The following is a 71,519-nucleotide window of genomic DNA, read 5'->3' on the forward strand; positions in this document are numbered from 1 at the left end:
ATGCTCAGGACTGATGCGCATGAAGGCTCCATGCACAGACTCAAACGATGCCACCTGCGTGTGCAACTATGGCTACTACATGAATGAACTCTCACAGCGTTGTGAACCTTGCACCAAATGTCCCAAGGGCCAGGGAATGTTGTACAGCTGTGATTTTGACCATGACACGGTGTGCGAGGAGTGCAACGGGGACACGTACTCGGACCAGGAGAGTTCACGAGAACCCTGCATCCCATGTGGCACCTGTGATGAGGGACAGATGTTGAATCTCTGCACCTCTGTCACCGATACGTTTTGTCAAGGTAGGACAGTACGCTCACAGGTTCAATCGCGCACTCTCCTAGTTGAGCTTTGCTCTGTTCAAATATGGGGGAGCTGGTCAAAGAAAAGTGTGATTTTAAATATACAATACATAAAACAGGAAACTTCAAAATCAGGGCATCTGATCTGTCTATTTTAAGATGATAAATGACCTTGTCCTTAGATTTAATTGGTCAGCTATTCAGCAAACGACCGTGGTATGACCGTATCTAAACACTGTGAAAATATATCACGCAGAGGGGCCCACAATGATCTGCGTAGAATCTAGAGTACGTGAGCACATATTCACTATTGAGTATGACAGAGACAGTATGATTTACTGGGCTACCACATCGTTTTTCGCATAATCAGATAATCTCCGTCCAACATTGTACAAATGATTGACCCATCGACATAAATGCCATGGCAAAGCTGGTCTCATTGTTGTCATGGACTCATCCCTCCCAGAGATACAAAGACCACACTCTTTCCACATTGAGGCTTTCGAAGGAGGTCATATCTCTGAGTGGAGCTCTGAATTTCTTCTATATCATTGCACCCTTTGGGTATCATACGCCGAATCACAAATTCCTCATGAATACAGTCACTGCTCATTCCAATGACCTGATGCCTCACAGATTAAATCAATGCTTTTGTGTAAAGACAATGAAAGGATTCCGTTGATCAGCCATGAAATCTGGCAGGGCAGCGGTTTGAGAGATGGTGTTATCACAGTGGGGCAGAGAACAAGCTTCAGGCTAAAGGGATTCTTTTGTGCCTCTCCCATGGTCCCATTTGGCCTGTGGGGGCTATCACTTTTGCCCATGAGGCTACTCGAATGAACAATCAATGAGGAAAACAGACAGGGAAAATCGAAAAAATATGTTTTGACTCTTTAAACTTTCTTCCGTTTTTGTCCCGTGTTGAGCATCTGTGAGTTCACATCCAGTAATCATGTAAAGGATGTTATCTTATAGATAACAATGGAAATGTTGCTTCTTGAGCTAAATCTGTTTGTGCATGTGTTTGAATCAAGCTTAGAGATCTACTCTGGAATATATCTCCAGTGATAGTAATCCAGGACAAACTGGAAGTCTCCTGAATCGGTTTGAATTCAGAGGGCTGTGACACTAGCTTAATGGCTTTCATTGATTTATAATGATTTATAACGCTTGCTCTTCCAGAGACAGTTGATAGATGATTCACCCTAGATGGAAATATAAGGAGCCAGACCTCCAGTACTAAAACATCCTTTAGATAAATCCAGTTTTCCTCAGGGTGAATTGCTTGCATGACGGCTCGTGAGTTGCTGTGTTTGGGCTCCATCATCATATGTTATTCCTCACTCTAACCTAATCATGGGCTCTGTGTTTCTAATGTAATGTTTTTACTGCATTATCAGTACTTACAAATCTGTAGAGCTCCCAGATGTCCATATCCATTAGTATTGCAGAGTCAGGCGACACAGGGCCGAAGGCTAAAAGCTGTCAGCGGGATGAGGGGAGAGGGAGGAGCATACAGAAGCAACTGCCTGTGAGGACAAGTTGTAACTTGAGATATTGGAGGCAGTCAAGGGACGTGAACTTCACCTTAAATGTACCAGAGATGATCAGAAATTATTACTGAAAAGAATCACATTTTAATGTAGGCCTTGGATTGAACCCCTATGTGCATTGTAAGGTGAAAATGGTGAGATCTCTGGTTTGCATTTTGCAAGTAAAGATAATCAGCAGCTTCATCTCTCAGAATGTAAAGCATGCTTGCACTGCCCAGACTTTGATTTAAGGATCTGAAGGCAAGATGCGTATCTAAAGAAGTGCAATATGACTTCCACGCTTCTGCAGGCCGGCCAAGCAAGGCCAGGGGTTGGAGGTCATGGGAGTCTTGTATTTGGAGGGGTTCTTTGTGGGAAGATCAGTCGGTATGAGTATCCTCTGGGGATTTGCACTGATCAACATGGCATAATTCCCACAATGCCTCCAGGGGTCTCAACAACACAAAACAAGTAAAGTTGTTTAACCACTTTAAGAGTGATGTCTACTATGTTATTGTGTAGTGATACAATCTAATGTTGAGTGGGCCAATCATGTCTGCTCGAAATTATGAAACTACTTAAGCATTTAATTTCTAGCTGATAATATATTTTGAATACATTATGATGTTGTCTGGGGTTTAATGAGGAAATGTAAACTAACATATCTGGAAAGTTGCAAAATCTTTATCTCCTATTTGTTTATATTTGTTAACTTGTATGTTTGACTATTAGTCCGATGCATTCATGCTTAGATCCTGTTCCTCTTTTAGACTGCATGTGCTAACCTATAACCCAAAGGTTGGGTTGCAGCTCCTGTGGCAGCAAAGGCAGCGGGTTGCGGTTTGCAGCAGCAGCACATGTGCAGAACTTTGCATTATTCATGCACATATATGTTCCGAGCGAAAGTTTAATCACATGCATGCATAGAGACATTGCAGATTGCATTGATAGTCCTTCCTGGTCTTCTGGACCAGAATCAATAAAATTACTTACTGAACATTGAAGGTCTAACACACTATATGGATTACTGAAGGATGAGTGGGCATCTTTTTGTGAGGAAGCAAGAGGGGGAAGGGCAATATGGCCGAGTGCATTTGGTTATTGACTTGATAGGTGAGTAGGAGGTGGGAGCTATTTCCTTCCTGAGTTTGGTTGACCTTAACGATTGACAGGCTGCCCTCAATAAATCAGAAAATCCAATCTGCTAACCAACCCCATGCATATATCACTCAGAGCCAGGGCACTTTAGATAAATTAGGACAGAACGATGAAGGACAAGGACATTTGGAAGGAGAGGTGGTTAATTGGACAGTGGTTCTAAGTTTATCTTTTTGAAATGGCAACAGTCTGTTAGATTTTATTAACTAGAGCCAGAAAGATAACTAAAATAATGTTGCCTCTATAAATTGGTTGAAAACACCATCTCTGGCTGGCCTTCTAAAGTTTTCAAGTTCACTCCTTTTATAACCACATACTTTAATATGCACTTAATGGCTACTTACAGTATAAAAGACAGCAAAAAAGATCAATACTCTCAACAGTAGATGATCCATGATGTGTAAAGACACAACTTTTTTTTTTTTTAATGTACTCCAGGGTGCAGATTTCTGCTTTATTGCCTCTAGCGATTGAGGGCTTCATGTGATCAGTGCAGTTTGTTTATTTGTTTGCTATTGTGTTTGTGTGTATTTAACCAGGATAATGGCACAACAATTTAATGCATTAAAAACAATTGTAAAGGTGGGTCTTGTCGGAATAAGTGATCAGATTTTGATGCTTAGGTAGAAAATTGTATGGAACCTGTATTTAAGCATTTTTTAATGCTTGTACAATTCACACAAGATGCATGTGTTTGGAGGTGGGAGGAAACTGGAGCACCCAGAAGGAACCCATGTAAACACGGGGAGAACATGCAAACTCCACACAGATTGGCCTCTTTTCTCTTGCGCTCGATGCACACCACTACCAAGCTTGCTGCCCAAAGAAGGGGTTTAATAAATTGCCAATTGCAGCAAGCATCTGCCAGACAGAAAAAAAGGAGGCGACAAACATGAAAAATGACGAAGGCTAAAATGCTAATGGTTTCTGGTTTCCAGCATCCGAAGCATTTCCCCAATAGCTGTGAAGAACCCCCAATCTGAATGTGCATAAATAATTCACTGTCTTTGTTCTGCACAGTCACTCATTGTTAGACTACAGCTTGGTCAACACACATCTCCTGACTAATATCTCTATGACTTGGCTCTATGGGCTCAGTTGACCTTCTCACTTTAACCCATTTGCTCCCTCCTCCACACAGAATGGTCATTGTAATGATGACTGAAGTTTTAAAGTTGACTGTGTCTCTTTATGTGCTGCCAAAAAAAGACTCGACCCCTTGTGGTCATGACTCATTATCCTAAAGCAGTCTGCCACCCCTCGGGAATTCAACCCTCAACATTCCGTTGGAAATCTTCGAAGGTGATTTGGCCAAGGGTGACCACAACACTTGCACTTTCGCTCGTGCCGTTCATTCATGGCCACAAATTATGTTTTGTCACTCGAAGGTTTGTCCCATAATGTATTCACAATTGATATTGGAGGAATGTGCCTTGGCAAGCCAAGTCTTTCTTTGGGCATAGTTTGTCTTTTTATCTGCCATAGCAGTCAAGTGTACAGAAAATTTCATAAAATAAACAAACAAGAAAAAAAATGAATTAAAAACAAGCTATATATATAGTCTGTAGCTGTATGATTAATGGTTTTGGTAAAATGTTACAAGTTATTTACAAATGGGCCATTACGGTGACGCAGTGCGGCGCCGTTGCCTCACAGTAAGAAGGTCACAGGTTCGAATCTGACTTGTGGCTTTTCTGCGAAGAGTTTGCATGTTCCTCCTACCGTGGTCTCCTACCGGTGGGACGTGCCTTGAACACTTCACCAGGGAGGCATCCTAAATAGATGCCCGAGCCACCTCATCTGGCGGAGGAGCAGCGGCTCACCCCATCTCTAAGGGCGACCGCCAGCCATCCTACGGAGAAAGCGAATTGGTTCTTGACTCCAAAATAATCCAATGATCAATGCTTTAAATCTGATCTATAGGCTACTGCTGAATTTAATCATTCAATATTTAAAAATGTCACACATATTCCTTGTTAGAAAGTGAAAGTAACTTCAAAATAATAACAAAATAAATCCATCGTTGAGCTATGCACCCGATGGTTGATAGTTGAAGAAAAGAATTTGACAGATGAAGCTTGAGTGCCGAGAGAGGGAACAGATGCTGAGAACGTGGCCTGGTCGATAAGAGCGATGGAGTTACTCCTCTGCACTCTCAGCTTTCTCTGGTTGACCTCTGCGAGTGCCGATCACATTCTGCCGCAGAGCAGGCACACACTCACACATAGGCGGGTGCACACATGCACGGTGCATCTAACCTACAAACATGCATCCACTTTCAAGGGTGTGTCAGAACTTGTGGCTACAATAATGAGATGGGTCATGCAAGGTAGGAATCGTGACAGAGGCACCGAGAGAAACTGTGGGAAGAGATGGTGAAAGGGAATCAACGAAACTGGGGCAACTGCATTCTTTACTCATCTCTGCTTGTGCTTGTTGAAACAATATACCGGTACCATAAAATGGGTTGCCAACGGTGAAGGCATCTCAATGTTTTTTGGGCAGGGATTGGCAGCAGTCACGGCTGATCTCAGGTGTAATGGCTTACATTAAAGACACATCGTGGCATGCATCGGAAGCCCCCCCTTCCCTCCCTCTTTGAGTCAACCTTTAAAGCACATGAAATAGCAGCAACACCTGTTTTCAAGAGGCTGGAATGGTGAGCTAAACCCAGGCGTGGTTGCTACCCCACACATACAGTACAAACCCTCTCCTTGAACTCAAATCGCTCAGACACACACTCCCACTGTTTGGATTTGCACTCATGAGAGAGCACAGTGCAGCATGTCTTTCTTTATGAGACTTTGATGTTGACAAGTAAACACATGCTCAGATTTCCATCCACAAGGTAATTCTTAATAGACAAAAGTCATGAGGAAAATTCCCGTAATTCCCCTAACAACCGAATAATGCTTAATATTAAATATAGCTAATGGTTTGTTGACAGGAGTTACATTTGTCATTCATGTAGAATGGACACAGAGCATTCAGGTTTGCACAACTATAATTACTTCCACCAAGGATGTTGTGTTTTTATTGCAGTTTGTTTTGTTGTTGGACAATTAGCAGGACGATACTGGATAGATTCCTGTTGGGGTGTGGTGGATCGTTTTCTACTATCCTGAGCATTGTGCATTTTTGATACGTTTCCATTGTATCAAAAAACAATTGTTCTGATTTCCACAGAACTTTGTGGAGGGGTGAGGCATGGGAGAGGCAAGTATGTGTGGGATGGTTTGGCCTGAGAGGGAAACCATCTAGTCCCCGAGTGTCCGTATTTCAACATACTGTTTCAAGTTGTGATGTCTGTAAAAACCCGTTTCAGTCATCTCTGATAAAAAATCAGAGCACTTTCACCCCTAAATGTCTGAGCCACGATCCGGACAAAGATTCCAGCTTTCATTACATTCTCTATCATTGATCCAGTTTGTTTTGATTTGAGATTATAAGTTTGCAAGTGTACTGAAGAACCTTTCGAGACATAGCTACATTCTATTGTCATCATCCACTTGACGAGTGACTGACCAGAACGACGATCAGGTCATCATATAAGGGAATATTGTCCTTCTCATTTTCTGATGGCATCACACATTTACATTTGACTGCTGCAGGCTGTATCCCCCCCCCCCCCCCATTCTTTAAACCTGACACTCTCATCCTCACAGGATGTCAATAAAGGTGTCAGCTTTCGTGTAATTTATTTCCTGTGGGATTTTGATTTCTTATTGGACTATGAAATGCCTCATCTTCCTCTCCCAATGGCTCATTTGTAACCCTTTCCTTTTTTTCTTCTCCTTTTGTGGCTTTCTGTTTCTTCCTGTAATTGATCTGAAAATGTGTTTCACACTTGGAACAAATTGAACCAAGGTTCAGTTTTCTGGTCAGTTTCATCCAGATATCCGGATCACTTATGTGTCAGATTGACCTTGGTCCAGGGACGTTTTAGTGCATGAAATCTTTGGTCCAGGCAAAAAAAGTTACATACCGTAACGGCTAAGCATCCTTAGTTGAATGAGCTAAAAGGCTGCCTTAACCTATTCAGAGGAGAAACATCTGATGAAAGAACAAAATAGCTAAATCATGAATGAAATCCATCTAAAACTAAAAATTAATGGCCATCACCCCCAATTGCCTGCGGGCCCATTTGATGTCAGCCAAAAACCAGTGGCACCTGCAGGAAGGAAACAAAGGGCACATGAAAAAAGAAGGATAGAGAGAAACTACTTCTTTCAGATGACTGTTACCGGCTAAAATGGAATTTCCTGACAGGAGAGAGCCACAGTGTGGAAAGTGGTGCTGTGGATAGAAAGGATTGAATGATAAAGAGAGGGAGGAGGCATTTGTGCTGGACAGACAAGATTTCTGTCAATGAATGGATGGTATCTGGTTTCCTTTGTGTGTGTGTGTGTGTGTGTGTGGAATGGAGAAAGACGGACAAGCTATGGTGATGGTTTTGGGTTTTTTGTATGGATACGTGTGGAAGGACAAGAAGCCATTTGAAGCGCATCATCAGCTTATTTTTTTTACTTAAATGTATGAAAGTATTTTATGTATTTTGCATTGCAGTACTTCAACATTTTCGGAAGATGTAGAGACAGTGTCAGAAAATATAAAAGTTAATATAGCAGAACCAAATGTTTTATTTTTTTTATTTTATTTCTTTATATAGGCCTATTTCAAAACCCGTCCAACTAGAGATGCAAGTATGGAATGCTATTAGCAACCAACATAACCTTGAGCCACGAGCTTTGAAACAAGGTGCAGGGTGAGCTAGATCCCTCTGGATCATAAAAGCCAGAGCTCAATAACAGGATGTCATTACGTGTAAAACGGTGGACAAGTCCAGAGTGCAAGCTCTTTGAGGTAATCTGTGAGGTCACTTAACACATCATGAGGAGGCTTCACTGGCCTGATAAGTCATTGCAATATAATCTAGGCAGGCTTTGATGCTAATTACCATGGAGCAAGTCAAAGTATGTATGACAATACTTGAAACCCAAAACAAATGTCACATCTAAAAAAAAACAAAAAAAAAACAATTCCTGTAACAGCTTTTAGACTTCAGTTATTGAAATGGCATAAAAATTGCTCGGAGGCATCCTGCTTTAATGGATTTATAGGCAGCCAACTGAATAGGTTCCCTGAGAGAATATTTATTATACTGTATTTATATTGATAATAAAAGTTATTATCCTCTAAATTCATTCAGCTAAAAGCCTCACATTAGCTCGTACATCCGTTTTAAATAAGCCACAATTAAAAATGTTTTTGACCCATGAGTGAAAAATAGCCGGCTTGCATCCAGGGGCTACCCTTGAAAACCAGCAGGAGAATTTCCTGTTGATGATGTGAATAACTGTAAGTAAGTGACAGGCGAGGATAGGTTTCCACATCCGCGGTCAGGAGCTAATATGTTTGCTTAGTGTTGATGGTTGGAGGAAAGTGGGTAGGACTAGATGTACCAACTTGCTCTTTCTCTCCTTAATGGGTCGCTGGGGAGGAGGGCAAACGACCACGTGATATGGGATCTAATGCATGTTGGTGTGTTTGTATGCTTGTGTGCTCGCTGTACGTGTTTGCAGCATGAGTTATATTCATTATTTAATTGGACATAGTGTTTGGAAGCTAAACAAAATGGTGATTTGAGCTTGAAAAGAGATGATTTGTCATGCATTTGTTGCCATATTTAAATCTTGGATGCCATTTTTCATTCATGTTTTCAAACTGATCTCCATCTGCTGCTGTCTCAATTAGACAGGAATGCCAGTCTTGTAATTTTATTGCTCGTCTATTGGCATCCCGATATTAAATTGCTATAAGCCGGTTTTAAGTACTCCGTACTTAAAAAGTGAAGATGTTTATACTACGAACAGCAGTGTATGCAGTAACCAGTGCTTGAATTTTTAGTGTCATCTTGGTGTCAAGACTACATTATTTATACATATCCCCTTAGACTCTATAGCCTTGAGCAGAATTGAGGAATTAGCAAATGTCCTGGTCCCGTTTTTAGCATTTGTCAGCTTGTGGTTTTCAAACTAAACCTTATTTTTATAGGTGACTGATAAAGCTCTGATTGGTTGTTTGCCGCAAGAACTCTAACATTGCATTCACATTTTCAAAACTTTAGTATGGTTTCATTTTCATTTCAGTCACCAAACTCTGGTGACTGAAAGCAGTTTATTCAGAACTTGAATATGTTTTGTCTTTATACTTATCGATAAAGGCATTTAAAAGCTGACAAAAGATAAATAACTGATGTTCTTTATTAATATTTACAGGCTGCAAATCGACCACGTTATGAATAATTTCTGCATTAATGTGCACAGTAATAATTATTACTGTGGGACCACTGACAGACTCAAGAATAATAGAGGCACAGCAGTTCTAATGGCTTTTGACCCATTGATTAAGACCAAAAAAACACTGCCAAATAATTTAAATAAATATATGTCATTTATATCCATCATGCACTTCAGGCTGAGTTCTCAACAGTTCACAGTAATTTGAAATTCTGTCTGCTTTGTGTGTGAAGTTTTGATATGAAAGCACATCTCTGAATCTCAGTGTTGTGTTTAAGAAGCTCTTAATAGTTTGAATGTACAGGAAATGATGCAAATATTGAGGAAGTTCATAAAATTGTCCCTTCATGTCGATTCCTTCTTCCCAGTTACTGGTACCGACATTCCGGTGTCCGTCACGCCTGACTTCATGCCCCCCTATGAGGAATTTTCACCAGATAGCCTCCCACCTGAAGGCCCTATGGACAGCACCACCACATCCACCACAACTACGAATGGCGACTCCCAGGAGCGGCTCTATGATGGTCTGAACGACAAACTCATACCCATCTACTGCTCCATCCTGGCAGCAGTTGTGGCCGGCCTCGTGGCCTTTATCATCTTCAAGAGGTAAGGCTAGAAGCCAAATGATGAATGGAAAAAATGTGCAACCCACACGAACAGGATACATAGTGGAAATCCAGGTGTGAACAGGTGTCACATGCATGCTTGTTGTGGCTCTTTATTAGCGGACAGGTGTAAAGAGTGTTTTATTTATGCATTTTATGGATGTTGGAGAACTAAAACGATGAAGAGTCATGATGGTTTCATCTCAAGGGGTTTTATCCTTTCAAATAAATAAATAAATAAATAATATTTCACAGAAGAAGCGGGAATTTTGAAAATAATTAGTTTTCAAGCATTTATTTTGTTAAAAAAATCTTGGTCTTTATATCAGTGTACATCCCAGTCCTAAGGCTCTGGCCAGATGGTTTAAATCTGTTACTCTGTCTATTTCTAATTCTGTAAATAGCATTTTATAAATGATAAATTCAACACTATAAGGGAAGAGAGATACTATTGGATTCTCATTACAAATTTATATGGACAATGAAATCCAATCAGATTTTGAAATTCAGCACTTTCATATTTAATGAAGTCATCTGCTGCTTTTTTGGATGACAGCTCGACGTTTTCCGGTGGACAACAATATTGACACAGAATAGCGTTCTGTTTTCTAATATACAGTGGCTTTCAAACGTATTCATACCCCTTAAACCTTTCAACAATTTTTCACATTAGGACCACACATATAAATACATTTCATTGGAAATTTAAGTGAACATGGGACACAATTGTGAAGTACAAATAAAATTATTCCTGATATCTTTTTTTAAATGTCTTTTTTTTAACAAATATAAAACTGAAGTGAAGTGTGCAAAACAAATTTTACTGATGTTTTCACCATCAATCTTTTATGATGCCGCTTAGGTGACATATTTGTGACAATGTGATTATTGTGATAATAAAAACAAATCCAAAGAATTGTAAATTGTCAATAATTACAGGTTAAAGTTATATTATGTTTTCTGTTGGACTACAAAAATAATTATGTATAATTAGAACATTTTCTTTGCACAGTTTAAGGTTTGAACATGCGGTGGCTTGCTCTATCCCCACAATATGTTCGGGTTATTTTGATTATTCTCCATTTAATTTACAAATTACAATACAGATACAGATTGGTTAAATTAACAAGTTATTTGGGCATACATTTTCCAATAGGGTGCACACTTTGGTTAATGTTTGTCTAAATCATTTACTTACACTGGTTTCTTTCTTGTGAGCTTGGGAAAGAACCAGAGCCAGGGGTGGAAGCCATTTTTAACAGCATGGACTCAACCATATGCACATTGATCTGAGGGGGGAATACTATTCCTAAATTAACTCTTGACGAGTTCATTTGTTTAATCACTTTAATATTCACTTATTAATTTTTGCTAAGTTATAATTATTTTTGCTTTGATTACTTTAAGCGCTAATTTCTCTAAATTGGTTGTGTCATGCCTCCCTCTTGTGTTAATTGAGTTACTCCACCCCTATTTAAGAATTCTCTTGGGGTTTTTTTCTTGTCTTCAGTCCTTGTTAAGTTGACCTCGGTTGGGTTGGGCCCAAATCTTTGTTATGTATTATGTGGGCCCAACCCACTTGTTTGCTCACTTGATAATTATTCTTAAAATGCATTAAATTAGAAAATTCTCAACTTTTTAAACACCTTTGTCCTTGCTTTTTTGAATGATCCACGATGGAACGCACAAACAATTATTATCTAGCTGCCAGTACTAGTTCTTAGTTGGGTTAATGCAAACATCACAACAAATACTGTGCTGAGCTTAAGTGACCTTCTTCACTGTAGTGATAATAACCACACAAATAAATATTGACTGCTAGTTCGAGGTGAGACATGGACAATGTAAAACATTTTGCTGACCTGTCAATGATCCCCACTTCCTGTTGTTCCTCACTCTATAATTGTCTGATGGAAGTCTAGAGGGTATTGCTACTCGAAAATAAAGTTTTCATTTTGAAAGTCAAAAGTTCACATGGCAAGATTAGAATCTTTTTCCCTTGCTTCATGGCTTGTTTTTTTCCAGATGGAACAGCTGCAAGCAAAACAAACAAGGAGCCAACAACTGTACAGCTAATCAAAACCAGACTCCGTCACCTGAGGGCGAGAAGCTGCACAGTGACAGTGGCATTTCTGTGGACAGCCAAAGTCTCCACGAGCAGCAAGCCCAGACTCAGGCACAGACAGGTAATACGCTGCTACCTGTGCATCAACAGAAGCCACTCCATTCACACGAAGGCAGATTGTTTATTAAGATGTAGCACTTACAACTGGGTTGCAATCACAATTTCATCATTTAAACTCTTTGTTTATCCGGTGCTTCACTCCTCTGGTAACACGTTACTTCGAATCCACAAATCCATCTGTTGGATTTTTGTACTAATGTGTTCTATAATGGGAACGCACCATGTAGACTGAACTGTTCCACCATATCAGTCAAAAGAAAAGTATTCCCCCTTGGGATTGTGGCCCCTGGCGACTCCATCCGCTCCACCAAGAATATAACCTTTCAAGTGTGCGAACAACAAACATAGATTGCAAAACCAACAGGGCTAAACTGTTTTGTTTTTTCTGGCAGCATACGGTGTTCTCGTCCTGTCTTGAAAAACCAGTTTGAGAGAACGTAGGACATTTAAAAAATCACATGTTTGCCCAGAAGATAATAAAGGAAGACCGCAAAGTGAGGGAGGAAATAGATTGTGGAAGTTTTCTCTCTGAGTTTGAACATGATCTTAATGAAGAAATACATGGAATGTCACAAGACTACTATTAACCGCTAAACATGGTTTCTGTTGTTGTAAATACACCCATTGCGTTTTAGTAGTAATTACAGGCAATTAAAAAAATCTAAAGAAGATGAAGGTAGAACCTTTCCCATATTATGTTAGTTAGTCGTCATAGAATGCCTGTATTTACAACATAAAATATGTAATCAGATAATTTCTTTACGTAAACCGTAGCTTCAAGGTAAGCATAAACTTAGATTAATGATTGAGAAGGTTGTATGGTTTAAATATCACATTGTTATCACTACATGTTCTTAGAATTAGATAACACATTAAAATATATATATAACCTGAATTTGTTCTTTTAAATTTGCAGTTGTCACCATAGATGAAGAGCCTTGTTTGCTCCTTCCTCTCCAAACCAGAGAGAAAGTAGAGAAGCTGCTTTTCAGGGGTAACGAAGGAGACGATTGCAACCACATGGATGACAGCGACTGGTGCAACTTGGCGGGCCTCCTGGGATATGAGGAGGAGCGGATCACAACTTTCCGGCAGGATGAGCATCCCGTCTGCGCGCTCCTGTCTGACTGGGCAAGCAAGGACAGCGCCAGCATTGACACGTTGTGCACGGCGCTGCGTAAGATCAACCGTGATGACGTCGCCCAGAGCCTGGTGTTAAGCCCAAGTGCTCCAAAGCCGACCGCAACTTCTGTTGTGTGACTTATGCTTAACAGCGAGCAAAACTCCTGAACCTCATCCTTCATAGCTTTCTGTGACCTCCTCTTACTAAACACGTTATGCTTCAACCGCTTAAAGCTATTCCTACTTGATGGCAGCAGACACATGATTAAATATATAAAATATCATAAATCCTGAAGAATCATTTCATATTTAATGAAGGGATAAGACAGGAAGATAGTTAAAAAAAAAAACCCTGAATGATAATGAACTTTTGTAATCAAAGGAAAAAAACTTCACTTAAACATCAGGATTTGCCTAAAATCACTTATCCGCCACACAATGCAAGGTAGCCTGTAATCATTGCATTCTCAGCCAAACTATTTAGCGTCCACCTTACTGTTAGCTGACTTTGCAGCAATGGGCTTTGGATGGAATTTATCAGACATTCCTCACTCTTTTATTCCTACAGCTTGTTCCACTGTATATCTTTATTCTCAAACACGCCAGTCCCCTTTTACTTATAGTGTTCAGATGCCTGAGTTGTACCACTAAATAACATTTCAAAAGTCTACATTACTGAGTGTCTCACTGCCATACCTGAAAAGTGACATTATTAACATGCCGCATTGTGTTTAAGTGTCCATTCCTGCTATGCGATGCGGACTGCGCCCTACAGCGTGTCAGGCCCATTGATAAACATGACAACCTGATGAAGCGAGCTTGGATGTATTTCAAGCGAAACTCATCTCCCTCAGCTGTGTAAAACCAAAGCTAAATACTCTTACTTTAAAACTTGTATTAGTTTAAAGACACTCAGATGAAGCTCACACGAAAGTAGTTCCAACTTCGGGTTCATCTTGACTGATGTCTGCATGCCTTGCTAAAAGTACTGCTGGCTGAACCCTGTGGGGAAGGTCATTGATCCAGGCAACATGAGACACTATTCTATGTGAGCAGGCCTATCTGCATAAGACAACAGCTTCCACACACATACATGCACGCACACGCACACACCTGTTCCTACCGACCCAGAAAAGGGAAACATTTGGAATTCATAGTTGTCACCCAGTGACAACACTGTATGCAAACAGACAGACACCAGACAGAGACATACACATGCTGTATATACATACCCACATAGACCAATAGTATGTAACCCTGCATGCACGTACTATACAAACAGACAGATTATGTATACACTCACATTGTCATTCATTCAGATCCTGCCATATAGTGTTGAAAACTCTCATGAGGGGACCACTGGTTAATCTCATTGGTACAAGCGGTATAAAGTAAAATCTATATCATTTGCAATGTTTGAAATGATGGTGATATAACAGTAAACAGCATGCAGAAGCTAACAACTACCTGTAAACCAGTGCACACATTCCAGCACAGGATGCATGTAAATACATAACAATCAAGATGTAAAACAAATATTCAAGGTTTTCTTCCTTTTTTTTGCGTCTTTTCTCAGGGCTCCTTGAATGATCGATGTGAATTCACAAATATTACACTTATTAACTCACCCCGTAGAATCCTATGAACAGTCTGTAGACTTTCAAGTGGAGCCGCTTTTCGAACTCAGAGCAGTGATTTTTGCGACCGACAATCCTTCGATCAGGTGCATAAGAAAGCAAAGCAGGCCTGTGCCTTGTTTCCTCATTGTTTGCAACAGTGACATTTGAATAAAAAGCAGTGGAGACTTAAGTCAAAGAAGGAATAATGAAAGCATGAATGCAGACGAATGGGAAGTGGAAACGGTTTGGGTTAAATAAATGTTAAAGCATCTGTAATTTGCAGTAGTTAAAATAGAATCATGCTTTGCTCTCCCAGTGCTCTGCACCTATTTGGTTTTAATATGTTACTTAAAAAAACTACTTATGTCAAATTATTATTAAAAACGACCTCATCACACATTTAATTTCTTTCTTTTTGTTTACTTTTTGAATTCTTGGAGGAAAGTATTTGAAGGACCAAGTAGTTTACGTGCTGCTTCCTGTAGCTTCATCTGTTGCCTTCAGGTATAGATTGTTCCTGTTGTTGCTTTAAATGAAGGTATTTTCACTATAGTTCATTGTATTTTAATTCTAAAATAATTGAAAATGATATATTTCACTTATTGTCTTAGATTGTAGCACTAACCTGTGTAATTGTGTGTGTGTTTTGCATCACAAGTGTCTGGGAACTATTTCAGGTGTCTGCTGATGCTGATATTGTGATTTTGTTTTTGGTAAATAATTTGTTTTTTCTATGTTTTATTTTAGTTAAAGCCTAGAATGTGCTACTGTACAATATCTGTATGAATGGGACATTGTTACTGTATTAATGCTGTCCTAATTTAATATTGTAAAAATGGTAAATGGAGTTGAGGTTCTTTTGTGAGGTACTAGGTGCAATTAAATTAAGCACCTTTAGCAATGTAGTGCATGATTAAGACGGGACATAAATAGGTAAGACACATTTAAAATAACTTTTTGGAAAAACAAAACAAAAGAAGCTTAAACGATCCGTTAAAATAAACAACTGTCACCAACCTCGGACACAATAACACAATTGTATTATTCAAGACCACTCAGAATTTGTATTTGCTGATATGGTCAACGTGTCTGCAGGCAGTAGCAGGTTATCTTAGCTTAGCATAAATACCCAGAAACAGCTCTCCTGGTTCTCTCCAAAGTTAACAAAATCAACCAACCAATACCTCTGAGGTTGCTTAAAATGTTAATGAGTGTTAGATTTAGTATCAACCTAAATGTTGGCAATGTGCGTTTATGCCAAACCGTGGTTATGTTGAAACATTGATAGCTTTTCTTCATTTTCAGTTTCATATTATCTCTGTATTGTGCTTAAGATCTGTTTCAGCAGTAAAACCACGCGGACGAGAAACTATGTTTAGGCTTACCTTGATTTGTCATTGCAAAAAAGGCAGAAAATTGTCTTGTAAAAATCACAGTTTGAAAATGTGTCAATAGTTTTGTTTGCGAACAGTAATGTGTCTCTCAGGACATGAGATGCATGAAACATTTAAGATCAGTATTTAATTGTGCCATCCACAAATATAAAAGCAAAAGCTTATGGTGATACGGATACATTAAACGTTATGTCCCATAGTATAAGAGCATGTCACATAGATTTCAATACACTGTAGGCTACAGTAGGTCTTAAATATGTCCATAACATACAACCCTGAGCACTTGAACTCAACATTAATTGGTAATATGTTTTAAGAGAGATCCAAGTGTCATGAATGTCTGCAAATGATCCACCAGCAAGAATGTTAGTATGTGTGATGTAATGATTATATTGGACCTGTCTGTTACACAAACTGATGTATCAGTGTGACTGTCTGATTACATTTGTGACATTTTGGCTGCTGCAGGAATCAGGGCTGAAAAAGACATTGTAGGGCTTCATCTCCATTTTTGTTTATGACCGATAACATATTAATTTTGTTTTCTTATGGAAACTCAATTTAAGCCATTACCACGGAGCAGCCTTCCCTGAAAGCCCTTTGTTTAGTGTATTATAGCTTAATCAATACTACTTTTAGGGTCACTTATCTAGTCTGGAACTTGGACTAAAGATTGAGGCTTTTCTTTTTACATTTGGGACAGTCTTTGTTTAGCTTCATTGATATGACAGATGCATAAAACATTGACGAGACATTGACTTGTACAGTAAATTGAAGATGAACACCATGTTATTGCACTTGGTGGTAAAAAAGGAAACATGTAAACTGGGGATTTGACTGTGGTGACAAGAAATGGAATGCAGTTTTTGGAAAAGAAGTCCTGGTAATGTAAGAATGAGAGTGCAGCAGGACTAAAATGTATAGATCTATGGAAAACACTGAATGTTCCTTGTATAGTCCTACTAATACATATACTGTACTATACCCAATGTGAACTTACTTCACTCTTACATCAGACAAGCTGTAAAACCAAGAATAAAGCTGAACTCCACTCATCTTCTGTATTGCTCTGATAATGCATCACATGAACCAAAGAATGGATGCACGGGAACATAAGGACACACACACACACACACACACACAGTAACATTATTTAGTATATGTAATACAAAATAAGTCTAAATGCAAATAAGAAATTGTGAAATCATTTACAAATGATAAATCCAACTATTAAGTAAATTGTTGATTATATTATGCAATCAGTGTTATTAACACTGGCACCAATTATTTTATTAGAACTAAAGTGCCTTTTTACATCATGTTTTTTGTTTTTGTTTTTGTTTTTACTTGCAGTTACCACCCCCATCACATTTCAGCCACTTGCAGGCCCACAGGCTATCTTGAGTTACCAGTTTTAACATGTTAGATCATGTCAGCTGGCGCAACAACCGTTTAATGTTATTTTGAGCTGAGCAGCTACAGGCTGCTGTAAACAAGCACAGCATCCAAACACATTTATTAACTAGTCCTTTAACTGAGCTGAACACGGCAGGAACAGGTTTGAGTTTATTCATGCTGACTTTAACACTTTTAAGGAAGCTTTTTTATTGATACAAAATATAATGCAACATTTAATTACCGGCAGTCATGAGATGAGATGCATTGTAGTGTATTTTCCTCAAGAATCCATCTGACATTTACTCCAAATCAAAGTAGACAGACTGATTAGTGGAAGCTTCAACGGTTGCAGAGGAGAGACTGAAAAGGAGGTAAAATACGGTTGAGTAGTTTTCCTTTAGCTTTATCAAACTGTCTGCATGACTTATGGCATCATGTGTGGCCAATGCAGCAACAGAAACTCAATGCCATTATAATAGGTACAATTAATATATGACAGTAAATTCGCCATTCTTGAATATGTTATCTTGGTATGTGCAGTGTGTCTTGTTTCTGCATCAACAGGCTCTGACTCGGCCCCAGTACCAGAGATCTCCGTTTGTCAGTGAAACTTTTTAAATGGAAAACACATTCCCCAGCATCCTGCAGCTGCCTCCAGTGTGTCGTTAGTAAGGAATGTTTGATGTGTGAAGGGAACCATGTGAAAGAGGAGAGGCCATGTTGAGTTTCTGTTACTCCACTGAGTGTAACTTTGGCAAAGTGAAGAAACATCCACAGTGATTGACCTCCAGTGACTCCCGTGAGTCACTGGAGGTCAATCAGCATTTGTGTGTTCATAGAAAACAAAATCAAAAAAACGGCTCATACACTTCCAATAATGATGGAGATTTGAAACTTTAAAATAGAAATACTTCATTTTAAATACAATTATGATGTAAATAGACTGGGAAAAAAGGAAGAAAAGTAAGGTGCAAATCAGACATCTATCCTGCATAATTAATAACAACTGCAGACAATCTGAATTTTACATTTGACCTTAAAAGCATAGCAGGCCAGCGATGTTAACACAAATAAAGCCACTTTTATTTTGGATCAGTGTCTAAGCTCAGTTTACGAAAGACAAAAACAAAGAAGAGTGATGATACGGTTTGTGTCTTTTTATTTAGACTAGGCTGTAAATAAGGAAGAGAAAACAGGCAAGGTAGTAATCACGCAGTTTAAATATAGGTGGGTGGAGGAAAATGTTTTTTTTTATAACAGTGAATATTCATCCCTGCTGCACAGTTCACATGATAACGCACCATTATTAAATGTCCGTGTGCTCCTTCGTTGTACCAGGAGCTCATGGAGCGGGGTGGGTGTTGTTGTTCAAGATGCTTCTCAGTTTCTAAAGCATCCTTCTCTCCATCACTGTCTCTAAGGAGTCCAGCTTCACCCCTACAACATCACCTGCCTTACCGATGACCTTATTGAGTGTCTTTGAGTCTGCGACCCTAAGTCTGCTGCCCCAGCACACTACAGCAAACAGGATGGCACAAGACACCACAGACTCATAGAACATCCTCAGCATCGTCGGGCAGATGATGAGAGACCTGAGCCTCCTCAGGAAATAGAGGCGGCTCTGGCCTTTCTTATAAAGGGCGTCAGTGTTCTGAGCCCAGTCCAGTTTGTCTATGTGTACTTCCAGATTTTTATAGCCCTCAAATCAAAAGTGAACAAAAAGTGTCTACATGAAATGTTATATTTTCCGTCCTGTAGCTCCAGCTAACTGAGTCAGATACAGATATTTTCTTTAATTGCAAATCAGTCCTGCATGATACACTCAGTTACCTCCCAGTCTTTTCCGCTGTGTTTACACTCATTCTGTGAAGGGAACACATAAACCTGTCACGTGAAGTGTGGTTTCCCACTCTGTTCTAGCATTGTGCTCTTCGTCCTCCTTCTTCCCTACATGTCTCTGTTTTCTGGAACAGAGAGAGTGAGGCTCCGCCAGCACTGCATACAATTAAGTGAAGAGTGATGAAATTATATCTCTGGCCAGGGCAAATGGCTGGATGAAGAGGCCAAGTGGGAAGGAGGGAGAGTCCATTCTGCCTCCCTCTGGGGCCAAAGGAAATTCTATTAGTCTGATAATAGAGACATTTTTCACCTCCATCCACATCAGACTGTTATACAATTCCTTCCTCTATCCTGTCTTCTCCGGATGATTGAGAGCATCGCTCCTATTCCTTCCTGAAAGAAAAAAACTTTTCCTTTAACTCCTGTTTCTTCCTGTGTCAACTGAACAAATGTGAGAAACAGAAATTAAAATGGAGTCTACATTTTGATGAATGAAATCAATCAAGCAGTTAATGCATTCCTCAGAAGCAATGTCTTTGCTGACTGAAATGTCTGCTGCTTTGAAGTAGGTGATTAAAACTTAATGAAGGGATTGTGCCTCAGAGAGCTTTAATCTCATGTAATGATTCCATTTTCCGCTATGATGAATGTGTTTAGCGGAAAGCGACAGAATGATGAAAATTTATACAATACCCACATCTGTAAAAAGTTTGTAATTGGTGAGGAATTCCAGCCTGTGGCTTTGTGGTGAACAGGAAAGCGTTTATTTGCTTGTCTGAGGGTGGTTCAAGAGGGAAATACCATTAAAATGCTGGTGGTTTAATTGTATTTGAAGTGAAACCTCCCATGTTCCCTGTTTCTATTTATGTATACTGTCTGGTAACCAGGTGTATGGCACATAAACGTAATCTGTGTCATCAGCCACTCTGAAGTCAGGGCAAGAAATTCTTTGAATCCGCCGGTTTTAGGAGAACAAATCCAACCATTCCTCACTCCAACAGTTAACCAGGTTGCAGCACGGCGTTCAAAATAATAACTTGCTCATTCATACATGCAAACATTTCGTGCATGCTCCCTTCCTTTGATTTCCTTTCCTCTGACAGGTGAGCCAGTGAAACCAACTGACCCCACATGTCATGTCAATTCTCCAACAACACAAAGTGCTAGCTGGCTGCCTTGGGCCAAAGAAGACTTGTAGTTATTGCCTGTGAGTAAAAGCAGACAGATATGAATGCAGGTCTTGTTGACAGGAGATGTTTCAATTCTACATGGTGATGTGTGATTTTGATCAATACTTTAAAAGTATCAAGTACCACTTCCCAAATTCAGCATAGATCACAGAGGAAACTGTCCTCACATTTAATTTAATGAAATCTTATTAGCCTTCTGAATGCTTCCAAGGACAAACATTGATGTAGTGCGTTGCATACAATATACTTGAGTTTCATCCCAGCCAGCCTTCTCTGCGGTGACTGAAGGTGTAGAGTGATGGTCATGATGTCATATTGATACGGTCGCTAAATAAAGGAGTGATGTAATGTTGCACTGTGGATGTGGAAAAGGACAAAGGAGCAGATTATTGTTCTTCAGAAAAATAATACAGCTCTCGTGTATGACATGGACCTTTCCCACATCTAGCTCGACATTTAAGAAAAAGAAAAGGCCTGTGGGTTTTGATATTTCATCCCTGCTTCTTTTCTTCTTCTTCTTTTGCAATAAAGAGTTTCATACTGTGTTAAGTAAGAGTTTTCACGAAAACATCTTAGAGGTATGGAACGCATTGTGCTGCTTTCTCTCTCTCTCTCTCAATAAGCACTCGCTTCCCTATATGCTCATGGAGTCATCATGATGTAACATTTTTGGCATTAATTACTCAGTTTTAAATGGAACTTATATTACAACTGAGGAACATGCACACCGTTACTCTAACAGATGAACTACTTAAGGATATGACAGTTAGAAGGTCCTAAATATGACGAACCAGAGTCAAGAATCCCAAAAACGGACATTCCTAGTTTCTTTCCACTGTATTGAATAAATAAATCAATCAATCAATCAAAGAAGTTGTGCATGTCATCTGGTGTATTCTGTCTATTCTCTCCAGTATCTAACACCTTAATGACCTTCTTTCATCATACACATATAAAGGTCATATCACTATCATGGCAAAATGATATATATGACATATGATATATATATTTATTTGCACGCAAGTGAAAAGATGGAAGTCGCCAAGCATCTGGAGTTTACCCTCCTCTTTGACCTCTGAGGCTGAGTTTAAACAAGATGGTCATAATGCCTGTCTGGCACACAAAACAACAGATACTTTGGCATTCAGCCCTGCTCTTCTTATTCCCATTCTCCTCTTCCCATTCCAGATTTCTACAGAGGCCGCACCAAGTCTCGGGTTCAGCTACAGTATCAGTTGTCAGGGATCGGAGTCAGATCAAAGTGGGATTGTGAAAAGACTGAGATCCACACCCCGACTCCTGACCATACAAAGAAGCTAAGGAGCAAAGCCCCCTCCCCTGGGAGTTGTAATGGGAGCGGCTGATTACCCCTGTTGATCATGGCCATTTGGGTCAACCTGGGGGGAGCAACGGTGATGCAGCTAATGATTGCACTATGCAGCGTGGACCAAAGGTAGACGACACCAAACATTTGCAATCGTGGAAATATTGAGTTATTCGGACTGCATATGTGACCTTCATGAATGCTTAATATGTTGTGTCACCAAAATACATGCAGGAATTTGTAATATTCACTAATTTTAGCACACACAACTACAACGCATCTACGTTCACCTCATCCTTGTCCTTGGCTGTCTTGTATTATTCTGTTGGCTGCATCTTGACAACTATTCTTTTTTCTCTCCCTCAAAAAACAAGGAAAAATTGAATTAGGACCGATCTGCTGCCCAATTTATCTCAAATCCTCCGTGATACAGATCTAATTTCAGCCTCTTAGTACCACAAACAGGAAGAAGACGCCAGTCGATAAACAGCCCATGGTCACTGTTGGAGAGAGTGATGTTTTGATGGTGGATTAAGGAGAGCATGGTGAATAAGGAAAGGCGGAGGGTTGTCACTATCCTTTGTCCAGTTCATCACTCTATCCATCAACCATCTAACTCTTGGGATAAACTTAATTAGAGTGTGTAGGCAAATTAGCTAAAAGCATTTCAAGTAAATTGAAAAGGACATATAATCTGGTTTTACCAAATGAGATGAGATTCTGATTTTTCTCACTAAGCACCGATATAAGTTTTGTTAATGCAACAAGAGCCTTTGGAATTTTAAAGGAACATTACCACTCTGTTTTGCTGAGTTCCTTAAGAAGATCGGTGTTACTCTTATGTCCACATCGTAAATATAGAGCTGTTGCCAGAAACATGCATCACAAAAAAATGGATCTAGGGAGAAAGAGAAAGCCTGGCCCTATTCAAATAATTATACTTGCATGATTTGTTTTTACACTTTGATTCTTTGATTAAACAAACCAGGGAAAAAAAATCTTAATTATTGAGTTTAAAGATGCTGGTAGATGGAATTTATTACTGATGGACAAAGCTATTTCTGTTTCTAGTCTTTGTTCCAGATATTTTATATATTATATATTACTTAGTATAATATTAGTAAATGAGAATATTTACAAAAAAGTCAGTTTGGAGTTTGCAATGTAAATTCTATGGGAACAAATTCCTGCAGCCAAAATGAATTAGCTTTAGCACATCTGAGGTCTGAAGTCAGGATGAAAACCCTGCAACCATAACTATGGAACGTGAACTGCAAATGGGGGGGGGAGGGGGGGGGGGGGCAGGTGGCATTACAAATGTTATGTGAGACCCTGTACATCTGTAAGTGTAAAATGTGAATTAAAAAAAAATGTTTACTCATAAACCAATTGTATTCAATAATCAGCTATTTTTTTAATCACTCAAGCTGAGTGTCAGTTAACTGAATTTGCTTCATAGACATCCTCTATTCCTCTGTAATGGAAAAGGTTCTCAGGTTCGTATGTAATTATGCTGCAGAGCATTGTGGTCACTCATGCTGACATGAAGGAAATAGGAGAGGTCAAAAATCAGATGGGACCATTCTTGACCCCTCCAACACAACCCACAGGGGACTTCTTGAGGAAATCCAATTTAGCACACCAAGCCCTCAGCATCTTGTAAAAGTCAACAAGCTGTCATTCATATTTCCTTCTCTTTATTCTCTTTCTTAACTCCTGGCAGCAAACTCCCTCGCCAAGTCACAGCTCTTCTTAAAACAGTTCAGTGTCTGAATTAGAGGGATGAGTATTCAAGATGAGGAAAAGGATGACCCAGATGACAACATACGAGCCCACCTGCATCATTACTGAATGGAATAAATGACATTACGTTTGTTTGTTTTTTGTCTATAGAAAGTTGCACGGGGGGGTCCATGAAAATTTTAATATTGCTTCCAATATGTACTCCTTTTTTGTTACCAGTACAATGTGTGTAGCGACTTATTGAAAGTGAATTTTCGACAGACATGCATATCATGTTTTGTGACAATTAGGCTTTTATTTTCCTCTCCTCTAGTGCCACCGTGAGGTTGAATTTTTGCTACTGAGTGCTAGGTCTCAATAGGTTTGCCAAAGGACTGGGTATACTGGGTAACTTCATTTTTAATGATGAATAGTAATGAATCTATGCATATATTTACTAAGCAACAAACTTTATACTAATGCTGGATTGTCTTAATATTTGGAATATATTACCGTATATTTGGAAGTTTGCTTCAGAGCTTGGGCATGACATTAAATTAGCTGTATATGAGTTTTTCTTAAAAATTGATATTTGTTAAAAAAATGTGTTACATATACTGGCTCCATTGTGAATTATCAAATGTATATGTGTTCTAGTATATGTGTTCAAAGATTGACTTTGAAAGCCTGCAAAGGACGCATAAGACTCAGGATTACCCCCCTAGTGGTAAACTGTTGGAGGAGCTTAGTTACATCATGAGACACACGGTATCTGTGCTGTTTAAATTTTCTTCCATGTGTTTTTAGACTCTTGCATGCAATTATAATGTCATGAATTAACTTTGATTAGAATCTATATTTATTGAGAAAAAATTAGAACATTATTTATAAGAAAGACGATCAGCAGTGGAATCCTCAAAAATTCTACAGTTCAGACAATAGTACAAGTTGAAAACACATTCTGTAGGATCAATAGTTTATCAGTTTAGAATTTTTGGCTTTACATCAATGTTTACACCACATAAAATATTGATTCAGCAGTTATGAAAAGAATGCAGTAAAAACCTGGAGGATGAAACAATATATATATATTGATATTGAGCTCATGCTGTCCTCTAGTGTTGTAGAGAAAAACTACAACATCCTTCACCAGTTTGACGTTTGATGGTATTGGAGGAGCAAAAATCAGGAGCAATTTACAGAAGGCATTTCTCAAGATGGTGGATCATTTTCAGGCCTACAACAACGCAATGCACGTGTCTCATTCTTCCTTTAAACAGATCACAGCAGGGAAATACAAGTTCAATTTTAAATCAATAGACAGTGTTTTTATTATTATTATTATTCATTTGTTGTGGAGTGATATTTATATGCTCATTCATTTACTGATTCTCTTCTTTGATGCCTCTAGGACAGAGCTTTGGAAGTCAGCAAACTGACGAGCACCGTCACCACAGATATCAACTGCGCTGATGGCGCACTGCTCGTTTTGATCCTTTCGTATTCTAGAAAACAACCACAATAGGATGTAATGATGATAATGTAAATCAAGCAATCAATCAATCAATGAATGATGTGCTCCGTTACCCTAAATAATGCTTTTTATTCAATGTTAGGATTTCTCATAATCCACTACTATGAAAAAATAATTATTATTTACCTGATGGCACGAAAAGCGGTCCCAGTGAGATGGCTTCAGTGTCCGAAATGTAAATATCCCTTGTCATTCTTATGTTATAACCCGGATAGCAATGCTGAAGGAAACAACATTAAAAGTTATCAGCTATAGCTTTTACCCAAAGGGAATTACAGCAATCATTTTAAAAGTGTAGGTAGTTCCCCCCCGCTACAAATATACACAAGTAGTACTTACAGCTGCACAGCTGGTGTGGCTGAAAAGACAGAGGTGGACCTTGCAGTGCAGGTAGATGGATGTATAATTGATAAAGGCAAACATACTGAATGAGAAACGAGCCACAGTGGAGACGCCATTCTGAACCATTTCTACGGTACCATCTTCTGGATTAGGACACCTGGAAGACAGGTAATGTTATAAATTATAATTTGAGATGAAAGAAACCCTGTACAAATGAAGTAACTCTGGGATTACTTCATATGCATATAGCAGAATGAGTGGGACTTGAGGTAATCATTGTCTTATCACAAGGTCAAATTGCTTTACTCTGCAATGATGAGGTCCCAGTGCACCGGATGGCTGGCGTCATTGAAAGGTGTTGCCCAGCATGAATCCAGAACAGTGGCAATCTGCCTTTCATCAACTCCTTTTGTTTGCACCTCGATATACATCCTCTCATCCAATTCCATTTCTACGTTCCTTTTTCTGGTCATTGGGAAGCGGAACTCGCTGTCCTCGTATGGGATCATCCTCAAATGATAACGACCTTGGCCAGATGGAAGATTCTTCTTCACAATACTAACAAAATTAAGAGAGAAATAATAATAATGGGTTTTTAGTAATTTAACCACCAGAATTTCAGTGACGTGAAACATAATAAGAAATATGCAAATGAGACTGGGTTGAGGTTAGCACCTTTCAACAGGATTGATGCCCACATCCATGGATAGCGCTTGAGACAGAGGGTATTCACAGGAGAAGTGCAGGCGGATGCTCTTCTCACGAGTGATGATGTCATCATGAGGGTCCACATCTGCCTGAATGGTGTTCTCATAAATGAAATGGGTCCCATTGCTCTATGAAAGTAAGGCGATAACTTGTTAGTATAGCCTTAAACATGCTTTGAATCAATAAGCTTTAGACTGAGTCAAATGAAGCAGTGCACTGAAGAGCTTAACGTTAGCGTTCCTCAGACTTTTCATCAGATGCACTGACCGTACCCTCAGAACCGTCCCACACAGCTGGTCGTCATTGTTAAAATGGAAGAGCAGCCGTCCGTCCTGGACCGTCCCATTGCAAGAGGCATCCCGGAGATGGAGGACACTAGAATGGAAGCCTGCTTCAAAAAGCTGGCAGCGTGACAAAGACATGGTGCCTGAACTACTGACGCAAGTGATCGATGAGTCTGTGAAGGAGAAACGTAAGAGTGACAACATGATACGTTAAAATGCGTGTAAATGGAAAAGGTAATGAAACCACAAAATGAGGGAGATTATTTTAAATGGGAAAAGCATTGCACTTCTCTTTTAAAGTTATGTTTACCATCTTTATCTTTGCTTTGTGCAGTGTGTTACGAGAAGCAGCCCTCACCATATGTCTCATTGTTGCGTCGATGGTGGAACTCATCACAGAAGCAGCCGTAAACTCCGTCTTGCTCACCGCACCACTCAAAGTCTGTGCAGTCCAGCTCTTCACAGGGATCTGACTCAGCTATTTAAAAAAAAATGGTGGGAAACAGATTAATATAGAGATTTGAAATGAAAACCCAAAAAAAACTCAGTACCTAATATTTATTAATTCATCTTCGGTTGCTTTTCTGACATACGAGTTACGGGCTATGCTGGAGGATATCCCAGCTGACTATGGGCAAGATGTGGGATACACCCCAGATGAGACGCCAGTTCATTGCAGGGCCACACAAAAAGACAGACAACTACTAATGCTTATACTCACACCTACGAACAATTTAGGATCAAGAAATTCACTTAATTTACATGTTTGTGGAGTTGGGAGGAAGTCAGAGAACCAGGTGCGAGCCCACACAGACACAGGGAGAACATGCAAACTCTATGTTCATACAGAAAGGAATCAAATCCAGAACCTTTTTCCTGTGAAGCAACAGCGCTACCCACTGTGCCACAGTGCTGCCTGTACCTAATATATTATTGGTTAAGTGGCTGTCCATTATCCGAGTGCAAACATACCACACTTCAATGCCAAGCGCCACTCAGGGATGTTCAACCCCAAGACTGAGCAGGTTCTCTCATAAGCTGAGACAGCAGAACACAGGATGCCATTGGCTGTTGTATAATGGCAGAGATCATAGACACAGGAGCTGAAAAATGGCCGCGGGTCAGAGTGCGCATGACAAGCCCTGAAAGGACCACTAGTGTTGGTGATGACGCTGCAGAGCTCAGAGTATTCAGCCAAAAAGTGACAGTCGTCCAACCCATCTCCTATCTCTTCATCTGTGGATCCACATCTGGAAAAATCACACCATATATGCTTCAATATAATTTGATATATAAAAATGTAAAAAAAACATTTATATATAAGCAAAATTATATATAAACATCCATCCCATATTCTGATTATATATGAATAGCTTTTCTAACAGCTCACCCTGGCAGACTTGTGGAGGCCTTCCAGCTATGTCCAAAGTCAATGTCAGTTTGTGCTGCTGTGCCATTGGGGAAAACTTTGTCATCCGTGGGGTTGTGGTTAAAGTTTCCACACATTCCTGTGACTCTGTTTTCACGGTTTTGTTCCACTCTGACCAATAAAATACTTCGACCATCAAACTGGACAATCAAGTCAATGGCATTGACCACTACGTTGCTTCCCTCAATTTCTATCACAGCTAAGGTTCCGACAGTGGTGGGAAGAGACACCTCACTTCCATTTACCTGGAAAAATAAGAGATTAGAAAGAGAGATGGACAAGCGGTCAGAAAGTTCTTTTTGCTTCAAATATTTAGAGATATAATATAATAAATATAATATTTTTTTTTTTAAAGGACAAGATGGGAGTTTATATTGAACAAACGTGTTCATAGGTTTACCATTGTCCTTTTGCTGGGTCCAATCCAGATGTGAGCGCCCTCTGATGGACGTGAGAGGTATATATCCACAGCTGATACAAATGACACACGGTTGTTGCCACGGTGATTATTGGTGGCTATTACCTGAAACTGGGTTTCACTTGGGCTGTGGCTCACACTCTCAGTAATGGTGTAAGCACATGTGCCCTGGAAATTAACCAGTATTCCATCAAAGGTAATATAGTGTGGGTCCCCCCACACAGTGCAAGTGGACAGTGAATCAAAACAGCCCAGCTGTCCATTTCTGATGATGCACTCTTGTGCAGGCGTGCAAGATGCAGCAGAACAGCGCAAGTCATTAGGAGCATGGCACGCACAGCGCTGAAAGCAACCCTCTGTCCAGAATGACTCTCCTGCCTTTACCACACACGTACACACACACCAAATAGGCAAAAAAGAGTTAATATAACATTGGCATTTTAACATGAGAAAGCAGGACATTCATAGAATAATTTAACAGGATAAATAATTGCTATACATGATTATTTATCACTATTCTATCAAAATAAAATGAAAATCTTTTCATCTCATGTCTATTGATGGTCAAGTATAGACTTATACTACATACTTACATCATAGTAGAATCCATTATGTTGGCAACCACACATTTCCGTGGGGACACACCTTGTCCCACTCCGAAGGAAGCCTTCGTCACAGAAACATCCCTCAGAGCAAACCTGCTCACAGCTGGCATCAATGCTGCTGGAACAGGTGTGTCCACAGTCGGTGCCACAAAGCTTATAATGGCTGTTGGCTGGGCACTCAAGTCCTTTCAAGTGAAAAAATAAACGGAACTACTTTTAGCCATAAGTATACCAGACTGAGCGCCCATCGAAGCTGACAGTAGATTAACAGAGACTATTTTTTTTTTTTTAATTCTTAATTGTATGTATGACTTACTGCAGGGTATGAGGTCTCGCCAGGGGTAGATTCGAACATTAGCTGATTGACAAGCACTGACATACGCCTCAATGGCCCTGCAAAGAAGATCTTGGCCCCCATTTCCAGACACACAAACGTCGTACACACAGTCATTGAAATATGGAGCTGGATCCACCACATCATGGCAGAAGCTGAATGGTCCATTATTATCTTGAATGACTTGACATTGGGCTCTAGCAGTTTGGTCATCGGTACATTGTGGACATGAAGAGCCACACCCATCACTGCAGGTGTCGTTGTCTGCCACCTTCCAAGCTGTTCCAAACTCATCTGGTGTATTGACGATCATTCCAGACGGGGTCTTGTACTCATCATCAGGGTTTCCATTGAAGTTTCCACAAAGGCCACATGTTTGTCCTCTGTAATGATGATAAAGAAATACACGCAGTGTCTTCACTGAATCAGACAGATTATTATTAATTGACTTTTCAGCCAATTTGGTAAAGTTGTGTAATTGTTTTTGACATGAAGGCATTTGAACAGATGGTTTTGTGAATGACACATACCTATAATTTGATGGTACAGATACAAAAACTGTACTCCATCCATCATAGGTGACAGTCAAGCCGAAATCAGCACTGACAAATATACGAGATCCACTCGCATAGATAGATACATGACCTCCATCTAAGAAAACTGGTAATTTTTTGTTTTCACCATTCACCTAAAACCAGAATATTGTGTCCAACTTAAAATCTTTTATGTTTTTCTCCTGGCAGTCTTGAAAAAAAATACTTTTTCGGATAATTATTAATATAGAATACTTGGAAATGGAAACAAAACAATATAACAATAATAAATATAACAATAAATAATAAATGTTCCTATATGATTCACTTAAACACATTAAAATTATTCCTTAAGAGTCAGGCATTAATTGAAACAACTTACTTGAATCACACCACTTTTCTCCCTTGAGATATGTACTTCATGGCCCCAGACTTTCACAAAAACCTCAGCAGTGATTGAAACTGGTAGCCCACTCATTTGTTGATTCTTTGCTTCCACTGAAAATTGCTGTGAACCCTCAGTGCTATTACAAAGTGTCACCAGAACATAACGACAGGTTCCCTGGAAGTCATAAGCCTTTCCATCAAAGGTGAGGTAGTGAGGGTCTCCAGAGGCAGAGCAGGTGCCATGAGGGTTGGGATGGCAGCCATACTCACCCTCCACCACACGACAGGACTCCTGAGGACCACAGGAGCTGGGAACACAACTGACTGTCGCAGTAGTGCCATCACATGTGCACAAGCTCTGACATTCGTCTCCATCCCACAACTGTTCACCACTTTGCAAATAACGCCCTTGGTGATAGCAACCACAACTAGTTGGCGGTACACACTGGTTGCCATTTAGGATGAATCCACCATCACACTGGCAACCCTCCTGGCACACAGTGTCACAAGTGAAGGGGAACGACAAACTGGGGCAGGCAGAAGGACAAGAGCTTCCGCAAGGTTGATAATGGCTGTTTAGAGGGCAGATTTGTTCTAGAGAAACACAATCATGTTGGTAAAAAAAAAAGGTAATTTCATACTTTTATGTCACATCTAAAACAAGTTTTCTTTTTATTACTTACCACAACCTGTAGCATCCCTCCAGTGGGAGAGGGCAACACCTTTCTGTTGACAGATTAGGACATAATCTCGTAGGACCTCACAAAGTGTTGATTCTGGGTCTCTAGAGTCTTTAATGATCTCCACGCATGCATCAACATGTGGTTGTGCGTCAACCGTGGACCAACATTGGGAGAACGGCCCAGTCGGAGACTTCAGAATAGCACAGTGTTCAGTTGCATTGTTATTTGTTGTAGAATTAAGTCCACTTTCCACACAATGTGCATTGAGGGAACCATCTCGCCAACTGTCCCCAAAGATCTGGGAGTTGTTTACCAGGATGCCGTTGGGTGTGCGAAATTCATCTTCTTGGTTACCATTATAATCACCACAGAGTCCACCTAATGAGCCACTGTAGACACTAGGGGCAGTAATGCGTATAAAGTGAGGCCAAACTGTTTGCACAGTTACACCAAAGGAGGTTCGAAGGATGACACTGTGAATGCTGCTGTGGTAGATTTGTATCCGATTGGATGCTGAATTGTATGGAAGTCTGATCCGCTGACCATCCACCTAAAGGGACATTGAATTTCTTATTTTTAGTTACAAAGGTATGCACACTTAAATATTCAGGGGGGGGGGGGGTATTATATAATAATAGCAATAAAAAACAGGACTCCAGACATTCAAACACTTACATGCACTCTGCTGCTATTTTCCATCTCAATGGACACATGTATGCCCCCGGCCTCAAACCTTAGTAAACGTGCAAAACCTTGTTGACCTCTGGGTATCTTTTCTGCCGTCAAGACAAAGTGTGGGTGGCTTGACAACCCCATTACTTTGGTAAGAGTCAATTCACAGGCTCCAGGATATTGGTACGATAGTCCATCGAATGTGTGATATGACCCGGGGCCCCTTATCCAGCATGTTGAAAAGCTGTTAGGTCTGCATCCTCTCACTCCTTCCGCAACCCCACAAGACTCAAATGGATCACAAGCATGGGAGCTACAGGTCATGGAACCACGGCTGCAGCTGCATTGTCTCCCACAGTCATCATCGAGTATTACAGTTTCTCCAGAGCTGTAGTAGCGACCCTCAAAGATGCAACCACAGTCGGCGAGAAGGACGCAAACCCCGGCACTCAGGACGTAGCCTGAATCACAGATGCAGCTCTCCTTGGGAAGGAGGGGGCAATTTTGAGTAGAATTTGGATTGACACATGTAGCTGGACAACCTGTGCCCTGGGACTCAAAGTGGCTGTTGGGTGGGCAGTTGATTTCTAAAGAAAATAAAACACATTGATTTTGACATCAGGGAATCATTTTGGTCAAAGGAGATTCTAAAACTATGTTGTTTCACTGACAGACATACCACAGAAGCCTGGTCTCCTCCAGCTCGGCAGCTGCACACCATTTCCTTGACACTGACTTGCATATGCATGTAGGGCTTGACAGAGAATGGGCTGGTAACCTCCTGCTACACACAGATCAAAAATACAGCTCTCTACAAAGTCCTCTGGGGGAAGTACTGCATGGCAAGCAGAGAAAGGGCCTGAAATATTCTGGAGGATGCCACAATGGTCATCATTGGCATACAAAGTTCCTTGTTCCTCCGTGCATCCAGCACATTCCAGACCTTCGCACTGTGGCTCACAACCAGGTTCATCATCCCCTAATACTTGCCAGCTGTTTGCAAAAACCACATCGGAACTCACAATCTCCCCTTGACGAGTTCGGAAGTCATCGTGACGGATTCCATTGAAATTTCCACACAGGCCACATGTTGCATTCCGGTAAACGAAAGGTAGACTGATCCAGACATAATAATTTGTATCATAAGCTACCTCTAAGCCAAAGTCAGTACTGATGATCATAGAAAATCCAGATTGATAAACATGGATAGTGCCATTGTTCAGATAGAATGGGGTGGCTGCAAACTCTCCATTAACCTGTAAACACATCAGGAAATATGTCAAAAGTGACAGACATATCTGGTCTAATCAATAATGATATATTTAATTCATGCATAGTCATAACTGCTAACCTTAACCTCACCGCGATGTCCTTTCACAAGCTCAATTGTGTCATTATAGATAAATACTTTGACCAGTCGTGTCCAGGAAACATGGGTGCTGCCTCTGTGCTCATTCTTGCCCTCTACACGATAGTAGGGCAGCTCTCCTTCACATTGCTCAGAGAGAACATAGGTGCATGTGCCTTGGAAGTGAAACACTGTGTCATCAAAGGTATAGTAGTGCGGATCACCACTGATAGTGCAGGTGCCTTTCTCCACCGTCTGACAGGAAAACTGAAAGGCACTTGGTTGGCAGATTTGGGAAAACGAGCAAGGTTGGCTAACACATTGCAAGCCGGTTGAGGTGCAGGTACACTTCTTTGCACAGGTACTGTCACTCCAGAATGAATCACCCAGCTGTATGGATTCACCTTGAAATGAAGCAAAGGAAAATGTGTCTTAAAGGTAGGGACATTTGCATGCTAATATCATTATCTTCAGTCCAATACAGCAATGAAGCAATCGGTTGTAGGTTTCCTATGTGTCTGATTTTACCATTAAAACTACAGCCTCTTGACCCTCGATCTGTGCGGAAAGCCCAGCGACCTGGTACATTGACATTGCTGCGCAGGCGGAAGGTCGAGTTACTGCCTGTGGCAGAAAGAGTGAAGGATCCTGGGATGGTATAATAATAAGTGGAGTTTCTTGTATCATAACCAGCCTGCAAATCCAAGTAAGAAAGAAACTTAGATTAGAAGTTAGAAGAGTTGAAAGTTAAATGTACAGATCATTATTTTTATAAGGTAATATTTAGTCATAGCAGTAAATATACATCACTATTGCTCTACATCTGACCTGCACAATGAGAGACGTCTTGTCTATTCTCCCATAGTTCATCAGTACAAAGGAGTATTGGCCTCCAGAGATCAAGACTGCTTGGACAGTTGCGTTCTGGAAAAGAATTGGTAATCACATGCTCTTTTTCTGTGCTCCACTGTACTGCAGACACACAGTGACTTCAGAGTGACTTCAGTTTAGAGTTGTAAATTGATCTGCTATCAGAATCAGAATACTTTAATAATCCCATAGGGGAATTATATATACAGTATATAAAGCATTTTCTATTTAACTTAGTTGACTTACTGTTCTTGAGGTTGGATAGTAGGCCACCTCATACCAAGTTGCAACAAAAACCCAGTTTGCATTGAAGGTCAGGCTTGGAAAGTAGTTACGAATGTCCAATGTAGCTTGATTGAGGACGTTGCCACTTGTGTACTGGTTGTAGTAGACCTGACCAGTTTGTCTGTTGTCAAGATCTGTCCAGAATGGAGCAATGAAGTCTTGTGGTCCATCAAGAGGGAACCTTTGAGGTGAATATGCACTCTTTGGATTGTCAAATGTCAAGTGCCCATTGTGGTTAACCTGGAAATAATAGAGTAGTTAGTTAGTCTCTCTCTCTCACTCTTACACACACACACACACACACGCTAAAATTCTGCTAAAGTTATTCTATATATAGTTATTCTCTCATTTGTATTCATTTATTTCTGTTAAAAGTAGTTCATTTGTTTATTTTTTTTTGTCAGTGATTCATCATACATAAATCTGATTGTATGTTTGTCCAAAATAGAAAAAAGGTTGTTGGAGCGCAATCCGTGGAGAACTTCCATCATCTGATCGAGAGCTTGTGGTTCCAGATACTGGGTAGAGGGGACCTGGGATGGATATTAGGTCAAAAAAAAAAAACATAAACTTTACATGCCAGAAAAAATGTTATTTGGAAAACTTGTATCCATATATATTTGGTTGATTTGTCTTATAAGAAATATTGGAAACACCTCTTAGATTAGTGATAGTCAATGCCTAACCAAGACCATCTCAAATAAACATTAAGGTGCACCTCATTTATCAACAAACCTTTACACTTGATATGTTTGTATTGTCATTGTAAACACAATGAGCCTGCAGAGCAAAAACAGGCTTTAATAAATTTAAACTTACTGGTAGCCTGAGAAGTCACCACACCTGAATGAACACATAGCAGATAGGTGCATAGAATCAATGAACAGAGAATTGCTGTCCAAACTCCAAGCAACATTTAACTTCCATCAAGTATTTAAGAGTAGTCTAGTACAATTAAAAATAAACTACAGCAGAATAAAACTTACATAGGACCTCCAAAAGCAGCAAAAATAAGTTGGTTTGAGTCGTCATTCTGTCAGGCACCAAGATCCAACCTGCTGATAAAACATAATGAATTTAATTAATGATAAATGAGGAATTTAATAGTCAAAATAAAAATCAGGAAAATTGACGTCTTTGATTTAATTAGCTCTTCCTACTTGATATGCTGCCCTTTTTGCATCTCATCCATTTGGGAATTCAGGTTGGCTTAATATACTAAGAGCTGGCATCATAAACATCATTTATTACTTGGAGAGGGCTGCTCTGGTCGTTACTTGTTTATTTAATTATATATGTCCTTTTTACAGTTAAATGAGCAAATTCTAACTTTTCTCTTATAACCATGCGATCATACATAGATTCATTATACCATGTTCACGATAAACATATTAACAAGCAATATGATAGCAAATATTTGAGCCTGTAACGTGTTAAAAAAGATGTTTCGCAATATTGGTTTATGGCAAGGCAGAATGATGTTAGCTTCTATTATGCGTATTCGCTATGCAGTGAGCTTGACTGTCAAAGACAATATATTATATTACACCCTGTGTAATAATTTACTGCTGGAACTGCTGAAATGATTCTCTACATTTTCATGAAGAGAAATAATATGGTACTCCCATTCTGTCGCAATTCTTCAAAATCATCATGGATATTATGGCAGTTCACATTATTTGTTTCTGATCATTGCAAGATCTTTCAACCTTACTGTAGGCAAACACCTGGAGTTACAATGATCTGACTTATTTGTTTAGTAACTGCATGATGCAAAGCAACATTTATAAAATGTTGCTGGTTCTTGAGGTTTTCTTTTTATCGTATGGCTCTGAGATTAGGGAAATAATTTAAAACAAATAAATATTGTGCCATCGATCGATCTACTGGTTTCCACATTGGATGCGCTTTTCTTCACAGACAAAAAGAATACTGAAGCAACAAGAACAGGTATAAACACACAAATATTACCACAAAGAATGGTATTGAGGATGATGATGTCATATACTAATGTATCATTATAACGATATAATGTTCTTTGTCACGAGAGCCCTATTTGGATTTTTTATCACGTCTCTTGCATTGCCTTTATTTGTTTTACTATTTATTTCATTATTTTACTGTTTTATGTTCTTATTGTTTTTATGGTCAAGTTTTTTGGACTGGACTAACTGCCTTTGATAAGTTTCTGTAGTCCTTCATAAAAAATAATATAGCCTTGATTAGACTTTGGTTTCCAGCTATATAACTTCCTTTATTATGCAACAACAACAAAAAGAAAACTACAAAGTGACTGGAGTCAGTAAAAGAGAGGATTTATAACATCCCCAGAGTTAATCAAAAACCAAACCTTATCTTGTTCTCAAAGACGTCGATTGATTCCTGACATTTTAAAATAAGTGAAATAGTACTTCCTGTAAAATATATTGTGCGTATTAGGCCATAAAAAACTCCTTCTGTTCGTACCTCCACATAAAACCTGTGGTAAATTTCTATTGTTATGCTACCGTTATAGGTCAGAGGGAAGTGGTAGTCAGGATCCAAGAAGGGAATCATTCTGATCCAGCATTGTTCACGGCCACATGGAAGCCTACGTCTCAGCATGCTGTAGAATAAACATGTAGCACTTGAACTTATTAAGATACATATTTTGTACTAGTCCGTGACACATAATTTTATAAACACATTTAAAAAGAAGAAAATATGCAGAAATAATGATACTGTTACCTCTCTAATGGATGGATGCCCACACCCATAGACATAGCTTCGCACAGTTCGTATGTACAGTCAAAATATAGGTAAAGTTTCCTGTGGCGGCTGATTAGAAATTCATGGGGTTCTCCTTGCCCATGGATGGCATTCTCATAGAAGAAATGTGTACTGTTACTCTGTGATATTCTAATCGTTTTTGACGAAGGTATGTACTCTAGTCTCATTTGGTGGTCAAACAAGTTCAAAAATGTACCTGATGTTCACAAGATGTCAGAATCACCTTGAATTGATGTCAAACATTTGTCATGTCCAATAAAGCCTAAACCTGATTGTTGTTGTGATTGCAGCAACCTCAGAATCATCAACAATGTATTAAATAAAAGCCTCATATTTTACATGCAAGTCTGAGAATGCAACGTTTTTATAAAAAAAAAGAGGTCCGTATTGCATGCACACCAAAACTTTATTTGTACTTGATTCATTGTACACAAGTCATAAGAGACACCTTAATTAGGATTGATAAACCATAAATCACTGAATGCATCAGAGAGCAAATCACTTCTTCACCACCACCTGTTCACCAAACAGACAAAACAAAGGAATTGATTTTGTAATGATTCATATTCCCTACATAATGTTTTGCTTTATTTATCACTTCCACCTTCTTATGACATATGTGCCCTTGTTAATTAAAGTGTATATAGTATGGAAAACATAACAGCAAAGAAGATACAACCACACCAAATCCCAATATGTATCCCAAGTCAATGGCATTGACCACGACGAAACTTCCCTCCCTGACTATGTCAATTATGCTGCCTCTGTGATTTAAAACAAAAACTACCACAAAAGAAGAAAGGCCACTCAGATAGGAAAACAAATCAAAAGACGGTATCTTGTGCCACTTTCTTAGTCGATGCGGTGGATCCTGCTTCCATGCTTATCTCCCATTAGTTTAGAAGTCATTTGATCTGAAATACTCCTTTTCACTTTTCCATCTGCAAGAAAACAGTCAGTGTGTAAGTGCAAACTGGTTTAAGAGATGGATTTTAAGAATATTCATACAATGACAAGAGGGTGTGTTACATAAATATGCTGATTTTCATTTTTGGTCAGAAATATCGTTTTAACATGGGATCGTTGTGGCACACCTGTGTTCAAGTCTTAACTTCAAGTTCCACTTTTATCTATTAAAGTAGAAATTGTATGAAACGATATTGTGAGCCTTACCAGTGCTTTTGCCGATCATGGGTAGTGGTCCTATAGACATGTCTGCACTATCGTGGTAGGTTACATCCTTTCTAATTCGCCTGTTGTGACTTGGGGAGCAATGCTGCAAAAAAAACAACATTGGATGCTGAGATTTCATACCTGTTGATATGGTAGGTATCTAACATTCATAAGCACACACACACACACACAAAAACACACAGATATGTACACACACAAACACACACATGAACACAGTCATACTTACAGTTGAACAGTTGTTGTGGCGCAAAAGACACAGGTGGACCTTGCAGTGAAGATAGATGGATGTAAAGTCATTAAATGTGAACATCTCGAATGAGAAACGAGCCACAGGGGATACGCCATTCTGCACCAAGTCCACGGTACCATCTTCTGGATTAGGACACCTGAAACACAAGTAAGGTATTAAATGTTATGAGGCAGACTCTGAGTAAAGTTATCAAGGTTATGGAATAAAAGCGAGGTTCACATTTTCAACTTATTTTGGCGATCAAGAACAAGAAATAAGCATGCAAAGACAAAATAAAGTTGCAGTTGCTTCTTTACCCTGCAGTTATAAGTTCCCAGCGTGTCGGGTCGTCTGGATCATCGATTGGTGTGGCCCAGCAAGATTCCAGAACACTGGAAATCTGTTGTTCATCAACTCCTTCTGTTCGTACCTCCACATAAATACGTTCCGAAATTTCTATTGTTATGCTACCGTTATGGTTCAGTGGGAATTCAAAGTCAGGATCCAAGAAGGGACTCATTCTGATCAGATATTGTCCATGGCCAGATGGAAGCGTACGTCTCAGAATGCTGTAGAATAAACAACATGTAGCACTAGTCTGTGACACATAATTTTACAAACTGATTTTAAAAAAAAAATAATGATACCGTTACCTCTCCATAGGATTGATGCCCACACCCATAGACGCAGCGTCCCACAGTATGTATACACAGTTAACATACAGGTAAAGTTTCATGTGGCGGTTGATTATAAGTTCACTGGGTTCTACTTGCCCATGGATGGCATTCTCATAGTAAAAATGTGTACCGTTACTCTGGAAATTAGAAATACATATAAGTTGATTAAAGTTCTATCATCCCGTTCAGAGAAAATTGACACTAAAGGCATTCTTCTGTCTGTGCACTGTACCCTCAGAACCGTCCCACACAGCTCGTCATCATTGTCATAGTGGAATATCACTCGTCCGTCCCGGACTGTCCCTCTGCAAGAGTCATCTCGGAGATGGAGTAAACTAGGATTGAAGCCGGCCTCAAACAGCTGGCAGCGGGATATGGAAATGTAGCCGGAACTACTCTCACAAGTGATTTGGGCATCTGTGAAAGAAAACCGTACGTGTGAGCTGAAAAATATTGCTGATGCCCAATTTATCTCTTTTGCCATTTTATTAATTATCAATCCATTGCTGCCTTAACTTTGGTTACCGATTAATCAATTCTGAACCTTAATAGTCAGAAAGAAAAATGTTGCCGTGTTTTTAAAAAAGCTGCCCTCACCATACGTCTCTTGTGTGTTTTGACTGTGGAACTCATCACAGTAGCAGCCGTAAACTCCGTTTCTCTCACCACACCACTCAGAGCTTGTGCAGTCCAGCTCTTCACAGGGATCTGGCTCAGCTATGACAATAATGTTGAAAAGGATGGGAAAATCAATGATTAAATTCAAACATAAAAGTAAATTGTTTTGCCACAAGGAGAGCAAATATGAAGATTTGTAATCTAATGACTCTTTCTAAACGTGTCACCCTTGGCTAAAACATACCACAGTCCAAGGCTGGTCGCCACTCAGGGATGATAATCCCCTGTCCTGAGCAGGTTCTCTCATAAGCTGCCACAGCAATACACAGCATGCCATGAGCTTTTGTGTATTGGCAGAGATCATAGACACAGGAGCTGAAAAATGGCCCCGGTTCAGAGTGAGCGTGACAGGCCTGGAAGGGACCATTAGTGTTGGTGATGATGCTGCAGTGTTCGCGGAATTTGTCCACATAGAAACAGTTGTCTAATCCTTCATCAAAGTCTTCATCTGTGGCTCCACACCTGGAATATAAACTTTATGTTAAATATGAAAGCAGAATGTGTTTACAACAGATTTATTTTATTGTTGTCATTTGTTTTAAATTAGCAAACCAGAATGGACAACAGTCAATATTTTTGCTCTGTTGCCTGAAATCTTACAGAAGGAGAAAATGCAACAAAAAACTATATTCTCTGTGTGACTTGAAGTTTACCCTGGCTGACTTGAGGGTGCCGTCCAGCCGCGTCCAAAGTCATTGTCATTGAGTGCTATTGTGCCATTGGGGAAAACTCTGTCATCCATGGGATCATAGTTTAAGTTTCCACACATGCCTATTACTCTGTTTAGACGGTTTCGGTTGACTCTGACCAGCAAAATGCTCCGACCGTCGTACTGGACAATAACGTCAGTGGCATTGACCACGACGAAACTTCCATCCCTGACTATGTCAACAAAGTTTCCAACAGAAGTGGGAAGAGACACCTCGGTTCCATTTATCTGGAGGGATAAGAGAGATAGAGGAAGTCACAAGGTGATTTCTCTTTCTGAGGATGGCAAACAATAAATAATATTATATGAAATAAAGTTTACCGTTGTTCTTCTGCTGACTCCAATACTAATGTGAACGCTGTCTGGTGGACTTGAGACATGTATATCCACAGCTGACACAAATGAAACATGGTTGTTGCCACGGTGATTATTTGTGGCTTTTACCCCAAACTGGATTTCATTTGGGCCGTGGTTAACACTCTCAGTAATGATATAAGTGCATGTGCCCTGGAAATTAATCAGCTGTCCATCAAAGGTAGTATAGTGTGGGTCCCCCCAGACAGTGCAAGTAGAAAATGGCTCAAAACAGTCAAGTTGGCCATGTCTGATGGTGCATTCTTGTGCAGGCATGCAGGATGCATCATAACAATGCAGGTCATTGGCAGGACGGCATTCACATCGCCTGGTGCAATCATCCAACCAGAATGTCTGACCTACCTGTGAGAATAAAAAAGAATTCATAATAATAAAATTAACTGTTTGCTAAACAAATAAAAACAAATCTGCAGGGAATACAAGAGTAAAATACAAGCTACATAGCTATAAGTTTCTTTCACTGTTTTTAATCTTTTCGGACAAGTTGTCCTAAAATATAGATTCTCTAAGTATTGCCAGAACGATCATTCAACAAAATTCAGTTTAGTGAGAAAAAAGTCTCCTTTCTTGTAAACTGTAGTCAGAAAGAAAAAAAAACATTATTTTTGCTGTTTTCTGATTTTTGACTTGCAGCTTTTGTCCCTTTCAATTTCTTCATCAACGTTTGGAACAAGGTCACCCAAAAAATATGTCAAAATTCTGATTCTGTCTCTGCATCTATATCAGATCAAATAATCAGGTACAGTGACATAAATCTGGTGCTTTCTTCAACTTACATTGTAGTAGAAGCCATCAAGTTGACAGCCACAACTTTCCACAGGGACACATGTTGTCCCACTTCTGGAGAAGCCTTTATTACAGAAGCATCCCTCATAGCAAGGCTGGTCACAGGTGGGGTGTGGGCTGACACAATTCCGATCACAGTCAGTACCACATAGTTCATGATGGCTGTTGGCTTGACAGTCAAGTCCTTCAAAATAGAGGAAAAACATGATGAGGTTTTTTTTTTTTCAAAGACACTTGTGTCTGTTTCTTTGCCTGTGTTTGGATGATCAATAGCACACTGACTTTATAACTTACTGCAGGGTGTGAGGTCTCTCCAAGGGAAGATTCGGACATTAGCTGATTGACAAGCACTGACATACGCCTCGATGGCTGCACATAGAATGTCTTGGCCCCCATTTCCAGACACACAAACGTCATACACACAGTCATTGAAATATGGAGCTGGATCCACCACATCATGGCAGAAGCTGAATGGTCCATTATTATCTTGAATCACTTGACATTGGTCTCTAGCAGTTTGGTCGTCGGTACATTGGGGACATGACGAGCCACACCCATCACTGCAGGTGTTGCTGCCTCCCACATTCCAAGAGCTCCCAAACTCATCTGGTGTATTGACGATAATTCCAGAAGGTGTCTGGAAGTCATCATCAGGATTTCCATTGAAGTTTCCACAAAGTCCACATGTTTGTCCACTATTAATGATAAAAGTTGCAGAAATATTAAGAATCATTAACTGGGTTATGAATAAAATCAGACAATATTAAGAAATGAAGGAATCCTAAATAGATTGCAAAAACAATACATTGGGGTTAAAATACAATAACAATATATATATATATTTAAAAAGGACTACATAAGACCCATGAAACAGATCAAAAATCAGGACAAAGACAGGTGTTTATCAATTTAAAGTGGACCTGTAATTAGACAGCACGTAGATAGTCACTGTACTCCATCCATCATAGGAGACACTTGGTCCATAGTCAGAAACAACGAATGTGCGGCCTCCACTTATAAAGATTGACACTTGACCTCCATTCAAGTTAGCTGGTAAATTTGTTGCGATTCCATTAACCTATAGTATTGGGAAAAAAACAAAAGAACAGGGACATTTTATGAGTAATGTAACGTTGGTGATGCTGTATTTTAGGAGCTGACATGAGTGTTGCTATGTCAACAAATCTTTAACTTTAATAAACTCTGGTGAACAATTTTTAAACAATTTCCTTTTTTTTAACATGAAAAATTAATACTAACGGTTGAAAAATGATTCAACTCACCTCAACCATATGGTTGTGCCCAGACATATGTATTTGGTAGCCTGACACATTCACATGCACTGCAGCTGTGATTGAGACTGCCAACCCTAACCATTGCTCATTTTCAGCTTCCACTGAAAATTGGTGAGGATCCTCTGTGGCATTACAAAGTGCCACCAGAAGATAGCGGCAGGTTCCCTGGAAGTCATAGGCCTTTCCATCAAAGGTGCGGTAGTGAGGGTCTCCAGAGGCAGTGCAGTGGCCATGAGGGTTGGGATGGCAGCCAAACTCACCCTCCACCACACCACAGGACTCCTGAGGACCACAGGAGCTGGGGACACAACTGACTGTCGCAGTAGTGCCATCACATGTGCACAAGCTCTGACAATCATCACCTTCCCAAAACACTTCACCCGCTTGCCAATACTGTCCTTGATAATGGCATCCACAGTCAGATGGTGACACACACTGGTTATCACTTAGGGTAAGACCATCGTCACACTGGCAACCCTCCTGACACGCAGTGTCACAAGTGAAAGGGAAAGAGAGGCTGGGGCAAGTAGAGGAACACGACGGTCCACAAAGTTCGTAATGGCTGTTGAGAGGGCAGTTTTTCTCTAGAGAAATACAAAGAATTTGATGCAGTAAAATTCAATTGATCAAGACCTGTATCAAAGGGGTGAAAAATACTTACCACAGTCAACAGCAGCCCTCCAGTCACCTATGGCGATGTCCTTCTGTTGACACATTAATGCAAAATCTTGTAGGACCAAACATAGCGCTGATTCTGGATCTTTAGAGACTTCAATGATCGCCACACATGCATCAACATGTGGCTGTGGGTCAACCGAGGTCAAACAGTCAGCAAATGGCCCAGGCACGGCGCCGATAACATCACAACGCTCAGCCAAGTTGTTATTCATTGCAGAGCCAGGATCTACACTTTCCACACAGAATGGATTTAGAGAACCAGTTCGCCAACTGTCTCCAAAGTCCTGAGCGTTGTCTACTAGGATGCCATTGGAGGTGCGGAAGTCATCTTCTTGGTCACCATTTATATCACCACAGAGTCCACCTAATGAGCCACTGTAGACACTAGGGGCAGTAATGCGTATAAAGTGGGGCCAAACTGTTTGCACAGTTACACCGAAGGAGGTGCTAAGGATGACACTGTGAATGCTGCGGTAGATCTCAATCTGGTTGGATGCTGAATTGTACGGTAGTCTGGTTCGCTGGCCATCCACCTAAAGGGACATTCAAACAGTGTGTGAGATTCACTAGGAAAGAACATTGTTTTAGGGTTAACACATCAGATTAATGGTTTTAATTCAATATTTGTATAAAAAAAGAAGCTTTTAGCATGATGGACAGAAATAATAAGTTTTCATAAACGTTTTATGTGGTGTTAACACTATTTCTGTGACATCATCTTTTGAAATGCTGCATATTTCACCAACTTACATGAACGATGATGCTCTTTGTAATTTTAATAGAGATACGTGTGTCCCCAGTCACAAAATTTAGCGCATGGATAAATCCCTCCTGGTCTCTCGGGACTTTTTCTGTCGTCAAGATAAAATGTGGGTAATCTGACAATCCTGTTGCATTCACGAGGATCAATTCACAGGCTCCAGGATACTGGTATTTCAGTCCATCGAATGTGTGATACAACCCGTGGCTCTTTTTCCAGCATGTTGAAAAGCTGTTAGGTCTGCATCCTCTCTCTCCTTCCACAACCCCACAAGATTCAAATGGACCACAAGCATGGGAGCTACAGGTCATGGAACCACGGCTGCAGCTGCATTGTCTCCCACAGTCATCATCGAGTATTACAGTTTCTCCAGAGCTGTAGTAGCGACCCTCAAAGATGCAACCACAGTCAGCGGGAAGGACGCAAACCCCGGCACTCAGGACGTAGCCTGAATCACAGATGCAGCTCTCCTTGGGAAGGAGGGGGCAATTTTGAGTAGAATTTGGATTGACACATGTAGCTGGACAACCTGTGCCCTGGGACTCAAAGTGGCTGTTGGGTGGGCAGTTGATTTCTAAAGAAAATAAAACACATTGATTTCGACATCAGGGAATCATTTTGGTCAAAGGAGATTCTAAAACTATGTTGTTTCACTGACAGACATACCACAGAAGCCTGGTCTCCTCCAGCTCGGCAGCTGCACACCATTTCCTTGACACTGACTTGCATATGCATTTAGGGCTTGACAGAGAATGGGCTGGTAACCTCCTGCTACACACTGATCAAAAATACAGCTCTCTACAAAGTCCACTGGGGGAAGTACTACATGGCAAGCAGAGAAAGGGCCTGGATTGCTCTGGAGGATGCCACAATGGTCATCATTGCCATACAACGTTTCTTGTTCATCCGTGCATCCAGCACATTCCAGACCTTCGCACAGTGGCTCACAACCAGATCCACCATCCCCTGATACTTGCCAGCTGTCACCAAAATCCACATCAGAGGTTACTAGCTCCCCTTCAGGGGTTTGGAAGTCATCCTCAGGGATATCGTTGAAGTTTCCACACAAGCCACATGTTGCATCCTGATAGGTGATGGGTAGATGGATCCTGACGCGATGATTTGTGTCATAAGATACCTCCAACCCAAAGTAAGTACTGATGACCACAGAAAAACCTGAGACAAAAACGTGGACTGTGCCATTGTTCAGTTGGAATGGAGTGGTATAAAAGACTCCGTTGACCTGTAAGACAAAAGACAGTTGTGTAAACATTCATTCATCTTCTTTTACTGCTGGAGCCTATCTGAGCAGTCAACGGACAAGCTTCCAGTTCATTGCAGGGCATTGTATAAATCTACAAATTATTTATTTGATAATAATTCCATGTGCATTTTGAAATACTAACATGTATATGGTATATGAATATGAAAGTAGAAAAAGCCTGGGTCGTTGTAACTAACCTTAGCTTCACCAGGATGTCCCTTCACAAGTTCAATGGCGGTATTATCTACAAAAACAGTGACCTGTCGTATCCAGGAAACACGTGTGCTTCCTCTGTGCTCGTTGTCTCCCTCTACTCGATAGTAGGGCAGATCTCCTTCACATTGCTCAGAGAGCACGTAACTACAGGTTCCCTGAAAGTGAAACACTCTGCCATCGAATGAATAGTAATGTGGATCACCACTGATGGTGCACGTGTGTTTTTCCACTGTTTGACAAGAATAATGAATGGAATTTGTCCAACAGACTTGGGAAAAGGAGCAGGGTTGATTCTGGCATTCCAAACCATCTGAGGTGCAGGTGCATCTCTCTCTACAGGTGTTGTCAGTCCAGAATGAGTCACCAATCTGTACTTCGCCACCTTTGAACAAAATACACATTTCTTAAAACAGAGAGGAGGATTATATGCGACCTTGAACTGGGGCCATTAATAAGTGTTAAGTGTCTTAACTTGTCGGACGCCAACATAGAAAAACTATTTGACCTTCAAGAATAACTTTGGCACACCAACAAGGTGCAAATGAGTATTGTTCACTGTATTGTAATCAAATAGCCTCCCAATGCACAATGTAATCAAATTACATGAACATACAGTATTAAACTTAAATTAATTCATTATATAATAAATGTGTAGATTATTTTATTATTATAATTATTATTCATTCATTATTAGTTGTAAGAAAAGCACAGATGATTCATGTTTTATATGTGTCACCATGGAGTGATGATCACATGATCACATTATTGTAAAAAAGTGTAGTGACGCCCAACTGGGTCAGTCTTACCATTGAAATTGCATGTTGAAGATGTTTGTCTTAAAGATGTCTTGAAAGCCCAACGACCATCAGTATTGACATTACTTCTGATTCTTAAACTTTGGAATGATCCACGGATATTGAAAAAATTGGTAGAGTTGATGGTGTCATATCCAGCCTGAAAATGCATTGGCAAAATGTATTTTATATATTCTCTGTTTGTTCATTTTCAATTACGGCATACAGATTGAATTAAACACTATAGTAAAAAAAAAAGAAAAACATAGTCTGAAGGAAACGCCTAATAATCTTAACAGCTCTAACCTCTAGTCGTCCTCTTATGCGAGATATAGTCGAATAGTGAAACAGAGTAAAGGACTGCTCGCCAGCGGTGATCAACACTGCTTGGAATGTTGCTTGCTGAAAAGAAGAAATACATATATGGTAAATGAAGTAATAAGTTAAAAGTGTTAACATATACATTTAACATTAACAGTATGATGACTTACCCTTCTTGGCCGGTCATTGAAGGGCACCTCAACCCAAGTCACAACAAAGACCCACTCGGCAGTTGCATTACATTCTGGAAAGTGCTCTGCAATGTCATCTGTAGCCATGTCGATAACATCTCCGCTGGAGTACTGTCTGTAGAAAATATCACCAACACCACGGTTGTCTAAGTTTCCCCAGAGTGGAGCAATGATATCTCTTGGTCCATTCAATGGAAATCTTTGAGTTGTGACGCGTGAATATGGACTGTTAAAAGTCAAGATTCCATTGACATTCACCTAGAAACAAATGAAATAGCGCTTAGAGAAAATAATTAATAGGCATCGGCTCAAGTCATTGAAAATTAAGTACTCAAACACCAACATATGAATTGCTCCATTAAAATGATTACAGCTAATTTCAGAGTTTTAATAACCCTCACTAAGATGAATGTATTTTGTAGATATTTGAAATTGTTTCTACGCACATATAGCCGTCTATATTGTCGTCCAAAGAACCAGAAAGGATGTTCGAGTTGAATTTCAGGAGAACTTCCATCATCTACTTTTGGGACTAGTTCTCCATCATCTGGATAGAAGATATCTAAAAGTACACAATATGTCACAGTTAGTTTTAAATGTACGGGATATTGTGCTTATATGTCAGTTTCAGAGATCAGCAAATTAAAACTAACAGGTTGTGTTTTTCATCTTACCCGTAATCTGAGGAACCGCTGTGCCTAAGAAAAGAAATAAACACAAATTTTGAGACACACGTCATCAAATAGAAGTCAGTTATTGTTTTATATTAATGCATCAACAGAAAAGAAACGTAATTCAATCTAATTGAATACTTACTGATCATTGACAAAAGCAGCACAAGCAACAGGATTTGGCTTGCCATTCTCGAAAGGCAAAATGTCAGATCTGTTGAACAAATATTATTTATTTATTTCATGGGGAAAAAAAATAACAAATCAAATTTTCAAGCCAAAGAAAACCCCAGCAGTCCTGCTTTTTCTTACACCCAGACTGGATAACAGATTAACTTATTATTATTACCTGTTCTTATGTGCTTCTGTCCATATGTTGCTCATCCATGCCTCACGGTAGGGCTGCAACGTGGCTTTATACAGTAAAATCTGGCAGAGTCCCATGAATCTGTCATCTTCATTGTTCAACACAGTCATTCAGATAGAAAAAGCTTCCTCGTAAAAAGTGAACCAACCCTCCTCTGTAAATTAAAAATACATTCATTAGATCACATTCAACTGAAGCAAAAGAGGTTTCAAATAATTTGTGAAAAGGTGTTAGGATTTAGTTTAACTGTCTACTATTAGTGTAACCATAGTGATAAGGACTATATCCGTCAAGGCATATGGAATTCATTAATGGCGGAAAATAACACTAACATATTTAATTCACAAACTTTTCACAGTTTATTTGATCAGTTCCATATTGTATGCTGTATTTATCGAGTTTAATCTTTAGTTAACTATTTTAATATATTCATAGATTTCCTGTCCATTTAAGCGTGATGATTGTTCATTTATTATGATTTCTATTTAAGTACCCTCAATTACAGAACATTGTTTTTATTCCCCTACCCCATTTCAGAAAATGGAGATAAGGGAATGAAATCAATCATTGATTGGTTTTGTTTGGCTACAAACTATCGCTCATTTATTGATTCTTTGAAAAACATCTATGGAGTAGTATTTGGAGTATATTTTGGTAACTTTGCAGTAATGTTTAGGTGGGTGGAACAAGTTAAACAACAACCCTATATACTTTATACATTTGTCTTTGAAATACTTACCTATTACACAAGGATGTTCCGCAACTTTCTTTTTTTGGTTTCCAAATACTTTGATATATTTATATTCATGGTGAACAGAAGGTGAACCCTTACTCTAGAAATATATTTCATATTAAATTGTGTTATTAATTTACTTAATGCAAAATTAACAAACTGAAGAAACATCCAAATCAGATCAATGAATAGCATGTATTAAACAGGAACATAAATAGGGAGATAAATCAAAATAAAATAAATGTGTAAAATGAATCAAATGCATGCAAATTAATGGTAACATCAACATAGAGCCAAACACACACACACATGAACAGAGATGCAATGATGATGAACTTTGCAACAAAACTCAACAATCTGTTCCTCACCGTTGTAACAAACGAATTGATAATATCTGCAACAACACGGGGGGCACATGAAACACCTTCAACTCTGCATAATGCTGCAATGTGCCTTTAGTCCAAATCAATTAATTCTGAAAATAAACAATCCAGTAAAGTCTTATGTTATTTGGATTATGTTTGGTTAAATACGTAAAGGAATCACCCAGACTCTTGTGCAACACTGTATATGGACACTCCTTATGACTCTGTGACTCCTCTTCAAACAATGTTGTTTGCAAACATAAAGTGGTGATGCCAAGGCTGTAAAAGAGAATCCTCACATACCCTGAGGTGTTCTGTAACCATAGCAGAAGTGGTGTACATTAATTGATGATGATGAATATATTTATGAGATAGAATGTTAGAGTACAGGTACAGTCACACAGTAGCATGTATTACAGTACAAATAAAGTCAAACATCCTGTCTAAGAGGAGCATTTCAAAAAAGCCCTTGCGGTCTTGTTTCCGTTGAAAGTCCTTCGTACATAAATCATCCACAATTAACAATACAAATTCACAACTGACAGTTCTGAATCATTTCACAACCATTGATTTAAAAAATAAAAATGCTAAACCGATTTTATATTTGCCTCACTAAGGCAAAAATGTGAAGCATGATTCCAATAGAGGTAATGATAAATGACTGAATGAATGAATGAATGTTTTATTTTTTCCATCCATCCATTTTCTTCCACTTTTCCGCTTTGCGGGTCACGGGGGTTGCTGGAACCTATCCCAGCTTGCTATGGGCAAGAGGCGGAATACACCCCAGACACGTCGCCAGCACATCACGGGGCCACACAGAGACAAACTACCATTCGCGCACATACTCATTCACTATGGACAATTTGGAATAAACAATTCACCTAATTTGCATGTTTTTGGAGGTGCGATGAAACCAGAGAACCCGGAGAAAACCCACGCGGACACGTAGAGAACATACAAAACTCCGCAGAGATAGGACAAATCTATAGAGCAATCTAATCAAATGAACTTTCAACCTCCTGCTGTATTCCAGTGAAAACATATCAAAGTGCAGATTTACAGGAGTCCCAGCTGACTTTGGGCTGGTGCAAAGTTAGGACAAGTCACCTGCTCAACAGAGGGAAGACACTTGTTCACTTGTAAATGCACATCTATTGTCTTCACGATTTACAAGCATGAGCTCAATAAGTTTGATCAAAGTGTGTCTGTTTCCAATAAGGCAATAAAGTGCTAACCTTAATATAGATTTTATTTATTTATTACTGTATTTATATTTCAATATAGACAGTATTGTGGCCAAAATCTGGACACGGTGGAGAGACTATGTCTCTCAGCTGGCCTGGGGACACCTCGGGATCCCCCCGGAAGGGTTGAAAGAAGTGGCATGGTATGGTATAGACTTTATTGGCATTGCCAGCACAGTACAACAAAATTAGATTCGATGAGTGAGCATCGGGCTGCAGCGAACGCTTGTCGTGCTGCCATTACTGCCTTCTTTCGAGAAGTTACAGAAAGCAAAATTGCGGTATAAGCACAATCAGTACACGTTAAACACACATAAAGGAATGACACGCTGGACTGGAAACGTGCAGGGATTTTTTAAATGAGGAGTAGGAACCTGCCAAATCCTGAGAAGTAGCCATTGGTGGGAGCGACAGAGTAGGAAGGATGAGAGCAGAAGAGCAAGCATGAAAAGAGAGAGAGGAAAAAACGACTGCTCTCCTCCGGAAAAAGACGTGTCCGGGAGAGGGAAGTCTAGGCAACCCTGCTTAGGCTGCTGCACCTGCAACCCGACCCCGGATAAGCGGTTGAAGATGGATGGATGGATGGATGGATGGAGAACATATTAAAAGTTTTATCTGGCATAGAAAAGGTTGGGAACTCCTGATCTGTTGTTTTCACTTCAGTTTCAGAACAAATGTATTGAGTGAGCCTCTTTTTAATTTGAACACATCTGAAAGAGTACCGGTAATACATTTATCTTCCTGCTATATTCCAATGAAAACGGACCAAATTGCAATTTTATTTTATTTTTAAAAACTGACATTTATTTTTTCCACATTAAAACATATGCCGTGATATATTCAAATATTATTTAGCATAAATCACTCATCGATCCATCATAAACATGATGGGTGAGCCTGGGCGTTTCAGTCTTCTTTTTATTGTTTGCATGATGTTTGTTCTTCTTTTTAAAGCACTTCCATTGTTAGAATATATTTAATATTTACAAGCAGTAGTTGAATAGTTTGGCATTTTGGGTGTCTATTTACAACATAAAGAACATACGCAGGCAAAATCCAAGACAAACCAGAGCAGTGTATAAAAAGATTAATGACATTTAATATTCCACCTCGTAACCAAGATGTCTTGCATGACAAAGGAAAATATAGAAAATAAAGTTGCGTAAAATATCTTTTTGGACATTTATTTTTCATGGGTTGTAATGTTTTAACTTCAAACCTGGCAACACACTGAGACAGATACTGGTCCGCCTGAAAGGCAAAATACCCAGACACAAACAGAGGAATGTAGTGCATACTGTCCAGTGCAGTGAAGAACGCAGCGACTTTGGGGAGACCAAACAACCGCGTATTCTTCAGCACAGGAGAGACAACTCCTCAGGACACGACTCAGCAGTCAACCTGCACCTGAAAGAAACGGGACAGTCCTTAGAGGACAGTAATGTCCAGGTTTTAGCCAGGGAAGACAGGTGGTTTGAGAGAGGAGGGTTTTTATTTTATTTTATTTTAAACTCTTTATTTGCATTTGAGGGTTTTTATTTTTACATTACTGTACTAATCTTTTAGAACATTCAGATCTATAGCAGGTTGCATTACTTTTTTCTTTTGCTTACCGCCGTAGAGGGCTGTGCACACCGCAGTGAACATACAACACGGACAAACAAAAATTGACAAATACACAGTGTTCTGAAAAGAGAGTGCAATGGATTTATTTGTGCTCCTTAATTTTATCCCTTCCACCATCACCAAGAGTTGTCCCAATACATCAAGTTCTCATCAGCCTCTAGAGGAAAGTCTGGATCGCCAAGTTCTCAGGAGATCTGAGGAAAAAGAGGGAGAGTCTCATAGTGAGAGCCACAAACACTGACCCAGCAACTACCACTGACTCAGAGATCTGTGGGCGGAGTTAACTCTCAAATTGAGTTTTGGTGCTGGTGTGGTGGATCCGGCATGCATGAAACCTCCACCTAAGAAAGGGGCAGTCATCCCGGGTCCAACAATGGCGACATGATCGCCCAGATCATGCCAGGCCGTCACAGCAACCCGGAAACGACCCCCACGGCCCCACCAGAGCCACACGCAGAAGAACCAGCCCAGGGCCTGGGAGCGACAGGTTGCATTACTTTAATTACCTGCATATTTTATGTTTCATTGGAAACAGACACGCCTAAATAAAACTTATTTAGCTCATGCTTGTAAATCTTGAACACAATAGCAGTACATTTACTAGTACAGTAATTATTGCCTTCCCTCTAATCAGCTGGAGCCACACAATCATTCACAGACAATTTTTAGTGTAACCAATTTGTACGCTTTTGGGAGGTGGGAGGAACCCAGAAACAACCCACAGACAACACGCTAACTCCTCACAGAAAAGCCCCACGTCAGGTTTGAAGCTGTGCTTTTCTTGCTGTGAGGCAACAGCGCTTACCACTGCACCACCGTGCTGCCCTAGAGTTAAAGATACTATTGATATTATAGGTTGCTTCCTCTTAAAGTAGCATTCTGTTCCCTATTGCAAGCCGTTGTTGGTACTTCTTTATTCCCATCGATGTCTCATTATGTTAAGAGGTTAATTACATAAGTTCTCTTGTATTGGAAATAGACACACCTAAAGAAAAGAAAATCGGATAAAATAAGATAAGGTTCACACTCCTTCACACTGTTAAAGAGGCTAAGAGGGAATATTTAAAAAACAATATTGTCACATCTTTTCATAACCCTCGTGAGTTGTTCAAAACTGTTTGGCCACCGTCCTGAATGCCTCACAACCTTTCAGTTTGGAAGCATCTGAAATGTGCTTTGGGGGGGGGGGTGCTGCTGATGGTTTCCCCATCTCAGCTCCGGTTGCATTTCATTATATGACCACAGGGTGTCAGTATCACCCTGTCTGCTCACCATTAGTGAAAATATTGTACATTCTAATAAAAATAGCAATATTCATCCCTAAAATAATGGGAGATCATAGGGAGAGAGAGAGAGAGACTCTCAGTAGAATATACCATGTGTTGAGATGGGGGCGTTTTGGGTGGGCCGAGGGGTGAGTTGGAGAGAGAAAGAGGGAAAGGGAGGGCAGACATAAAAACTGGGATTTAAAAATCTGGAGATCTGAAAAAGCCTCTCAGTGTGCGTGCTGTGAGTGGATGCTGCAGAGGCGTTCCTGTCTTTTCCAACATTTAAAGATATGGATACCAAAAATTAACTCCTCCTGATGAACTTCAGGTGAGAGTGGAAGATCATCAAATCGCAGCTGATGCACTATGGAGATGTCACCCATGCGCTGCTTTGTTTGGCTACTTGTGGAAGGGACGTTTTGGGTGAGTATGAGTTCTAAATACTAATTGGATCCAGGTGACAGTGAAAATGTCAAATTCATGCAAAAGTAGAACAAAAGGAATGAAGATATTTAATCAAGAATTTGTTTTGCATTCATCCAAATAGTTGAACTATAATGTAGATTTATCTTTCTGTCTAGTTGGCTCTGGGACAACAACGTGGGAATTTTACATTCAGCGTTATACCGCCTCAACACAGAGATCAAGCTGCTTCTCCACAGAAAGGCTGGACGTCCCAAACTGGAAGTTCGATTCAAAACACCAAACTACCCATTGACCCTTTAATTCCACTTTCAAAGCGGGGATTTCTGGAAATACAGTCATACTCCAACCCACCCTTAAAGACGAAGCTTCGTCCCATCATGAATGTTCACGGAGCATCTAAATTCTCCAGGATGTTCAGTTGGGGGGACTTTTATTCAAACATCAAAACTGTCAGATTAAATTTGCTGATAATGGGAAAGATTGTGGATCATGGGAACGGCTCTCTCAGGGTCTACTTCCACCATAACTCCACGGGTGTGGGCAACGTCTCCGTCAGTCTCGTGCCACCGATGAAAGAGGTGGACTTTGATCTGGATCGTCAAAGCGTGGTCAACCCCAAAGACTCAAAGACATTCAACTGCAGGGTCGATTATGAGAAAACTGAATGCAACAAAAAGGTAATGCTGTGCAACTATGATCCATCCAAGGCGTGTGCTCAGGAGCAGAGCCAGAGCCACGCCACGTGGACGTGCTCCAAACCCTTCCAGGTGATCTGCATCTATGTGTCTTTCTACAGCACAGACTATAGACTGGTACAAAAGGTCTGTCCCGACTACAGCACCCACAAACCAGGAGCCCGCCTGCCCACAGGTTAACGGGAGGTCAGGCCAAGGACGGCAACGGAGGATAACGTTGGAGCGGCAATCACGCATGAGCTGTGGAAATGTTTCAAAGTTTCTCTCGAAAGATGATCTTTACTACTGTAGTGTAAAGCATGTGCAATATCTTGCTTGTAGACTTTTTGTGAAATGCATACAATTGGCGCTCCTTCTTATGTGTATTAATTAATGTGATTACTGTTAGTTTTACTTGATAAAATGACAAGGCTGTGAAATGTAATTTATCATATGAACTAACCGGCAATTAACAAATTAATAATCATTATCTAACCATTCATTGGGGACATAGTCTGACATACATGCATCATCTTATAGCGGCGGAACAGTTTTATGCTTTGGTGAGAAGAAATGTGAACTGTATCTGTAAGAATTAAGAGATTATGGATATGAATATAAACATTACATGCACTAACAAACAATTTATTTGTTGGGAGGGGGGGGGGATCAACACAAGATGCAACAATACTGGAGTTTTATACCGTCGTAAAGTAAATTTAGTCCGATTTCTAAAACTGCAAACATCTGTCTCCCTGTGAAGTCTCGTGAACAATTCCGATTGCAACTCTTGTTTTATGCGACATCTGGAAATAAATAATTCAATACAAAGTTATAATCAGTATAAAAACACCCAGACAACGTTTGCATTGCATTCAATACAAAATAGTTGTGGTTTATTCGTTTGGGAACAAAAAAATGGCAACAACTAAGTGTCACTTCTCAAACCCGGCATTATCTACAGGAAAGAAACATCGGTTCCTTCTATCAATTACCATTAACCCCCAGGTTCAAATGATAACTGCAAATGTATTCCATGTGATTTGCCTTGCTGTGCATTTTTCCCCTCCACATTCTGAACAATAAAACGTGTTCATTTCAATTCCATTTCCCCTCAATCCTCATGCCTGCAAAGATCTTCATGCCTGCAAAATATCGTCAACATCTGTTGACGATATTTTTTTTACTGTGGCGGTTGAAAATATTTGTTTCCACAGCTTCAAAAACCACTGGCGTCTGTACACACTCTTATGAAAAGAACAAATCGGAGTTCTGTGGAATAAAATAAATCAGAAATCCATTATAAAAGAACATTTAACATGTCTGATTTCCTCCTGGTTGTTTTGTCTGTTGACACTTTGGATTTAAATTTCTCTCAAGGGTTACAAAGACAAGTCCATACAATATCGTTTCCCCATGAATGACATCCAGTTGTGCGTTGCCATTTCCTGTATCCTCGATGTTTCCTCCACGACTATTAAAACAAAACAAAAAGTTTCGCATGTGGGACTTTGTTTTTGTCACCAATAAATCTTAAAGGGTATTTGTTCTTGGTGGTCCAGCCGGGTCTTGGTCCAGGACGCTTGCTTCAATCTGTGCTTGCCTGCAGTATTTTCTTCTTTACTGCTGGTAAGGGCGTGACGACAGGTAACCTGTGACTTTAGTGCAGTGTCTCCCAACTTTTTTTGGATGATTTTGTGTCATATCCGCTTTGTATTGACTAGCCCTTGGTTGTCTTTCTCGGGGGGGGGAGGGGGCTGTCAGTTTGTAACTGACAGGCCCGCTTCCTTTTCTCCTTCAGTCCCTCGCACCCATGTGTCCTCTAGTTTGGGGGATTCTCCGGGCCCTTGAATCCGAAATGATAAGAACAGAGCAAAAAGAAGCCTTGTGATAAAACAGACGGACGTTTTCTGCATTTGTCCTCCCCGACAGCTGGCTCTGATCGGGTTGTTGTGTCCAGTACCTTCCTTCGGAACGGATTCCAGTATCACAAGTAACAGGTTGTCGAAGGATTTAGCTCCACACACTGGACAGAGTACAATGTCGGACACGGGCGCTGTGATTTCTTTGTAAACAACAACTATCCACTTCACCAGCCCACCTACGCCTCTCTTTACAGCCCCCCCCGCCCCCCCCCTCCTTTCCTCCACCTTTAGGAGAGACTAAATACAGCAGGTTTGGATGGGGCAGAAGGGAGATTTGGGGGGAGGCTGTAGGTAGTGTCGTAAGTAACAGCAAGGTGGGAAGTTTCCCCTGTGTTTTTGGGAGGGGGGGGGGGGATAACTGTGTCATTTTTATGTGTATACATGTGTGTATGATGTAGAGGCCTTGTTGCGAGGCTGTTAAGACTGTTTGAGACGCTTGCGTGGGGGTCCAAGAAAAGGACACTGGGCTGAAGCCAGGGAGCGATAAGCTTCGGCCACCAGGTGTGGATGAGACCCCACCATGGACTTCCAACCTGCCGTCTCCATCACCTCTGCAGCGTGGCTGGAGGACAGAAAGAAAGAAAGAAAGAAGCAAAGTACTCATTTTCAATAAATCTCAGGTCACCTTCTTGATTATCCAATTCTCACAAATTCAAATACTGTAGCTTAAATACAGAGTATATATATATACATAATTACTGTAATATAAAATGTGGTTTTATTACGAGTTTTACCTTCGAGACAGACAATAGGAGGAGGAAGGGGGGAAAGAGGGTTGGACGGTACGTAGACACTTTATACAGTAATTGTACCTTTACATGTACACTTACATAAACTGAGACAGAATAGTTGTGCCTTTGGAAGGCTTCATGCCCTTGATAGCATCCTTTTGTTTGAGGATTGTACATATTGTCGATGTACTCCGCTCGTACTGGCGTGCCAAATCACAGAGGCGGACGCCACGGTCATATTGCGCGATAATTACATGATTAATTACCGTTGTCATCCTTACCACTCGGACTCATCACTCATTGTAAGAAATATTCACAAATACAGCGAGAATCACTGAATGAGTATCTCGGAGTATGTCAAAGTGCTTGTACGTACGTGCGCGTGCACACACACACACACTTTTGAATGGTAGTATATATATAAATAAAGGCACCCCTCACTCTACACATAATTTATCCCAGTAATTATATTTCCAAAGGTGCTACTGACATGATTTTGGTAACAACCCACACATGTAAAGAAGTCCAGTTATGTGTTAAAAAAAATGTATATTCACTGAGCAAAATGGTGGCGTGTTCAAAGCTTATTTTACTCTTCTGTGAGCTGAACACTAGCACACAGACATATTCAGTGCTATTAACACAGAAGGTGGCAGTGAACCCAGTCGAGTCGGGTTGCCCTGATCTTTCAGCCATCGCTCCCCGGGGAAGACAACGGAACTTTAATTAGCGGAGACAGACTGGCCCCTGGGATTCTCAGTACCGACGGCAAGACAAAGAACATGCAACACAGAGACGAAATGTCCTGTGGGTTCTTGAGGATCGCCGAGTTTGTAAGAAGGTGCCGTCGACATAATGATAGAGATGACGAGCTCCCGTCTGCACGCGAACTCACTAGTTAATGAAGTCGACAGCCTGAGTTTTCAGCTGGTCGGCGCTGTGAAGGTCCGCCAGGATGAGGATCTCGGCAGCGTTTTCCACAGACAGGCTGGTGCACAGCGCGTCCTCGCACATGACCTTCAGTCTCTCCAACGCATACTGAACGGACACAAGAGGACACAACACGGCTACACCCCCCCATCTTCTTCAGTGTTCAGCATTTACAAATCATTTCCGTCTCAAAATGACAATGAGATGTCGGCTTTTAATGTCACACGCCTGACAAAAAGCAGCGGTGAAATGTTTTGGTCATGTATGTTGTCCTATTACCTTGTCAGCCGCTGCCAGCAAATCATCGGCCATCTTGTCCAGATTGGGAGCCTTGTCCGTATAAATGAAGCACATCATCTCTTTGAAAACCTCCGGCTCCACATCGTTGATCTCCACTCGGTTCTGACACGGGGAAAATTTAGATTACAGCATTGCACCTGAACTTGAGATTCAAACATACCACGTCCTCCAATTTGAAATGCTGACAATAAATTGTTTTAAATAATAAACAAAACATTTTTTTTTAAACGCATCATTCATATCTACCCAAGTCTTGGCATCAATCAAAGGCGCTTACTTAAACACAATAAGTGTAAGTAAATAAAATAAGTACGTAAACAGATATTATTTGCCTGTTTTTACTCTAAGCAAATGTTTTATATTTCAATTATCAACATGGAGTTCATTCTTAATTGTAAAACAATAGAGCAAAGCACTTGTTTAAAAAAAAAAAAAAAGAAACTGCCAGATTTTGATGGAGAATTTAAGGGGTGGGAGAAACTCCTGTGACTCCAAATTGTATTTGCTGGACGGTATCACATTTTGAATTCATGTGTTTAATGGTGACAAGCGATCACAACAAATGATGATGTTTAACACAATTTGAAAAAGATGAAAAACATGTTGACCTTAAATTTGCAAAAGCAAATGTCAAATGGGAAAACAACAACAACAACATGTGAGCTGCTTCTCCTGCAACTTCAATTCTGACAGCAATATTTGCACAATTGAGAAAAAAAAAAAAAAAGTCATTCTCTGCTTCTGCAACTTTGTCAGTGAAGGATGAATCCCAGGCCTCGAGTACGGCAGGACAATTTAGTTACGGTTCCCTGTCGTCATTAAACGGCTCTGCAGTGCAGCCTTTTGACAGAGCAATCCTTCACTCACTTTAAACCCTCAAAACAGCTGGAAAAAGAATGAGCCTCTGTACCACTGAGGAACAAAATCAATTGAATTCCAAAGATTTAAAAAAAAAAAAAAGCCTTTGGGACCTTGGGCTCACCTTTTTGCTTTCTTCCATCTCGTGCTCAAACATGGCGCTGAACACAGGGGAGCGTGCTGAAAGCAGTGACGTGAAGGGATGACAAAAAAAACATTCATGTGAGTAATCCTGGGACCAAGAAGCAGTCCAGACTAAAGGTAATAAATCTATACACAAATGCACACACACACACACACACAGTCAAGCATGTCAAACTGCCGGAACAAAGACAGAACAAAGACAGCATGTGGGGTGTGTCTGAGTCGTGCCTCTACCTGCTAGGATGGCTTTGTGGGCCTGAAACTCCTGGCCGGCCACACACAGGGAGCAGTCGGTGAAGCGGGAGTTCTCCCACAGGCCCCCCAGCTCGTCTGCTAACCGGCAGTCAGGAACCTTCACCATGTTCATGGTGTTCTGCCCAGATATGTTAACAGAGTCCTGCACCACACTAACCTGCGACAAAAGCAACGAAATAATGCCACAGCTTCACAGAAAGCGTCACTGCGTCACGAGGACGGGCAGAAACCAACGTGGGTGCGCAGCGTACCTCACAGAAGAGCGTGAGCTTGTCATCGGGCAGGAGCCCATTGGCCTCATCGAGGAGGAAGTCTCTCCGGATGAACTTCTTGAAGCCCCAGTCTTTCCCCTGGACAAAGCGATATGCTCTCTGGCTTTCTGCACACATCCAAGTCCACACAGGGAGCGATTTGAAATCTTAAAAAGGCGACTCTTTACTGCCGTTTGTTACAGCGACGGGTTTCTATTACCCAGCAGACTCACCCATGGCTTTGGTCTCCTCTCCCTTGGCATTGAGGATGGAGAACTTGAACTTGGCACGCACCTCTGCCTTTGGACAGCTGACCAGCAGCAGGTAGAGAGACAGGTAGTCTTTGCTCTCTTCATCCAGGCCCTTGGGGTTCACTCTCAAACACCTGTTGATGGAGGAGGGCGGAATCGGTGAATGATTATTACTGATCGGGCAATTTTATAAAAAAAAAAATTTTTTAAGTACAATTTCACAAGATTACAAACACTGATGTTTAAGTATGGCGAAGCGTAGCAGCTCTCTTGGCCACCCACCATTTCAACTTGTCATTGGCCCCAGAAGAGAAGGTGGAGCTTTTAATGACCTCGCCCATCTCCTCACGACAAAAGCTGAAGTTGTTGATGGTCCACATGTAAGAGAACTTCACCACTTTGATCTGGCGAATGAAGAAACTTTGGGTAAAGCTCAGCGTTCCGACATTAAAATGTTACCAACGCACGTCTCGCTTTACCTGTGTGTAACACCAGCTCTCAGCCACAGGCCCGCTGGACATTTCCGCAGGGGGAGGGGGACTTGGGACTCTTGACATTGCCAGCGTGACAGAAGGTGTCAGGGGCGAGCGTGTGAGGAGAAGGAATTTGCCACTGGTCAGTGTTCGGTCCTGAGGTCCATCTGCATTAGAGCACAGCAGACGGAAGCAGTTTGCCCCCTAGGGTCAGAAAAAGGGGAGGATAAATAACAACTTTAAAAGACAATTTCGACGCCAATTTTCATGAAGATCCGGAAACATTCTTCTAAAAACAGGAGAGCAATCATCCAGAAGAAAAGCACTTTTCAAACAAAGCTCAGCTCGCGGCGATGCAACACGCATGTACTGCGTCTTTCATTTGTCCAGTCAAGACCCTACATCATTTATTGCACTCTGCCATTCTGCATGCCGTTGGAAGTTTGTGATAGATGAATCGTCCCTGACCCATTAGGGGACAGCAGAAGATCGATGGTCCACGGCTGGCTGCCCTGGGATCAATACCCGGTGCGATCACAATTAAGTCTCCAAAATGAACTGTGAACAAACAAGCTGCCTTCCAGGACTGCAGCGGGAGTTTGAGCAAATGGCAAAAATCCAAAGATTCTAGATTGACTCCAATTCACGCCGGAGCACGGTCCAGATATTTGACCCTCCATCGCTCCTTAGCGGGACTTAGCGTGTCCAGGTATGACAACCTGAACAAACCTTTGCTCAGTATGAAGCCTATATAAATTATACAAGCTGTGCATAACGAGGCTCTGCCAGGAATAAATGACACTAGTAAAACACAGCTAAATACCCGCAGAGGAAAATAACCTGTTCCAGAGGTTATTATGGATCTGACAAGGAACAATCTGTGTACCTAATGAAGTTTAGTTATTTCCGTGTACCTTGTTATGAAGTCAAATATTTACTTTCGTGTGACTTCACTGAACTAAAAGGAATAATTGTGCTATCAAAGTTACCTACTTAATCACATTTATAAATCCAGCCAGAGGCGTGTTAACTGTTCCAAATAAAAAAAATCCAGTGAATCAAGAATCGGCCTCTCTTCTTCGAGACACACAAAAAGGAAAGGGGTACAGAGAACGAAAAAGGAATGAAGGCAATAGAGAAGCCAAATGGAAAAGCAGGCAGCAAATGAAAGATGGGCCACAATCTGTGGGGCCATTCGAAGAGATAGATTACCACGAAAAGTGGCTCGCTGGAGACAAAGGAAAATCAAACAGCGGCATGAGAGAAAAACTAAATTGATTTTTGGACAAATGTACTCGGTTAGAGAGCTGAGGTGCAAACTGCACGGGAACAATGGAAGCACATTACTAACCTTTTTATTTTTTTACAGTTTCTTTCTTACTTCCTATGGTCCACTTGTTATATAGAAGAAAACAGATTTCAATGAACAAAGATTGCCATTCAAAGAATTTACACTCAGCAATGATCTGATTAGAGTGGCTCGGTAGGTTGGGCCTCGGGTTGGGAAGCGGAGACAAGTCCCAGCCGTTCACCCTGTGCCCTCTCCATCCATGTTACCGGGCCCCTACATGCTGTATATGCATACCCCAGCAGTAGCGTGTAAATGACTTCACGTGTGTGCATTGATAGAAGAAAGAAAATATCATTTATGTATATGCTATGTTTAGTCACCCATTGACCACAACGCTTTTCCCCTCATATTTCACTCCCTCACAGAGAAGAACAAGAAATCAATCCCTGCTCTAAATTAAAAACGAGAGGCACAGAGGCATTCCAAGCAGCTAGATCCAAAGGGAATGAAAAAATTGCAACCCTTGTCGAAGTGTCAGTGAACACAACGTCTAATTCCAAAGCCTTGGTCTTTGAGGACCGCAGTAAGCTACGGACGAACCTTAAACATTTAATTGGTACAGGGGCCGGGGATCGATTCCTCAGCATGTGTTGACCTTCTGCGTGAGTGATTTCATATTCTGCCCTTGGTCATGGTGCTCGTCCTCTTCTAAAACCGCAATCTCAGAGAGGTATGAACTATTGATTTTTGCCAGCTTGCCTCACTGTCATCTCTGGCTTTGTGCAGACCCACAATTACACAGAAAGGGATTTGAGAGGGCAGGAGAGCATTAGCACCCAGGCTTCAGATCCTACCCATACTTCCACACTAAAACCCTCCTCCCCCGGCCGGGTATAGAAGGTTAAGGGGAAGAGGGACCTCAATGCATCGCTAATGTCTCCAGTTCCAAACTACTGCAAACAGTCACACTTGACATATTCATCTAATGCTAGACACTCCTATGGGCTCCAGAACATTGCACAGAGACCAATGGTTAGAATTCCCACAGTCGAGCGGTGCTGTATCACCATGTTTTATTTGGTTAGTCCATTAGAATTCTGTGCTTAGCCAGCAATCTGTGAAAGGACGATCACACGGCTTCGGGACAAGACGCGGAGCTAGAAGTGGCGGAAATGAAGATGCTGAGGTTCTCCTTGGGAGTGACCAGGTTGGATATGATTAGAAATGAGACAATAAGGAGGGACAATGCTTTGGAGACAAGGTCAAAGAGGCGAGACTTTGATGATTTGGACATGTCCAGAGGAGAGACGGGGACTTTATCGGTAGAAGGATGCTGAGGGTGGAGCTGCAAGGGGTAACAGGGCTAGAGGACGACCCAGGAGGGAGGACATGGGCGTAGTGAGGGAGGACATGAGAGTGGCTGGTGTCGGGGAGGACGATGCAAAGGACAGGGTGAGGTGGAGAAGGTTGATTCGCTGTGGCGAGTTGAAAGTACAGTAGAAATCAACAACACTCGTTGTGAGACATCAGGGAAGTCCTTGCTTCTAGCTCTATTTGGCAACTTGTCGCTGGGTTGTAACGATGCAGACAATCCAAAACACTAAACAGAAAATAGGAACATCTCGAAGGTAAAGAGACTAATTTAGGAAAAGCTGACCTGAATACTATGTTACATTTGCTGTGTGTCAGCACACCAAAATTTAATTGACTTTAAAATGCAATGAAAAATATTGCAAGACACAGAAGAAAGCCTCGTCTATACGACAACAATAAAGAAATAGAGCTATCGTCATTACAGTCTACTTTGTACTTTCTCTTTCGGCACGTCCCGTCCGGGTTCGCCAGAGCAAATCAACCTTCTCCACTTCACATTACCGGAGAGAAGAATGACTTCTAGCAACATTAATCACTGCCTAGATGTGCAGTACAGTGGTAGACAAATGGAAATATATAGTACATATAACTACAACAATCTGTATGGTAGAAAAAGAAAATGAGTTTTCCAAATCATTCAAAATATTACCTTTAATCTTCAAGATAAAAACACGCCAGCATTCATCCTGCTGCCCATGCGAGCTGCATATTGCTGCATGAGACATTCACAAAACTGTCGCTATTAGTGGCGATCGGCTTGTTTTCAGTGACTCAGCGCCATGAACTCATCCTTTTCAATCAGGCATTGACCAACATCTGGTTAATCTGCTCAAGGCTTCACAGCAGCTCAATAATAGATATACAGCAACTCCACTAAACCCATTCAATCATACAGTAAATGATCAATCACAGGATGTAATGCATCAATCAATCAATCCATGGATGGATGGCAGTGTGTGTGGCTCACACTGAACCGTTTTATTCAAGAATACTGATCGGGGGGGGCCAAACAGATGCTCGAGCTTTGCCCCCGAGTTTATAAGTAGCATTAGTCAACATGTTTCTATTATTTAAATAAGCTTCTAATGGTAGTTGTAACATAGTGAGGCGACAGTAGCAGTAATCAGCTAACAAACCAGCTCCAAGTAATGAACAATATACTCACAAATAACAATAGTTAGGATATATACACAATGCCTGGCACTCCTAAGCGTGAATAAACACTGTAAACACAATCTGATGTTAGCATGTCAGCTACCTGGTTAAAGCTCGTTCGCTGCTTAGCCCTATTAATGTAGCAGCAAAGCTTGGACAAACAAAAGAAAAAAAAAGGTCGGGTGAATTGCCTGAAAAGCTGCGACTAGAAGTACGATATGTCAGCTTCCATCGTGTGATTGTGTCATTTTAATAACTGTGGTACCGCTTTATATTTCGCATATCGACAAACTTACCTTTGCGTTAGGTTGAATTATAGCACTAGCCGTCCGGGAGCCGTTGTTTGCTAGCAGGCTAGCTGTTTGTAGAACTGGCAGCGCCAGACAGTTTACCCAATGGCACCCTCTGCTGTTTCGGAGTATTTTTACAGGCTAAAGTAAAATAAAAAAATATGTTCCCTTAACATGGTCTTTTTTTAAATTTCATTTAAATACGTAGTTTCAAAAATCATTTTCTTCTCTTTTTGGCAATATCCCTCGCGAGGGTTTAACAACAGATTGTCTTACTCTTCTTCTCTTGCCCAGCAGCTCCATCCTCAGCATCCTCTTCTCTACAAACCCATCATGTCTCCTACATACCGGTCCAAACCATCTCAACCTCATCTCTCTCCTTTCCCCACCAAACTGTCCAATGTGAGCTTTCCATCTACTGTAGGCATTATTAATTCTGTCCATTCTGGTCACTCCCAGTAAGGCTTCACGTCTTCGAATCAGTGTCTCCATCTCTAAACCATGCACACATTTTTTTTTTTTTTTGCTAACTATGGCTGTTTATATTTTATTCACATGGATGTTGGGGCCAGTGTTAAATTTGACCTGTTTTTAAAGTCAGTTTCGTAATTTAATCCCAAGGCTGAGCTATTGCCTTTTACCAAGATTATCAGATATCAACAAAGGAAGATAAATTAATATCTGAATTCATTCACTCAGCTTTTAATATATATTTTAACACTCATGTTTTTGTAACAGTGCTTTGGCAATAAACATCAAACTTAAAGAGTATCAGGAAATGAATAAGTTTATCAAGGTAGGTTATTATGAATGTTTAAGACCGTATCAGTCTGTAAAATAGTGGTCTCTCTGTCACATATACTAGAGTATGAGTCCAGGTCTTTCCCACAGTGTCAATGGAAAACTGTTGTCTTATTTCTTCAAATGAGTGAAGAAAGCACCCAAGTGCAGAACTTTGAAGCATAACTTTATTTAAAGGTTTGTTATTTATGTCCACACAAGCTCCTTTCTTTGTAACTAAGAAAATATAGTAAGCAAGAAAAGTAAAAAACAAAACAAACTCACATGCTTGCATTACGTACAGATAAGCATTCACTCTCAACCCCAGTATAGTAATGCAGATAAAACAAGAAAAGAGAACGCATAAGTCATTATAGAGGATATGTTTGCATATTTACAGGAACGCCTAGATTTAGAACATTTAATGGAAGTGTCATTTGTTTAAATCAAATATGTAGCAGTCAAGGAACAAAAACCAGATTAAAGGAGAAGACACACAGACAACTCTTATCTGCGTGGCACAGGAATAACAACATTTCCCTGAGTTGCAACGGGGATTAGCAGCCTACGTTGGTCCATACGAAGATATTTTTCTATAAGGACTTCCACTGGCACCTTGTCATTCACATGACCCTGCCTGCAAAGCAGAAGAAACACACTGGTTAAGGATAAGAAAATAACATTCACATATTCTTTCCTATATTTTCTCAGAGCTGTAGACGACTTCTGAATGTTTATCTTTTTTTCTCATGTCTGTGCTTGTTATCTAGATGTGGTGCATTTAATTGTATTATATAAAAGTGACTCTAATGCATCGATCATCTATGCGATGGATGTACCGGTAATCAGTCTAATATTAGGGATTACCGTACTCAAGGTTGAACTCAGTTTAATCTGCAGTTCCTTTCATCGCTAGAATCTTTACAGCATCTTATAGTTCAGTGTTTTGGTTTGTTGGCTGTGAAGCCGTATTAATTCAATCTCATTCAGTTCTTTCTATCCGGATAAACTTAACTACAAGTGAATGATGATATTACCAATGATCTTTCTGGTTTCAACTGAAAGCTTAGTGTGAACTATTGTGGGACTCGGTGTTCCTCGCATTGAAAGGAGCACATGGTATATTATGTGTGGCATACAGACCTCACAAAAGGTATCTAGCAGGTCATTCCAATCATCTCGATGTCGCAAAGAGACGACGGGTCACATTTAGAAACTTTTATTACGAGAAGTCATGAATGTTTTCCCAGAATCGCATACGAAACATACCTTTTCAACAGAAGTACAGCATCTTCAACCTCCAGGGTTTTCCTCTTAGCATGAAGAGCATATGCTTCCAAGTCCTCGGCCAGTCGCTCAAAGAACTTGTCCATTCTGTTGAAGAGAAAACGCAACGATGCAGGGAGTGAAATTCGGGCTGAGCAAAGCACCTACCGGTACGCTTTTTCCTTCATCAGTTCCAGCAGTCAATAAAGTAACGATCTTGGCCGTCATAGTTACTCACGTTTCTTTCAGGACCGGGTAAATATCTGCAGAGACCTTCGTTTTGGCAAAGTGCTTGAACACATTCATGAGGTAGCTCTTAGGAAGCCCTCCTTCCTTTGCAGTTGGCCTTGACCTCTTTCTTGTCGTCTTGGGTTTAGGTGCAGGCAAACCATCACCAGTACTACGAGTGGCCAAATGGATAATGGAATAAAAAAGAATATAGAAACATGTTAATAATTTATAAATCACTTTCTGATGCTTTTCACAGAAAAACTAGCTAATAATAATAATAAATAAATACAAATATCCAAACTTCATGCAACTACTGTCTACAAACAGAAAGGCTTTGGATAAATAACTTACCTTTTAAGCACAGAGGGTGAAGCCAGATGCTGCACGTTGAAAATCTTCCTTTTTTCTCTGACAAAAGCTGGAGTCTTGCTCGGGACTTCTGATGATTTTAGAAGAATTGCTCTGCTTTACGTTGCCCATATTAATAAAAAAAAAGTAGAAAAAAAAAAACATTTGTGATTAGAGACTGACCTTGATTCTCTTCATCATCTTCTCCATCCTCCCATTCTTCCTCCTCTTCCACAGCGGGGTCCTGAGCAGCAGCTTCTTCAGGGAAATCGTTGCCCAGGTTCCCACCATCTTCATGAGATGCACGGAAGGACTTCTCATCACCAGCGTCTGATTCTTTTCTGGAAGCATCTCTCCGTCCTTGAGGGGAAGACGCATGACTCTCACGACTTCCCATTTCCACGCTGTTGTCTTCAGTCGACCTCTGTGCTTCGGCCTCGTCATCAAATCCTCCTACTTGCAAAATAACAATACATTACGAGTTAAATAAGAACGTTACCATTAAAATACCTTCCTGTGATTGAGCAGATATTCTGTAGCCTAAATAACGAAAACATTTTTGAAGGCCTCACCCGACTCTGTAATCGGTACAATTCCACTCCCAGAACGATGAGCTCTGCGAATGACATTTTCCAAGCCCTGCCCCGACACATGCTCGTCATCTTGCTCTTCTGGCTCTCCATCATACGCATCTTCATCTTGAGAATCAGCAAAATCACCTCCTGCAGGATTCCCTTGATCCATTTGATATTCTGCAACATCCATCTCTTCTTCCGCCTGAGAATCAGCAGCTAATTCTTCGGTCTGAGTGTCAACTCGAACATCCTCTTCAGTTTGAGTGTCTCGGTCAACCTCTTCTTCATCAGTCTGAGACGTGGCCGCAGCATCCTCTTCAGCCTCTTCGGCTGGAGTGCCAACTGCATCTTCTTCATCAGACTGAGACGTGGCCGCAGCATCCTCTTCAGCCTCTTCGGCTGGAGTGCCAACTGCATCTTCTTCATCAGACTGAGACGTGGCCGCAGCGTCCTCTTCAGCCTCTTCGGCTGGAGGGCCAACTGCATCGTCTTCTTCGGTTTGAGAATCTGGTAGATCCTCCTCCTCAGACTGAGACATGGCAACATCTCTTTCAGACTGGATATCAACTTGACCCTTGATATTCTCTTCAGCTGAAGCGTCACCTACAACATCTTCCTCTTCATCGAGATAAATTGGTCTCTCCTTCACCAGCTCGTCGCGCTCAGCTTCCGTTACTTGCCTCTGTTTAATCTCCACCTGTCTCTGAAGCTGAGGCGCCATCACTGAAATGTTGGAGGTCATGGCATCAGGCTTGGCATACAGAGCCGTATTACAGTGGAGGATATCAGTAGTGAGATCGGGCTCATTGAGTTTGCTCAAGCCCAAAGTGAAGCCCTCAGAGAAGGCAGTGTCACTGGGGCCTTGCTCCACGAAGCCGCTCACTTCTGGGTGACAAATAAGGAGAAAGAAATTCCATGAATGAAGCACAAAAAAACAAATGAAAACAATAAGCTGCGTACGAACTATATACTACACTATTATCCGCTTTCATCTGAAGAGTAGCAGCTACATCTTTTTCCCGCTTGTCCCGCAGCTGAGGGGGTCGGTTTTTATCTTTGAAGATTTCCTTTTCATCTGGTTATAACTACAATATTCAGTTACAGTTTAAATGATTTTAGTAAAAGCTAAAATAATAATCAGGTGCACAGACCCCAGTGTCGGTGTCCTGATCTGTTATACATACGATAGGATGGTAATATATTAACAAAAGAAAAAGGAAATACTTATTTAGAGTATATTAATCATCATAACTACCTCCCATTTGTCTTTTATTTACAGCAGCGCCAAATTCGTCCACCGTCATTTTCTGGAGGCGAGTAACTCTTCTCTGCAGGCCCCTCTTCTCAGTTTGAACATCCACAAATGGTGTTTTTAGACTCAGAGAAGTGGATCTGGAAACACAGATTGGACAGAACACATGTCATATGTTGTGTGTTCTGCACTATGGACCCCCCCCCCCCCGTGCATGTCTTGAGTAAAGTTTTAATTGAATTGACACCTTGATAAGGAAAGTGAGGAATGGTCATCAATGGATTTTTCTGTTTCCTCTCCAACATCTACGAGCACAAAAATCCATATAAATACACAAATTTACATTTTTAAATATGAATAAAACGTTAGGACAAGTTGAAGGGTAGAAGTTGTACCGTCGAGATGCCTGAGACGTTTTTCAAAAGCCGTTACATTAAGGCTTCGGTGAGGTCTCTTTCTGCTCAGGCCCTTCGCCGCACTTGCAACATTGCCGATCGTAAGATCAGGCAGGTCCAGTCCTGACAGCTCAATGCTGAAAGTCAAGCAAACGCAAACAGTCACGCAAAGCAAGGATAAGGATTCTCAGCTTGTGCGACACGGAGCTCACCTTTGATGGCTCCTAGTCATACTGGAATTGGCTGAAGACGGCTGTGGCTCTGCTGACTCGGCATGTTTATGAACCGCAGGAGACCTGACAGGTTCTAAACGAACAAATTCAGAATACTTTATGAATCCCAAAGGGATATTCCTGCACATGCGCACTAAGTAGGCAGCAATGCAACTTTAGCAATTACAGAATGGAAAGTAAAGGCAAATTAGATAGGAATAATGACAAAAAACAAAACAAAGTTACAGCTTGAAAATAGAGGCAGGACCACGCATGTACCTGTCTGCATAATGTTCCTAAGTATGCATCTTGGTGTGTCTCCATCATTAAGCAGCAGAGAGGTTGGGCCGGGCGTGTGTGTCCGTCTCAGCAGCGATTTCCTGGTTATACTCTGAAAAGTAGCCAGACGCTCTAACTTTAGCAGCCTCAACGACTTCCTGCCCATCACTGTTAGACCTGCTCATCGTGCTCACCTCACTGATCTTATGTCTCATGCTCCGCCTCAGGATGTCCTGCGGGCTTTGTGCACCTGCGTCTTTGCTACTAAATCGACCGCTACGCCTGGGCAGGGTGGTAGTCCGTGTTTTGGTTACGCTGGGGAAAATAGTTATTGATTAATAGCATTATTCGCTTCTCTTACTTGAATGTTAGCACCGAATTTAAAGACGAAAAACGAGGATGAAGAGTTGAAGTACGCACCTGCGGGTGACTGGAGTCCTGGGTGTCTCGGTGCTCAGAATGTGTTTCAGCAGAACCCGAGCAGACAAGTCCTCAGTCGGGTCCATTTCGAATTTGCGCTGAGGCAGACAGAGCTCTAGTGTTAGCTAGCAAATGTCTTCAAAGGGTAAGTAGCGTCGAAGACGTTAACCTCCCGGTTCCAATAAGTCAGACGAATTTATCAAAGCGAACAACTGGATATAAAAGGAATAAATTTAGGTTTGTAACAGCTTTCATCTACTTAATCTTTGTTAAATTGTTGTTGACAGCCGAAGTCACTGCTGTTTGTTTTCACACTGTCCCGCGTTATTTTGAAGTGAAACCTCGCGAGAGGACGGGTTCTTCTTCTATTCCAGTAAATAGCGGTTTGTTACCAACTAGAACGCTTTCGCCGCCTACTGAAACTATCCGGAAACAACAAGAGGTTGAAATGTGAAAAGTATTTAAATATGCAGATTGTTTCCCTGATTGTGTATTATTATTGTTATTAAATACATTATTTATCCTGCTGTTCGTTTGTGTTGATCACTAATTTCTTCATACACAATACAAGTGCATACAGGAGAATTAAAATATGCTAAAAAATATGGAGAAGTAATTTCTCAAATGTTTGCCTTTTGTTAATGCAACTGCATACTCTGGAGATTAAAAATGAATTGCATTAATAAATTATTAGACATTCTTAGATTTGACAAGAGATATGAAGTGTAATTATATTATCACCATGAAATGTATAGTATTACCCAATTAAAAAAGGCTGAGTGTCGACAAAAACATTTAGGGCTCCGTTTAAGTTAAATATAATTCTAGTGTCTCTCTGGTGTTGGAAGAATTTTGTCAACGTTGTCTGAGTTGAATCTTGTTCAAATTTAGCTGTACTCAGTCACTCCTACAAGATTAAATGTCAGCTGTTATTGTCAACAATTGTATTTCCATTTATAAAATTTCAAATTGGTTTCTTTCAAGAATTCAGAGCTTTGCACTTGCAGACATACAAATAAGTCCTTTCTGAGTAACTGTTACCAGTAATGTTAGGCTATGTATTCTATTATGATCTTATAATAATGATCAAGGATAC

General features: G+C 40.5%; 5 protein-coding genes across 5 annotated transcripts in view; 2 read left to right on the forward strand and 3 right to left on the reverse strand.

Annotated features, from left to right (window-relative positions):
• The window catches only part of LOC137914491 (tumor necrosis factor receptor superfamily member 16-like), a 22,457-nt gene extending 8,822 nt beyond the window's left edge, over positions 1–13,635 (forward strand). Inside the window, exons 3-6 of the mRNA XM_068758029.1 lie at positions 1–302; positions 9,660–9,900; positions 11,925–12,085; positions 13,001–13,635. The exon at positions 1–302 is cut by the window's left edge and continues 55 nt beyond it. Of these exons, the coding sequence (XP_068614130.1) occupies positions 1–302; positions 9,660–9,900; positions 11,925–12,085; positions 13,001–13,344 (1,048 nt within the window). The 3' untranslated portion in view covers positions 13,345–13,635. The remainder of the gene's footprint in view (positions 303–9,659; positions 9,901–11,924; positions 12,086–13,000) is intronic.
• A 5,369-nt stretch (positions 13,636–19,004) lies between these two features.
• On the reverse strand, positions 19,005–47,922 carry LOC137914485 (IgGFc-binding protein-like). Its single transcript, XM_068758022.1, is given in 48 exon segments — positions 19,005–19,316; positions 19,448–19,480; positions 25,353–25,466; positions 25,468–25,511; positions 25,514–25,725; positions 25,875–26,126; positions 26,244–26,404; positions 26,549–26,733; positions 26,919–27,038; positions 27,533–27,810; positions 27,951–28,234; positions 28,390–28,785; positions 29,001–29,197; positions 29,329–29,729; positions 29,877–30,034; positions 30,262–30,860; positions 30,950–31,499; positions 31,625–32,208; positions 32,301–32,877; positions 32,973–33,373; positions 33,498–33,663; positions 33,798–33,893; positions 34,086–34,364; positions 34,542–34,657; positions 34,944–34,967; positions 38,067–38,169; positions 38,314–38,473; positions 38,634–38,885; positions 38,970–39,130; positions 39,226–39,410; positions 39,591–39,710; positions 39,856–40,133; positions 40,325–40,608; positions 40,702–41,097; positions 41,532–41,725; positions 41,836–42,236; positions 42,462–42,619; positions 42,825–43,420; positions 43,498–44,047; positions 44,265–44,848; positions 44,941–45,517; positions 45,736–46,136; positions 46,561–46,708; positions 46,855–46,950; positions 47,040–47,318; positions 47,507–47,622; positions 47,735–47,758; positions 47,877–47,922. Coding segments are annotated over 48 exon segments (12,648 nt in total).
• A 5,781-nt stretch (positions 47,923–53,703) lies between these two features.
• Positions 53,704–54,638, forward strand: LOC137914486 (neurexophilin-1-like). The gene is made up of 2 exons (XM_068758023.1): positions 53,704–53,760; positions 53,919–54,638. The coding sequence occupies exons 1-2, from the start codon at positions 53,704–53,706 to the stop codon at positions 54,636–54,638; spliced, it is 777 nt and encodes a 258-aa protein (XP_068614124.1).
• Positions 54,639–56,779: 2,141 nt separating this feature from the next.
• On the reverse strand, positions 56,780–60,639 carry LOC137914481 (speckle-type POZ protein). Its single transcript, XM_068758019.1, has 9 exons — positions 60,562–60,639; positions 60,365–60,486; positions 60,065–60,216; positions 59,832–59,959; positions 59,560–59,737; positions 59,306–59,361; positions 58,303–58,425; positions 57,989–58,131; positions 56,780–56,924 (listed from the first exon to the last, which is right to left on the reverse strand). The coding sequence occupies exons 1-9, from the start codon at positions 60,637–60,639 to the stop codon at positions 56,780–56,782; spliced, it is 1,125 nt and encodes a 374-aa protein (XP_068614120.1).
• A 5,313-nt stretch (positions 60,640–65,952) lies between these two features.
• On the reverse strand, positions 65,953–70,509 carry LOC137914487 (centromere protein T-like). Its single transcript, XM_068758024.1, has 13 exons — positions 70,424–70,509; positions 70,198–70,318; positions 70,004–70,115; positions 69,725–69,818; positions 69,513–69,649; positions 69,365–69,422; positions 69,121–69,257; positions 67,863–68,750; positions 67,474–67,650; positions 67,295–67,381; positions 66,950–67,139; positions 66,715–66,819; positions 65,953–66,082 (listed from the first exon to the last, which is right to left on the reverse strand). The coding sequence occupies exons 1-13, from the start codon at positions 70,507–70,509 to the stop codon at positions 65,953–65,955; spliced, it is 2,322 nt and encodes a 773-aa protein (XP_068614125.1).
• Between the last annotated feature and the right edge of the window lie 1,010 nt (positions 70,510–71,519).

The sequence above is a fragment of the Brachionichthys hirsutus genome, unplaced genomic scaffold (assembly GCF_040956055.1).
Source record: "Brachionichthys hirsutus isolate HB-005 unplaced genomic scaffold, CSIRO-AGI_Bhir_v1 contig_863, whole genome shotgun sequence".
NCBI lineage: Eukaryota > Metazoa > Chordata > Actinopteri > Lophiiformes > Brachionichthyidae > Brachionichthys > Brachionichthys hirsutus.

Excerpts from the sequence above, each read along its gene's own strand:
- LOC137914486 (XM_068758023.1), top strand. The coding sequence starts at position 53,704 with ATGGAGATGTCACCCATGCGCTGCTTTGTTTGGCTACTTGTGGAAGGG. Across the intron at positions 53,761-53,918 it reads TTGTGGAAGGGACGTTTTGG|TTGGCTCTGGGACAACAACG; the intron begins GTGAGTATGAGT and ends CTTTCTGTCTAG.
- LOC137914481 (XM_068758019.1), bottom strand. The coding sequence starts at position 60,639 with ATGTCAAGAGTCCCAAGTCCCCCTCCCCCTGCGGAAATGTCCAGCGGG. Across the intron at positions 58,426-59,305 it reads AGATGGAAGAAAGCAAAAAG|AACCGAGTGGAGATCAACGA; the intron begins GTGAGCCCAAGG and ends TCCCCGTGTCAG. Across the intron at positions 56,925-57,988 it reads GCTGTCGACTTCATTAACTA|CCACGCTGCAGAGGTGATGG; the intron begins GTGAGTTCGCGT and ends TCTGTCCTCCAG.
- LOC137914487 (XM_068758024.1), bottom strand. The coding sequence starts at position 70,509 with ATGGACCCGACTGAGGACTTGTCTGCTCGGGTTCTGCTGAAACACATT. Across the intron at positions 70,319-70,423 it reads AGGACTCCAGTCACCCGCAG|CGTAACCAAAACACGGACTA; the intron begins GTGCGTACTTCA and ends TATTTTCCCCAG. Across the intron at positions 66,083-66,714 it reads GCTGTACTTCTGTTGAAAAG|GCAGGGTCATGTGAATGACA; the intron begins GTATGTTTCGTA and ends TCTGCTTTGCAG.